Source organism: Chenopodium quinoa, unplaced genomic scaffold (genome assembly GCF_001683475.1).
Source record: "Chenopodium quinoa cultivar QQ74 unplaced genomic scaffold, ASM168347v1, whole genome shotgun sequence".
Taxonomy (NCBI): domain Eukaryota; kingdom Viridiplantae; phylum Streptophyta; class Magnoliopsida; order Caryophyllales; family Amaranthaceae; genus Chenopodium; species Chenopodium quinoa.
The window spans coordinates 1,883,030-1,955,118 of NW_018745546.1; the positions used below are offsets into that span (position 1 = coordinate 1,883,030).

At 39.0% G+C, this 72,089-nt stretch overlaps 3 protein-coding genes across 12 annotated transcripts; 2 read left to right on the top strand and 1 right to left on the bottom strand.

Annotated features, from left to right (window-relative positions):
• Positions 1-30,441: 30,441 nt before the first annotated feature.
• LOC110716172 lies at positions 30,442-32,191 on the top strand. Its single transcript, XM_021894799.1, has 3 exons — positions 30,442-30,586; positions 30,695-31,038; positions 32,165-32,191. The coding sequence occupies exons 1-3, from the start codon at positions 30,442-30,444 to the stop codon at positions 32,189-32,191; spliced, it is 516 nt and encodes a 171-aa protein (XP_021750491.1).
• Positions 32,180-34,267, bottom strand: LOC110716185. 2 transcript variants are annotated; one of them, XM_021894807.1, is made up of 3 exons: positions 33,883-34,267; positions 32,759-32,986; positions 32,180-32,677 (listed from the first exon to the last, which is right to left on the bottom strand). In XM_021894807.1, exons 2-3 carry the CDS (start codon positions 32,922-32,924, stop codon positions 32,370-32,372), a joined length of 474 nt encoding a protein of 157 aa, XP_021750499.1. In that variant the 5' UTR covers positions 32,925-32,986; positions 33,883-34,267; the 3' UTR covers positions 32,180-32,369. The 2 variants fall into 2 exon arrangements, with proteins under 2 accessions (XP_021750499.1, XP_021750500.1); XM_021894808.1 differs by having other exon boundaries at positions 32,777-32,986; positions 33,883-34,261.
• Positions 34,268-63,811: 29,544 nt separating this feature from the next.
• LOC110716200 lies at positions 63,812-69,897 on the top strand. Of its 9 annotated transcripts, none has more exons than XR_002510424.1 (5): positions 63,812-64,474; positions 65,750-67,586; positions 67,700-67,772; positions 67,994-68,068; positions 69,436-69,503. XR_002510424.1 is itself a non-coding variant. In XM_021894821.1 (5 exons), the coding sequence occupies exons 2-5, from the start codon at positions 67,219-67,221 to the stop codon at positions 69,543-69,545; spliced, it is 420 nt and encodes a 139-aa protein (XP_021750513.1). In that variant the 5' UTR covers positions 63,815-64,474; positions 65,750-67,218; the 3' UTR covers positions 69,546-69,897. The 9 variants fall into 9 exon arrangements, 3 of the variants coding, with proteins under 3 accessions (XP_021750513.1, XP_021750514.1, XP_021750512.1); XR_002510425.1 differs by having other exon boundaries at positions 67,997-68,068; XR_002510423.1 differs by having other exon boundaries at positions 63,813-64,474; positions 65,750-67,258; positions 67,349-67,586; positions 67,700-68,068.
• Positions 69,898-72,089: the final 2,192 nt, after the last annotated feature.

Genomic DNA, 72,089 nt, shown 5'->3' on the forward strand with positions numbered 1-72,089 from the left:
GGACATTTCTTGATTGGACTTGTGTTCTTGAATGTGTACCTTACTAAGTGGTAAATGTTTGCACGGTTTGAGAGTGTCATTGGTTGATTTTAGGATATGTCTATTCTAAGGTAGCCGGTTTAGAACTCGTAAGGCCCATCGAACCCAAATTCACTTGTTTGTGGTACGAAGGTGTTGCTCTCTGTAGACAATAAAATGTGTCTCCCCAAAACCAAACCCAGTGATAAAAATACCTTTCGCGTCTTTTGACTATCGAACGAGGTGAAATTGTGAAAAGTCTAGTGATGAGGATGTTTTTATTAAAATATTTCTCATTCTGTTTTCTAAAAATATTTCTTTTCTTACTCCTATTTTATGAAAAAAAGCCAGTCCAATTTGGTTTGGTCCATAATAAAGGTCCAATAATAGTGTAGTTGGATTGGGCTTGAAAAGTGGTTTCCAATGATATATTATAGGCCTAATTCCGATGACTTATGAGGAAGTTATGGATTAAATTAGATTAAGCCCAATGATTTTCAAAGGTGGCTCGATGATCTAGAGGAGGGCCTATTATTTTAAAATAATGTTTTATTTAGAATAATATTATTAAATCTGATTTTAAAAACTACCCAGACGCATAATTACTTGCAACCGGTGTTGAAGGTAATTACGCGTGAAAAAGCGCGTTGACTTGTGGAACAGCTCGAGAGGACGGAATCGTCGCCAGGCGCTGACCTTCGTCGCCTGGCGACGAGCTCGTCCTTTGGCGCTGGCTCTTATCGCTTGCGACGGGAGGAGTTTTATTCCGAATATAAATTTCTTTGATCCCGTGCTATTTTTTTATAAATAGGGGTCGTTTCTCCCTGCTTTCAAATCATCAACACCTAGAGCTCTCTAATTCTCTCTATCTAAAAGCTAGAAGCTTTCTCTCTCTCTTTTCTTTTTCTAAACCTTCCCTCTCATAAAATTCCTTATACATTAGCTTTAGAAACACCTAGCCATGTTCGAAGTTGCCTTCATCCTAGACGAGAAAGGTTTGATATTTTTGAGGGTTTGGTCCCAAATCCCTATTTCAATTGTTTAATTTAATTGTTTTGATTTATATTTTCCTTGAAGTTACTAACGTGTGTATTTTGTAATTAGAAAGAGGTACGAGGCATCGAAGTAAGTACTTTAATTGTTTCATTTATCTTTTGATATAAAAATCATGCTTAGATTATTTTATTGATTCCTAGTATCATGTTAGGATGTTTTTATTGCTTCCTAGTATCATGTTTATGGGTTAATATTTTCTAATATCAAGTATGATTAAAATAATGTTTCCTATTTCTTTTCTTATATCATGTTACTATCATGTTAGGGCTAAAGCTTTGATCTTTGATTGTTTAGTGACATGCTAGGTTTCGTTATTAATCATATTAGTATCGTGCATAGGATCTTGCTATTATTATTATGGTTTACATGATTATTATGCTTATGATGATTATTATTATGTTGCTTGATAATTATTTATTGTTATTGCTTGATCACGCCTTTTATGCATGTTTAAAGGGAATTTGTACTTGTAATCATTCTTAATAAGATAATTAATAATCTTATTAAAGCTAATATGATTATAATTCAAGTGATCGCCAATAATAGCTTTATTTATGCATTAATATTCAACCAACATAGATAAACAGGTTTAAGGTTAACCTATTGATTGCATGTTAGTCAGAAAGCGCACATGAATACGAGAAGAATGAAGTAGAGGCCTATTATTAGGGCAAGTTCAGTCTCTTCTAGGTTGGATTTGTACCTTCATCCCCGAACTTCTAGTCTTGGATCGGGACCTATTGGAGTTAACGATCTCCTAAATCGTTAAGGGGTGTAACCTTCACCCTTTGAACGGTTTACAAGTTCCTAAAACTTGTTGGCGACTCTTTTTCTCTAGCTTCCTTCCCTTTGGACGCCACCATGCTTAAGTGTATGACCACAGTGGGGCTCAAGTGTGGGATGGCTCGAAAAATTCCCTACAGTTTTTTGGCGAATCCACTGAGAAGGATTTCTATTTTAATTCTTAAAATTTATTTTGGCAATGATTTAGAATGAGTGGATGAGACTCAAAAAATCTAATTATTTCATATGTGTAATTTTGATTGACATTGTTGGCATAAGCATAAAAAAAGGTTCTCATTGGAAAGACCATCCGTAATGAGTCAGAAACATAGGATTTTTACACGTAGAAATCTAGGGAAATATCTTTCACAACTAGAATCAAAATAATTCTACGAAAAAACTGGATAATTCAAGAACAGAAAGCTGCTGACGCATGTAGGAATTAGCGCTAAGAAAATAGCATCAGCGCCTAACGTTGGCGTTGTCGCCAGGCGACAAGCTTGTCGTCTGACGACGGGGCCAGCATCTGGCGACGAAGCTATTTTCTCGTGCCAAATTCTTCCACTACCGAGCCAAAAATCTACCTTATTGCTTCGACTAGTTTTCTAGTACTGTTTGCTCGGTTCTACATCCTAATTGAGTTTTTCATTATTTTTTGAAACCCATATATGTTCTACATATGGACATAACCCTCTAGGAATTCATGCTCCATCTACCTAACTGAACGCTCCTAGCAACGAAGGGTACATCCGAGAATGTTGAATTCACCAAACCATGGAAGCGAGTATAACTGGCGGGGTCCCATCCACACACTCCAACCCTTCAAAAGGAAAGGCTTCCGTGCGGTGCATCTTGACTCATAACCATGGACCCTCTTTGATTAACCCATATCCTGAACTTTAGAGAAATAGATCCATGGTTAGGTTGCAAACTCATTGCATCATTTCGTCACTATATGACTACTTGTGCATTATTTGTTGTGCATACTCTATGTGTTTTTTTTCCTAACCGTTTGTTTGACTTGTGTATGAGTTAAATAAATAAAAATAATGACTAAAAGGACTTTGCTAATTTAATTAATTAATTAATAATGATTAGAGTCTAATAAATTAATCAAATTGGACTTAACACGACTTTTTAGGAAAATCCCTTTAGAGCAAAATACTCAAAACAGTCTCAGATCGATGTTCCATAACGGTGCAAAAATCTAGATTGTGGCGCCACACACTAGTGTCCGGCGCTAGGCGACGATCCTGTCGTCTGGCGTTGGCTGCCAGCGTCTAGCGACGGTACTGTCATCTGACGACAGCCTGTAATTTTGCTCGAGTCTTCACGATGTGACAGTTTAATCAATTTGCTAATACGTATAATCAATTTATTAATGGCAGTAATTATGTTTAGTTCTTAATTGATTCTTGGCACATAGTCCCATGGTCTCACAAAAGAGTCAAAGTATGTCACTCACAATCACTATTAAAGCACATACATAACATGTCACATATTGACCATGTCTAGACAGTCTCCTATGTACGTCTTTCTGTCATTTTTTTAGGGAAGTAAGTCTGATAATAATCCTCCATTAAAACCTTATTTGGTCTTCAAAAAATACATCCTAGTTTTTGCTTTTTTTGTGTTTAAAATCAATAAAGTCAATGCCAAATTCGAGTCAAATAATTAAAATAAATGAATGGTTTAATTTACAGCGCTTGGTCAAGAAAGGAAGGGCGGCTAATCAAGGATAACACTTTCATTCAGATACTCCTTTTTGACAAACCCAATACTCGGAAAAGGAAAGCGAAGAAGATCATGGCCACTGAAGAAGAAGTTAATGAACTCAAGAAGGATGTAGCCAACCTCACTGACTTGATGAAGAACATAGCTCTTTAATTTAATGATCCTGTAAGGCAACAGCAAATGGAGCTCATGCAAGAAATTTTGAGCAAGATATCCAATGATTACAAGTTCTAAGGCATTAGCTCACAAGGGGTCTTGGTGGACAAGGAACTTCTTCGTCAAAAGCTGAGTGCCACTGACATCCCTAAATTTAAAGCAATAGACAATCCCTACTTTCATTTAAGAGCATTTAAAACAACAATGAATATTAAAAGGATAGATAAGAAAATTTTCCATACACTGTTCATTCTCTTTATCGTTAAAAACTGTCTATCAACAATGGTTCTTTTCCCTTGACAACGAAAAAACCTCGACTTAGGATGCCATTGTGAATGCTTTTATTAATAGGTATAAATGCAATTCAAGTTGAAACTGATTATAGGGAACTTGAAATACTCAAACAAAAAGAGAATGAAGGATTTACTTCTTTCTTAAATAAGTGGAGGGAAACCTCTGCTAAGATGATTGAGGTCCCTACTGAAAAAGAGTCTGTGAGCATGTTCATTAAGAATCTCTAGGAAAAATACTCTAAGAATCTCAAATACTAAAGCAACTTGAACACCTTCAAGGCCGTCTATGTCATTGGAATAAATATTGAAGACGACCTTGCAAAGAAAAAAAGCTGCTAACACTAACTCCAACACTAGCTGGAAAGGAAAGAAGAACGATAATCCTTCTTCTTCAAAAACTACCCACTCAAATAATGTTAGCACCTTTAATTTGAATGAAGTCCTTACTATGAACAATCATGGACAAAAGAAACCATTTAGGAGGAACTTTACTCATATTGGTATGATTTATGACACCGCATTTGACCGTCTCCATGCAAAAGGTCTTATAACTCCCATTGGACCATTTGGGGATCCACCAGTCGAAATGAGATCACCTAACTGGAACCCCAACGCACACTGCAAATACCATCAAGGCAAGGGCCATCTTACTGAGAGTTGATGGAAGCTAAAGGAAGCTATCCAAGACTTGCAACAATTCAATCAATCAATGATCATCAACTAGCACAAATTATCAATCAAGCATGATTCCCCTTCTCCCTAGCAACTAATCTACTCACTAATCATGGTGTAATTCAAGAACAAATCACTAGAAATTGCATTGATCATCATCAAAATCAAGAGAAAACAATATCAACTACAATATCAAATTCAAATCCAAGTAAATCAAATAATCAAACATGAATCTGAAACAAACAAGTAAAGAGTTGATCTAAAAGAAGAGATTCTCACTAATATTAATGATTGAAGATGAAGAAATCCAAGCACAATTGAACTAATGTTGAAATACAAATCCAAATCCAAGAACTTCTCTCTAACATCTCTCTCTAAAACTAAGCTAATGAAAATTATCTAAAAGTTGGTTTTCAAAAAGGAATTACAAGTGTATTTATAGGCAAAGAAGGAAAACAGGATTCCCGCGCCCTCTCTAAGAAATCTCGCGCCCGCAGGGAAATGGGTACGAAACCCATAACAAACTCCACAGGCTGTCTGGGCAACACCCTCGCCCGCGGAAAAATCCACCGCACCCGCGGCAAGGGCGCAGCGAATCCCCTACTCCCAAAGAGTAATCAGAGGGTCGCGGTCTCTCTAATCTAGAGCGTTCTCTCCAATCTACCCGTGCCCGCGGGGAGCCCGCGGTCAGACCGCGGAAAGTTCCTGGTCGATTTTGGCTAATTTGGTGTAAACGTGCCCACGCTCGCGGCCTTAAGGACCCGCGCCCGCGGTAACCTAACAAGAGTTGATGCCCTCTCCGAGGCCTCTCCAAGCCCTCTCTGAGCAGATTGCTTCCTCCTTGCTTAGTCAATATAGCTCATCTTGATCCCTTTACAAAGACAACTCCTATGTACCTACAAGAGCAAACAAAGGAAAGGAGTAAAAGGGAAAGAGAGCCAAATAAAAGGAAAACACGAAGAAAACACGAAAAACACAAATAAAAAAGAAAGAAATGAAAAAGGACCAAAAATAAGATAAGAAAGCATGAAAAAGAGATGAAATCATCCTAAAAGACTACCCTATGAGTTCCATAAATGACACTCATCAAGAATTCATCGATGTATTTGCTTAGTCATATGAAGATATGCCAGGCATTAATAGAGATATAGCTCAACACATGATTCCATTAATTTCAAGAATGAAACCTGTAAAATGGAGGTTACGTCGAATGAAACCCAACGTGGTTCTTAAGATAAAAGAAGAAGTACAAAAACCAAATAACAACAGGTTTTATCAGGGTTTCCAAATACCCCGAATGGGTTGCAAATGTAGTCCCAGTTGCGAAGAAGGATGGAAGGGTACGAATGTGTGTCGACTATCGAGATCTAAATAGGGCAAGTCCAAAGGACGACTTCCCTTACCACACATCGATATTCTAGTAGATAATACAGCAAATCATGCGCTTCTCTCATTTATGGATGGTTACGCAGGGTACAATCAGATCCTCGTGGTAGAAGAAGACATGGAGAAGACAACTTTCATAACACCTTGGGGCACTTACTGCTACATGGTAATGCTATTCAGGTTGAAAAACGCGGGTGCTACTTACCAACGATCAGCGACTGCTTTACTCCATGACATGATGCACAAGGAAGTCGAAGTTTATGTATATGACTTGATTGTGAAGTCAAAGGATCGACTAGGGCATTTGGTAGCCCTAAGAAAATTCTTTGAAAGATTAAGGAAATATAACATGAGGTTAAATCCATCCAAGTGTGCTTTTGGAGTTACCTCATGAAAGCTCTTGGTATATGTCATTAGCTCTAGAGGAATAGAGATAGACACAACCAAGATTAAAGCAATCATGTCAATGCCACCGCCCAAAACCGAGAAGCAAATTCGGGGATTCATTGGCCGGTTGCAATACATAAGTAGGTTCATATCAAAGTTAACAACAATATGTGAACCAATATTTAAAAAGCTCAAAAAGAATGTGCCGGTAATATGGGACGATGAGTGTCAAAAAGCCTTTGAGAAGATCAATGCCTATCTAGCTAACCCTCCTGTATTAGCACCAGCACTCTAAGGAATTCCCCTTAGATTGTACTTAACCATCACCAAGGAGACAATGGGGGTTATGCTCGCACAAGAAGTAGAAGGAAAGGAAAATGCCATCTACTATTTAAGTAAGAAGATTCTCAAGTATGAAATACGCTATACACCACTTGAGAAATTGTGCCTCGCATTGGTGTGGTCCATAACCAAGTTAGGACATTACATGCTTGTTCATACAGTCTTTGTAGTATCTCAAATGGATCCTCTCAAGTATCTTTTCGAGAAATCTACATTTAATGGGCAGATATCAAGATGGATGGTTAACTTATCCCAATTTGATGTAAGGTTCTTTCCTTAAAAGGCCATTAAGGGATCCGTTGTTTCCGATTCCTTAGCGGATTTTCCGATAGAAGATTCCACGCCCATACAAGAGAATGATTTTCCAGACGAAGACTTGATGGTCACATAAGATGATACTTGGACTATCTACTTTGACGGAACCTCAAACCAAAAGGGATGTGGTGTAGGAGTTCTATTTGTATCACCAAAAGAGGATCATATTCCAATCTCCATAAAGTTAGATTTCGACGTTACCAATAATACTGCAGAATATGAAGCATGCGTGGTAGGCCTCGAAACAACATTGGCATTGGGAGTAAAGAAACTTTGAATTTTCGGGGATTCTTCACTAATCAACAATCAAATCTCCAAGAGCTGGAAAGTAAGGAGTGAAAGCTTAGCCCCTTACCAAATCTACTTGGAAACTCTCACAAACCAATTGGAAAAGGTAGAATATACATATCTTCTAAGAGAGGAAAATCAATTTGCTGATGCCCTGGCAAGACTAGCCTCAATGGTTAGGATTTCCACGGAAATTGAGCAAATGCCTTTAACAATAGAAAAGAGGTGTTTAGGGTATTTTTACCCTAGACACGTGGACCAATGAGACTTGGTGCCCTCAGATATGTTTCTGAATTGGCAGCTTTCAAAAGGCCCAAACTCCTAGGAGCGCCGTAAAACAGCGCAGCCCACTAAAATCTAGGTCAAGTGACCTAGATAGGGGCGCATTTTCCAACGACCCTATAAATAGGGAGATATTTCCCCACCTTGAGGGACACATTGAATCATTAATTACACCCTTATTCTCTCACGTCAGAGAAAGCCTGAGCTTGGAATCCGAGCAGATACCTACCTAAATTTCCGTTCTCTCTATTCCGTTTCAAGTTACTGACTTGTCCGTCGGAGGCGGAGCACCACCCAACCGGTGTCTCCGTTTGTTTTGCAGGTACAGCTCACTGCGGATCAGTCTTCGTGTTGTAACTCTCCCAAAGGACAAAAACACCCAAAACATTTGGCGCCGTCTGTGGGGAGAGTACCTCGAAGATGGTTCAAGAGTTTGTACCACCCCCTAACCGTCTGGGTGAAGACCCAGAAGTTGTTACAGACCATGAGGATGAAGATCCTCAGGTCAAAACTTTTACAGCCAGAGACGGCTCTCTCAGAACTAAACGCATCTGGCCCAGAGACACTCTAGAGCGGGGTGCTTCCCAGGCGGGTCCAAGCAGACCCCCTGGGCAGCCGGACGGGGTAACCCAAACGGCAGCTGGAACAGCCCCTGTCACCCGAGACGAACTCATGAGGTTCATGACGAGTTTCAAGGGTGAAATTACAGAGCTGATCACCAAAAGCAGGGCTGGCCCAAGTAAAGGTCAGTCGGCGAAGAAGACTCCTCTAGAGAAGGGGAAGTCAGTCAAAAACCGGCAGCCAACTCCCCATCCAAAGGAGAAGACAGCCGGGACCATTGATTGGTAAAAAATTCTCCTTCCTGGAGTGAACACCAATAACACTCGCCGGCCTTAGCAGCCGGTGAGAAGTAAAAAATCAACTCTTGATGCCCGGGAGATTATTAACCGGAAGAGAAACCAATCGCTGTCTGAGTCGGCGTCATTGTCGAACTTTCCAGACAGCTTCAGCAACATCTCTGCAGGGAGTGCACCCTCCTTGCATGAGAGCCAGACAGGCGGTAGTACCGTCCATTCTGGCCCTCATATGATTGGAGTCGTCCCGTATGTGCCTACTCAGGCTTACGGACAGTATCCTCCTCACTTCATGCAACCAGTCTTCTTTGGGGGTCAGGCGGCGTATCCAAATGTCCAGCCATTGGACTGGCAGCTTCGCTTGCTGCGCCTGGGTGAACAACCTTCTGCGTTCACTCGGGAGATAACCGAGGCGGCTCAGCCGGCCAAGGTTAAGAATGTGTTGGTTGGTACCTATGATGGTACCACCAATCCGGAAGACCACCTCATGGCTTACACCAACCTCATGTACTGCAGGGGTTGGATGATGACACTTGGTGTCGATGCTTCCCGGCTACATTGAAGGGCATTACCCAACAATGGTTTGGCAACCTGCCAGCCGGGTCCATAGACAGCTTCAGGAAGCTTGTCTTCCTGTTTGCTTCCAACTTCTCAATGAACATCCCTGCTAAGAAAACAAGCCTTGATTTAAGCATTGTTAAGCAAAGAGAGAGAGAAGGGTTGCGCTCATATGTCAGGCGGTTCAACCTGATCAGAATTCAGATTCAGGGAATGTCTGATGAGGTAGCTTTTACAGACTTTTTTAAAGGTCTGAGAGACGGGTCGACCATTAAGTTCGACCTAGTCAGAAAAGGGACTTTCACCCTACATGCGGCCCTGAGGGAGGCGGAAAGCTACATTCAAGCAACCGACCTCTGCTCGCCTGGTAGCCAGTCGGACTCTAAGAAGTCTGACAAGCAGAGAGATAACCGGCCTGCTCAGCCGGCAAAAAAGAAAGAAGAGAGCAAGAAGAGAAAAGAGGTCTGGGCGGTAAGTGACTCTGACCAGCCGTCCCAGAAGATGATGAAAGAATTTAAACCGTACATCCCAAAGTACGAGTTTAACAAGGACTGCAACTCCATCCTCATGGAGATAAAGGACTGGCTGTCCCTTGAGAAGCCGAATCCAATGAAAAGTTCCGTTCAATCAAGGAACAAAAATAAATTTTGCCAATATCATGAGGAAGTTGTCCATGACACCAACGACAGCTTCAGCCTACAGCAGACGTTGGACCGTCTGGCTGACAAGGGGATGTTGAAGTCCTATATTTCCAAGTCCCCAGCCGGGGCAAAAAGGAAAAACAAGGGTCAGTCCTCCAAGACTACCCCCAGCCTGCTAGTAGTTCGGATACCGACAAGGAGCCGGTCTACACTATAGCAGGCGGGTTTTCATGTGGTGGCCCTACCATCAGGGGCACCAAGAGCAGGCGGAAGCCAGCTCCTCCTTCCCAGATGTCTTAATCACTGAGAAGGACAAGGGCAGCGTCCGCCGCCCGCATGATGACCCGGTAGTCATTGAATGTAAGGTTGCCAACCAGCTGGTTGGACGAATCCTTATTGACACCGGCAGCTCATCAGACATCATCAGCCACCGGTGCTTGAAGAAGCTGAAATACAATATCAGCAGCATGCATCCGGCCACCCACCCCTTGGTTGGTTTTGGGGGTGGGATGGTCTATCCAGCCGGAAGAATTGATTTACCCATCCGGCTGGGGGAGAAAGGCCAGGGACGACATATTGTCGCCAGATTCTTGGTCGTTGAGGAGCTGACCGCCTACAACATTATTTTAGGCCGGCCAACCCTCAACGTAGCCAAGGCAGTAATCATCCCATCTCTCATGCAAATCAAGTATGAGAAGGATGATGACACTGTTGGTTCCCTGAATGGGGATCAGAAGACGGCTCGGGAGTGCTATCTCTCAGCCGTCAGGGACACTCTAACCCCAAGTGTCCAGGAACCAATAGACCTTGACAATGTCAAGGATGCCGATCCAGCACCCGCCCCACCAGCAGCCGGTAAGAAAAGAAAGGCACTTCTGCTGGTGGAGGTGAAGAAGGAGAAAAAATAGCAATCACTGACCGGTGAGCGGTCAGATGAGCTCCGTCCCCAACCGGCTGGAGAAAGCATTGATCTCGTTCTGGATAAAAGCCGTCCAGAACGTATTGTTAAGGTTGGGACGGTTGCTCATGCTACTTTGGGTGCAAACTTGCACTTTCTGCTGAAGGAATTCAAAGACATCTTTGCCTTTGAAGTGGAAGAGATGTTAGGCGTCAGCCCGGATCTCGCTGTCGACAAACTCGCCGTGGACCCCAAAAAGAAGCCCATCCGGCAAACGAAAAGAAACCACGACAAGGAAAGAAGTCAGGCGGCAGCTGCCGAAGTCAAAAAGCTGCTAGACGCCAGGTTCATTCGGCCCTGTAATTTTCCCGACTGGGTGGCCAATGTGGTCCTTGTTAAGAAACCGAATGGGACCTGGCGCATGTGTGTTGATTACACAGATCTCAACAAGGCGTGTCTAAAGGACAGTTATCCGCTTCCAAAGATCGACAGTCTAGTCGACTCTACAGCCGGTCACGCCTTGATGAGTTTCATGGATGCCTATTCCGGCTTCCATCAGATACCCCTGTGGAAGAAAGATCAAGAAAAGACGGCCTTCGTCACTGATCAGGGGCTATTCTGTTACACGGTGATGTCGTTTGGCTTGAAAAATGCGCCGGCTACATTCCAACGGATGATTAACACTGTCTTTGTTAATCAAATTAGAAGGAATGTAGAGGCATACATTGATGACATGATAGTCAAATCCAAACAACAGACGGATCACCTTGCTGATCTCCGAGAAACCTTCACCACACTCAGGCGGCATAAGGTCATGTTAAATCCTAAGAAATGCGTCTTTGGTGTTGAGTCTGGGAAGTTTCTCGGATTCCTGATTGACCAAAGGGGGATAGAGGCTAACCTTGAGAAGATACAGGCGGTGATTGACATGAAGTCACCCCGCACTATCAAGGAAGCATAGAGACTAACCGGTTGTCTGGCCGCTCTGGGAAGATTCCTCAGCCGGTCAGGTGACAAATGCCTTTACTTCTTCCAGGAAATCAGGAAGAAAACCTTTCAACGGCTGAAAGAACACCTCCACTCTTTCCAAGACTTGTTAGTCCATTGCCTAGGGAGGTGTTATACATGTACTTACCTGTCTCAGCTCATGCCCTCAGTGCCGTTCTCCTTGCTGAGAGAGACGGTGTTCAGCTTCCGGTCTATTTCATTAGCCATGTCTTAAAAAATGCTGAGCTCCGGTATCCCATGGTAGAAAAATTTGGCCTTGCCCTGTATATGGCTTTCAAGAAATTGAAGCCATACTTCCTGGCCCATCCGGTGGTAATCTACACCGGCCAGCCCCTCAAGCGGCCAATGTCTACCCTGGAGTCATCCGAAAGAATGTTGTAATGGGGTATTGAAATGCAAAGTCTTGAAATCACTTTCGAACCTAGGAAAGCAGTGAAAGGTTAGGCATTTGCCGACTTCATTGTTGAAATGACCCGACCAGTGCAATTAGAAAATCTTGACCGGGTTTAGAAAGTGTATGTAGACGGAAGATCAACAAAGAACGGTTGTGGTGCAGGAATTATATTTGAGTCCCCAGAGGGGAACAAATTTGAATATGCGCTACGGTTTAAGTTTCAAGCCTCAAATAATGAGGCAGAATATGAAGCCCTGCTAGCTGGAATCCGCATGTGTAAGGCGGCAGGGGCAATGAAGATTGACGCCTATTCTGATTCACAGTTGGTCGTTAGCCAGTATGAGGGAACATATGAGGCAACTCATCCGGCTATGATAAAATATCTTCAGGCAGTCAAGGAAGAGACTGGGGCACTTGAGGAATTCCGTCTGAATCAACTGCCCAAGTCAGATAACAACCAGGTGGATGCCTTGTCCAAATTAGCTTCATCCGCCTGCTGTGATACTCCTCGGTCGATTTTTTAGGAAGTTCTTGAAAAAAGAAGCATACATGAAGAGCCCATTGGAACCTCAGACGGCACACTCCCTGATTTACCACAGGAAGCAGTTGTCCTGAAAAAGCGAGCCGCAAGCTTCGAGTTGAAAATGGAGAACTCTTCAAAGCATGATTTCTTAAACCCCTGTTGAAGTGTGTCACCCAAGAAAAGGGGAAGGAAGTTCTCGAAGACTTACACTCGGGATTCTGCGCCTCTCATATAGGCGGCAGGTCCCTAGCCGTCAGAGCCAGACGACATTACTTTTGGCCCACTCTTGAGGCAGACGCCAAAGAGTTGGTGAAGAAATGTGACAAGTGCCAAAAATTTAGCAAACTTATTCACCGACCGGCTACTGATCTGACGGCCATCCACAGCCCAATCCCGTTTGCAAAATGGGGAATGGACATTCTAGGTCCTTACACGCCTGCTCCAGGCGAAAAGCGCTACATCTTGGTGGCTGTGGATTACTTCACCAAGTGGGTGGAGGCTGAGGCGGTCAAAAACATCAAGATCTCAGACGTAATTTCCTTTATTTGGAAGAACATTATCACTCGGTACGGGGTACCTATGTCTATGGTGTTTGATAATGGTCCTCAGTTTGAGACGCCTCAGCTAAAAACTTGGTTGGGAGATCAGGGAATCTCAAGCTATTTTGCATCTGTTTGCCGGCCCCAAGCAAACGGCCAAGTTGAAGCCTTCAACAAACTCATCTCAGACGGCATCAAAAAGAAAATAGAAAGAGCCGGTGGCTTATGGGTATAAGAATTAATCCATGTCCTGTGGGCCATCCAGACAATAACGAAGGGGGCAACCGGCGAAACCCCATTTCTCATGGTATATGGTGCTGAAGCCGTTTTGCCTATTGAGCATTATGAGCCGACTCTCAGAGTTTTGCTCTATGATGAAGAGGCAAATTGGGAGGCCATGCGACTGGCATTGGACTCCCTCCCGGAGCGTAGGGGCAATGTTGTCCTGCGCCATGAGATATACCGTCTGAGGATGACCAGAGCCTATAACAAGAGAGTGCACAAGTGTCCTTTGAAAGTTGACGACTTAGTGTTACGGAAAATGGAGGCAACCGGTAGGGCCAATGAGCTGGGAAAGCTAACCCCAAATTGGGAAAGCCCCTACCGGATCTATGAAGAAGTAAGGGACGGCACCTACCGCCTAGAAACTCCAGAAGGCAGGCGCCTGCCTAGAACTTGGAATGTAGACAATCTAAAAAAGTATTACTTCTGAGAATGTAAACTTTTTGTAAAAAGTGAGTCAATTAATGAAGATTAAGACTTTGTTTGCAAAATAGAGTAATCGTTTGATTATCCTTCCGGGTAATATCCAGGCGGATTCCCCATCTACCTAACTAAGTTAGACACTTAGTGAAGGTTACATTTTTTTATCCGCCTGGGTAATACTCGGATCTCTTGTTTATTTAAGTTTAATACTTTGTTTATTCATCTGCCTGACTATCCGCCTGGGTAATACTTAGATGGATTCTCTATTCATCTAACTAAGTTTGATACTTAGTATGATCAAATATTTGCTAGTTCGTCTGGGTAATACCCAGACAGACTCGTTTGCTTTAAAAACTAAGTTCAATACTTAGTGTAAATTCAATACTCTGACTAAAAACTAAGCGCAAAAACGTTTAGTGGCTATACAACTGGTCTCAAACAAGGCCAGAGGCCAAAATGGCCGGATGGTTGCTCATTTTATAAAATCGCCTGTCCTAACATGGACAAAGGCGTCCGGCGACACCCCTCCGGGTGCAATCGTCGCAGAGAACGGACTATTTGTCGGTTCTACCCATGCAGACGGCAAAAATTGAACGACCAAATTGGTCAACTCATAGCCGTCTTACCAAAATAACCTAGGAAGAACGAATAAGTTTCCAGATACCGGATGCCCATAGGCATCAGTCGGTCATTGATAGAGATTCTTAGGTTATTTATTCCAAAGTTGCACTCACTTCCCCTATTGGGGCAAAGGATTGTGTAATGGCCACGCGTTAACCCCAGACGGAATATAACCGTCTGGGTAAGAAGCTTGAAGCACCCGCTTTTATGGCCGGATGTGCACTTGGTTTGGGGCAATCACCATTGTGATTGATTGGCCTAAAAACACTTCATACTTCTCCAAGTATCAAGTGTTTTCAAGCCAATCAATCAGCCTGACATAAAACCAACCACACAGCCGCCCAGGGGCAAGAGCACCCGGATTGCAAATTGCCGCATGCTTTTGTAAGTTAGGCAAAATACTATAGAATTGCAAACAGAGGAATAAAAATTCAAATCGATTACTCAAGACATATATAAAATCCGACTGAGTCGGAATACTTCATTCATATAAAATGGCACAAAGGCCAGAATAATTGTTAACCGGACACATCCGGTGAAGAAAGAAAGTGGAAATGTTAATCCAACCCTATGGTTGGTAAAAAGATAAAACAAAACACGGCATGCAAGCCGGTAAACAAAATTGATTGGCATATTGCCGCAGAAAGGTGGGAGGCTCGCCTAAGGCTGAGGCGGAGTCTTCTCCGACTGAGTTTGGCTGGCTTGGCCCTCTTGATGATCATTCGCTGGCTCCTCATCATCCGAGACTTCATATCCCTGCTCAGCAGCCCAGTCTTGGAAGCGAGGCGGAGGAGCATCACCCAGTTGCTGGGCATCATATACCTCAGTGGAATAATCATACCTCAGCTTATAGACCTCAAAGTCTATTTCTAGGTAGAGGAGGCCCCAGGTGATCTTCAGCCAGGCCAAGTTGTCCCGCTCATTCTCCTCGGACAGCCGGGTTTGGTCCTTGGCCTGCTCATCCGCCTGCTTGTTGCGCAGGGTCATGAGCTCGAGCTTCAGGCGGTCATTGTCAGTCCGGAGTTGGGCATTCTCTTTGTCAACATCCTCTAATGCCTTGAGATCAGACTTGACATCCTTCAGCTGCTTGTCAAGGTCATTAGCCCGGCTGTTAGCTTCATCGTCAGCATCCTCTACTCTACTGCTTTAATCTTTAAATTACACATATAATCAGAATGTTCAGCAAAGTTGAGGTTTTCTAGGGCCCTCCGTTTGGCGTCATTTACCTCTTCCTGTTTCCGCCTGAAGGGGCCCCGGAGACTGTCCACTCTCACCATGGCCTGAATCAATAACAGCCGGTTTATGAGTTAGTCAGAATAAAGATTAAAGACATCAAGGTAGAGGAATCATGTACCTCAGCCAGAGAGCCCATTATCCGGTCAAAATCCACGACCTGCAGATCAGGTATGGAGGCCTTCTCAGACCGGGTGAGGGTCCTCACCATCCGCTTCGCGAAGCCGGCGAGATCCGGCGGGTTAGGAAGCAGATCTGCATCAAAAGTAGTTCTTTCAGAGATAGATGTAGCGTAGCTGGCATTCATCCGTTGCCGGCTGCAGGCTGACCCTTTTAAAGAATCAACCTTAGTCTTAATTCTCATAAAATTAAGTGGCCAAGGTATTTCAGTTCGTTCCTTACCATGAACTTCCGGATGGGTCTCTGGCTTGTCCTCCCCCCCAGCGGTTGCCGCACCGCCTGCAACCTTAGGTGGCTCTTCACCCTTCGAAGCCGTAGAGGCCTCCGGCGCTTTCTGCTGTTTTGAGCTTTCACTCAGTTTCTTCAGAACAGCAGGGGATTTGCCCCCAGTCGTTGGACGACCAGATTGGGCAGAACTTTGCTTCTGGGGGGGATCCTTCCTTGCGACTTTGGCAGCCGGAGCCTTCTCCAGATCATCTCCCTGCCTTTTGAGAAGCTTGGAGAATGATCGAGGTATTCTCTTGGCGGACTCCTGAGAAAGAAGCAAAATATAAGTATACCCAACCGGTATATAAAAAAAAATATGCAAACATAAAGTCAGGCGGTCTTACCCCGCCTTGCTTCGTAGCCTCGACGCCTGCCTTTTTGACAAGGGTCGCCTCCATGCACAGTAGCGCCGCAGATTTAGCAGGAGTCTTATTCTGGTCAACCATCCTCAGGGCTTCTTCTGCAAAAACAAGAAGGTCAAGTTAGAAAGAATTAAGGCAAGTTTGCAATAAAAAAAATAAAATGACAATCATTCCGGATGAGAAGTATTCTACCCCTGGAAAACATCGTACTCAGTACGCAGGCGGACAAGAAGCACTCATCTTTGAAGAAGTCCGGATGGGGGATCCAGTTCTTGGGAACTATGATGTGAGTCCCATCCCCCATGGGCTCAGTTGTTGTCTCAAAAAATCCCGGCTCCATGATTTGCTTCCGGGCTTTAGTAGATAGTTCCGGGAGAGGGCATTTACGTCCAAGAAAAGCCGGCTCAGTGTTGTACCGGCGTAGTGTCCGGTTGTGTCTTAGGGTTGGAGAGGAAATCAAATAGAACTTGTCCTTCAACCCAGAGCACTTGGACACTTTGTCCAAAGTCATTAGATATTGGGGCAGGGTAGTCAGCGTATACCATGCCCCATGGCCGCCTGGAGCCTTGCTCAAGTAGTGCATATGAGCGAAGGCAGAGAAGCTGGGGTTCATGTTTTGGAACTCGCAGGCGGCAATGTAACTTAATATGTTCACCCACGAATTAGGGGTGAGCTGCCAAACCCCCAGATCATACCCCTTAAGGATTTTCCTAATCCCGGGGTGGAGGGGGAACCGGAGGCCGGCTTCTATTACCGCCTCATAGCAGATGAAGTAGTCATCTGCATGGTCAATGTCATCCCCCCAGGCCATCACAGCATCAGCCGGAGGGACAATAACTTCCCAACCCTTTCCAAATGGATGTTTCTCTTTAAAAGCCCTGAACCCGCTATTAAGAAGGGCAATGTTACTCGGCATCATCCGGGTTCTTTTGGGGTTGGGATGGTCAGCAACTTTGGGCGGCTGCTGATAGTCAGCCGCAAAATCTCCTTGGTCAGAGCCGGAGGATCCCGCTCTTGATCCCTGGCCGGCTTCAGCATCGCCGGCTTCATTTGAGGAGGCGGCTCTTTCGCCGTCCACCTCTCTTACTCCCGAGCTCCCGGAGGTAGAGGGAGCCTCCTCGTCAGATCCGCTCTCCTCCAAATTCCTCGGATCCCCTTCCGGGAAAACCTCATCGGCAGGCACTCTCATGGTGCTCCGGCTCTTAGACCGCCTGGCCGTTTGTTTCGTTCTGGCCATTGTGTCCTGCGCAGACACAGAGAGGGAGGAATTCGGAGATGAGCATATTGGTTCCGACAATCCAGAAGAGGCACCTCCTGTTCTAGACTCAGCCATTCCTGGGGATCGGCTGAGTGTCTTAGGCAGTGCCGAGTGGGTGGATTGGGAACTCATTTATGTTCTATTAAGAAAGCCGGGTATACAGGCGAAAAACGGTATGCAAATTGAAAGGGAGAAAAGCTAAAATGGTACAGGCGATTACCTTGCTTTAACTCTGGAAAATCTGAAAACCGCTACAGCCGGTGAGCCGGGTGATGAACTTCTAGCGCTCGGAAGCTTGAAACTTGTTGTTATGCAGGCGGGAGCAGAGAAAATTCTCTCTCTAGAAATCTCTCTTTTTCTCTCTCTAAAAAGTCAATATGAACGTTAAGAGTGAAAAGGAGGGGGGTAACTTTCTATTTATAGAAAGTAAAAGTGGGGGGAAATTTTGATTTGAAATTCAAAATTTTACCCGTTACTGTTCACCTATGAAAGGTGGACACGTGTCACAGGCCCCACGTGACATGCACGTGCGACCTGTGAGGGGCAAATGTTTAGGGTATTTTTACCCTAGACACGTGGACCAATGAGAGGTCGCCACATGTCAAGGTTAGGATGGCCCATGTGGCTCAACATCCTCTTGACACTTGGTGCCCTCAGATATGTTTCTGAATTGGCAGCTTTCAAAAGGCCCAAACTCCTAGGAGCGCCGTAAAACGGCGCAGCCCACTAAAATCTAGGTCAAGTGACCTAGATAGGGGCGCATTTTCCAACGACCCTATAAATAGGGAGATATTTCCCCACCTTGAGGGACACATTGAATCATTAATTACACCCTTATTCTCTCACGTCAGAGAAAGACCTGAGCTTGGAATCCAGCAGATACCTACCTAAATTTTCGTTCTCTTTATTCTGTTTCAAGCTACTGACTTGTGCGTCGGAGGCGGAGCACCACCCAACCGGTGTCTCCGTTTGTTTTGCAGGTACAGCTCACTGTGGATCAGTCTTCGTGTTGTAACTCTCCCAAGGGACAAAAACACCCAAAACAAGAGGCACAAACCAGCTTACATCCAAGCAATAGAGGATGATGAAATAACCTAAGAGGAAGAAGAATAAGAGGAAGAACTTTGGTATACGGACATCCTCAACTATGTTACAAAGGGAGAATATCCACCCATGCTGAAAAAAGGGATAAACGAGCCTTAAGACTTTTGGTTTCCCAATATGTGCTCATTAACAACGAGTTACACAAAAGGGTACATAAAGGTCGAGATCTTCTTTGTGTAGGAAAAAAGGAAGCCCAAAGGGCTATGAGAATAGTCCACGAAGAGGTATGTGGAACACACGTAAATGGAAAAATGCTAGTCGAAAAGGTAATGCACAAAGGGTATTATTGGACCACACCATGAATATGGACTGTCATCAATATGTTAAAAGATGCCCTAAATGCCAAATATATGCCAACTTGAAGCATGTTCCTTCGTTTCTCCTCTACACCTACACATCACCATGGCCATTCTCAACATGGGGAATAGACATCATTTGAAAAATTTCTCCTCCATGAGCAGGAGGCCACGAATACATATTAGAAGCAATCGATTACTGCACTAAATGGGTTGAAGCAAAATCATATGCTAATGTCACTGCAAAACATGTTGCACTCTTTATCAAAAGAAACATCATTTGTCGATATGGAGTCCCACATGAAATGATAAGTTACAATGGAACTCACTTTCAAGCAGAATGTGAAGAATTGTTACAAAAGTATGGCATTAAACACCATCATTCTTCTCCCTATAGACTTCAGGCAAATGGAGTCGTTGAGGCAGCTAATAAAAATTTAAAGACAATCATCGAGAAGATGATAGAAAATTAAAAAGATTGGCGTAACAAACTCCACTTTGCCCTGTAGGGTTATCGCACGTCAATTCGGTCATCAACAGGAAATACGCCATTCTCCTTAGTCTATGGAATGGATGCCGCACAACCCCTAGAACAAGAAATACCTTCCCAACGCATCGCATTAGAAAGTAAACTCGATGAGGTAGAATGGACTAGAGCGAGGTATGAAGAGCCAATGCTACTTGATGAAAAGCGACTACAGGCTCTACATTATACTCACTGTTATCAAACCCGTATGGCTAGGCACTTCAACAAGAAAGTCAAGACGAGAAATATAAAAGTAGGAGACTTGGTCCGGAAAGCATTAAGGAAAAATGTTTTCGACCCAAGAAGCAAGTTTAGACCTAATTAGTCTTGACTGTACATTGTCAAAACTATCTTATTAGGAGGAGCTACAAAATTAACTGATATGGATGGCAATGAGTTCTCAAACATGACAAATCTCGACCAACTTAAGAAAAACTACTTATAATTACTTTAGTAGGACACTCAAGAGAGCTACGTTTGGCCTGATTCGTTTGGAAAGGATACATAGGCAACCCTTATAGGGTGCGGCCACTTTAATTTTTATAAACCTCACATTCCAGCAAGTCAGTTCAAAGAAATTAGCACAAATATGCACGAGCACACCCAGTACAAATCGTCGCTTGGTGACAAAGTCAGCGCCGTGCAACGAGCACCAGCGTCTGGCGACAAAGATAGCGCCACACGACAGAGACTAGTGTCCGGCGGTGGAATCAAAATTTGACGCCAATTTTTTCGCATTAAATTGGGCGAATTTCGGTGTACTTCGGAAATTTTTTCAACTTCTGTACTCGAATATTTTAAGAAAAATAATTAAGTGTTTGCATCACTTTAATAAAAAGTGTAATGTAAATGTTGATTTAATTTTTAAAAGCTGAAAATTGCATTAATAAAATAATGTAAAATTACATTATTTATGGAATTTAAATAAAAGGTTAAAAAATTAAATTAACTTAAAAATTAAATTTGTCTAATAAATTTAAAAGTAAGCAACGCTTCAATATTTCTTCTCTTTCTTTGCTCTCTTCCAGTGATGAGTGTCATTTATGGTGATCATAGGGTAGTCTTTTAGGTTGTTTTCACCCTATTTTCATAACTTTCTTTTATTAATTTGGTCTTTTCTCCTTTAGTTTCTCTATTTCTTTCTTTCTTCGTGTTTTACTTTCCTTTATGTGGTTTTCTTCGTGTTTCCTTTTATATGGCTCTTTTTCTCTTCTATTTTCTCTCTTTGTTTACTTTTGTAGGTGCTTAAAGAGTTGGCTTTGCAAAGGGATCAAGAAGAGCAAAAAGGTCTAAGCAAAGAAGAAGCAAGCTCCTTGGAGAGGGCTTTGAGAAGGCTCGGAGAGGGCATACAACATTTGCCAAATGTCGCGGGCGCAGGTCTTGAAGGTCGTGGGCGCGGATAAAGCGCAAGAAATTGAAGATTTTTGGTAGGAACTCTCCGCGACTTGGTCGTGGTCTAGCCGCGGGCGCGGAGGTTTTGGAGAGACCTCTCCTGCTGGAGAGATCGCGGGCCCCTAATTTTACTTGGGAGCAGAGCATTTTCCACGCCCTTAGTCGAGGGCGTGGGAATCATCGTCGTGGGCGCGGGCTACAGTACCTACAGGCGCGGGTGTTGCCCAGATTGCCCGCGGAGTTAGTTATGGGTTCCGTACCCATTTCTCCACACCCGCGGAATGTTCTTGGAGATGGCACGACCAATCTGATTTTCTTCTTTGTTTATAAATACTCTTGTAATTCCTTTTCAAGGCTGAATTTTAGATAATCTTTCATTTTCTTAGTTTTTAGAGAGAGAAACTAGAGAGAAAGTAAAGATAGAAATTCTTGGATTTTGATTTATATTACAATATTGCTTCAATCAAGTTTGGATTTCTTCTTCATATCAATGTAAGTTTGTGAGATTTCTTTCCTTTGAATTTACTTTTATTGCAATTTCCTTTAATGCTTGAATGTTTGATTTGGAATTTGATTTAGGTTTGAAAATTTGTTGATTGATTTATTGATTTTCATTTTAATTAAGCTTGAAATGAATATGTTTGCAGTTGAATTTGTTTTGCCTTTCAATTTCACCATGATTAGTGAGTAGATTAGTTTCTAGGGAGAAGGGAAGCATGCTTGATTGATGATTTTTGCTAGTTGATGATCATTTATTGATTGAATTGTTGCAATTAAATTGGTTGACATAGTTGTACATGTGATTAATTATACTAAGAGTGATCAACATATAAGATTAATCTAGATTGCATTGCAAATTACAATGACATGAACCCTTGATTTGAGAATTGCTTTAATTGATTGAATTTGATTGTGATTCTCCTTGTTAGCCATTCATAGTGAACCCTAGCTTGGCTTATAGGAGATAGCCTTTGGATTCCCTTGATTGCAACTATTATTTGTCCCTTGTAATGTTTGAATCAATTGAGTGATATATCAATTAGCATAATCATTGAGCTTGCATGTGGAACCTATATCCCTAGTGTTTAGCATATTGAATTCCTCGGTTCGTCTATCGTCTTGATACTTTAGTTAACAACCACAACCATTGATATTCTTCAAATTAGCTTGACGTAGACTATAGCATAGTACCTACTCATTCCTTTGGGTTTGACCCTTGACTTACCACATACTTGTATTAAGTTGGTCAAGTGTTTACAAATTAGGTTTGACTATAGGGAGAGGTAGATAACGACCTACTTTTTTCCTCTTGTCAAAATGGCGTCGTTGCCGGGGAATGATATTGGTGCTTAGTTATAGTTGTTGAGTCTATTTCATTCTAAAAAAAAGATTTTTCTCTTATAGGCTACACTTGTAGCCGTGCTACTAATCATTTCTTTTGAAGTTGTATGCATAGAGCACGTGGTCATTCACTAGTGCCATTTGATTCGGAGATTGAGAGGATTATTTCATGATTAAGGGTTGCTATGTTGGGGTTTGGTAAGTCCAACTTACAGCGGAAAAAACCCTGACCCAAAGAACCACTCGCAATTAATAAAACCATAAAGCATAACAAATAAACATAAATGGATAAAACCGAGTATTAAGCTCCAAAAATACGCGAGCCTCCAACGAAAGTCCACCCGCAAAAACTACTAGAGACTTTTAGGTCCGTTACCTCGAGGTTAGCGAGGTCCGACCAAAACCGAGTATTATGTGAGTTTAAGAGTTTTTGCTAATGCAATGCTCTATTGAACTCCTACTCAAGCACTCTTCCCAAAAACCCAAGATGGGTATTTATAGGCAAGAGGGAGAGAGGGAATTTCTATCCCATCAATGTGGGAGTCATGAAATTCCATAATTTATTTTAAAGCTAAATTAAATAAATAAGCAAACTAATAATAAATCTACAAGTGTCACTAGTATATGTAAAGGAAAGTGAGGACCACTTGGAGAGTAGGGGACCATACTTGCTCCCCACTCCATTCTCTCCTTGTGTCACATGTCCCTCACCTTTTTCCCCTCCCTTTATTTGCTTCCCCTATTACACTCGGCCCACCACCCGCACCAAGATGATGCGGGCTACTGGTACTCACAACTATCAAGCCGCGCACGCTCGTGCGGGCTACTGCTGCTTGCGGCCAGCGAGCCACGCACACCTTGTGTTGGCTGCTGCTTGCGCTTACGGCCGTGGCGACCTAGCGTTGGTGCGCTAGCATGCCCCAGCTACCCTTTGGCTTGGTGCACATGCTAGCCACCAATGCTTATGACATAATGCCCCTAGCACTCGGATGCTCAGGGCATTCTGATGCTAGGGTATTTTGGGAAATATTGTCTATTTATTATTATTTGCGCGTCTCGTCATTTACTATTTTTCACTCGACTTCCAACCCCTTGGTTTCGACGCTCTAAACTTGAATTTTCGACGTCTAAATATTTAATACTCGGGGATGAATTAATTTCTTCTGAATTAATTCGTCGAGTCGATTCGTTTACTGCAAAAGGTGTGACCCGAACGGTTTAGTCAAGATTAAGTTGTAATATTAATTATGCATTAATATTACTAATCGGAAGCGGCCTTCACCTAGACATTCCGATCACTTGACATTACTGAATATATTAGCTTTCTAATAATTCTGAACCCATTAACAGAATAGTACACTTGTTCGAAGGACACCATTCCTTTCAATCTCCCACTTGTCCTTCCGGACAAATGCGCATTTAGTGTACAACCTTTTTTCTATGTCTCTTAATGTCTCTTCATGAAATATAAGGTAAGATTATTTTGTCGTCCTTATTGTGTCCAGAAGTGTTTCTCGATTCCGAGTCCGACTGTCAATAAACATATGATTTTTAATATCCATCCGAGCACGGCCATGCATTTTCATAGTCTCGCTCTACGAGAGGCCTTGTATACAACAAAGACATCTCCCCTATTTTAGTAGGGGGACATTCCCAGTCTTGTAATGTAGTTCCTCTTACTGAGAGGACGTAGCCGCCAGAGTGTTGCCGTTATAATCCCCTATTACGGCAGACGTTTGACAATATCAAAGCGGACTAGTATTCAAACAAGAGAACTCACAATACTCATGGTCGAGGAAATACGTTCCGATAGCCATAATGAGAAGTATACTTATGACGTTTTAATTTCTTAAAGTATTCTTATAGGTCGATCCAGTATGGTTCTAAACCAATACCTGTGCAAATGATTTATGACAATCATGTCCTCGTAGCACAAGAAACGGTGATGTAAATCAGACTACACACTAATCTGAATTGGTCATTAACCGTCCATCATTTAAATGACCTCGATTAGGGATAATTTTTTATTATAATATTCAACGTTCACTTAATAGGTGTTTCCTTATCAAGACTGGTCATAAACCCTATTTTGAATATTCCAAGAATCGAATGGACTCGTTATTTAATCCTAAACCACAATTAAATAGCAAACGAGGTGATAAAATATTGCATGAAATTTATATTACTCCAAAACATGAATGGTTTTTCTTAGTGTCTTACATTAAATGTTCAAAATTTAACTAAAACACTAAACAAGGAAATCAAAGCCAGTCTCCTACATGTCTGATTGCCATTGCCTCAACGTGCTTGTTATGCTTCACTTGAGGCAAAGGTTTAGTAAGTGGATCGGCTACATTGTCATCCGTTCCAACTTTGCAAATTCTGATTTCACCTTCTGATTTCCATTCTCGAATCATATGAAACCGCTGTTTGACATGTTTGACTTTCTGTTGTTCCTTTGGATCTCTGGCCTGAGCAATAGCTCCATTGTTGTCACAATAGAGGGCTATTGGACCCTCTATGGAGGGTACAACATCAAGTTCGCCAATGAGCTTACGAATCCAAACATCCTCCTTAGCCGCTTCAACAGCTGCTAAGTACTCGGCTTCAGTTGTAGAATCTGCAGTTGTACTCTGCTTGGCACTCTTTCAACTGAACGCTCCTCCATTTAGATAGAACACATATCCAGATTGCGATTTGAAATCGTCTCGATCTATCTGGAATCTTGCGTCGGTATAACCTTCAACAACTAATTCCTCTGAACCACCATACACCAGGAATTTATCCTTGTTCCTTTTCAGGTACTTTAGGATATTCTTGGCCGTAGTCCAATGGGCCTCTCTTGGATCTGATTGGTAACAGCTTGTAGCACTCAATGCATACGATACATCTAGCCTAGTACATATTATGGCATACATGATCGATCCAATAAGCGAAGCATATGGAATTAGATTCATTCTTACCCGCTCATCAGGTGTCTGTGGACACTGCTTCTTGCTTAGGGTTATGCCATGTGACATTGGCAGGTGACCTCTCTTGGCCTCCTCCATGCCAAATCGAGCAAGTACCTTATCAATATAAGTACTTTGAATCAATCCAATTATCCTTTTTGATCTAACCCTATAGATCTTGATGCCTAGTATATACTAAGCCTCTCCTAAGCCTTTCATGGAGAAGCATTTTCCAAGCCAGGCCTTTACAGACTCTAACAACGGAATGTTATTTCCAATGAGCAATATGTCATCGACATATAAGACTAAGAAGGCGATGTCACTCCCACTGACCTTCTTCTAAACACAAGATTCATCTAGATTCTTGATAAAACAAAACTTCCCGATGGCTTCATCGAATCGCAGATTCCAACTTCTGCTAGCTTACTTTAGTCCATAAATGGACTTCTTAAGCTTACAAACCTTCCCAGCATTGTTTTGGTCGACAAAACCTTCAGGCTGTGTCATGTACACAGTTTCTTCCAAAATACCATTTAGGAAGGCGATTTTGACGTCCATCTGCCATATTTCATAGTTATAATATGCAGCAATCGCTAGGAGGATCCGAACGGATTTAAGAATTGCGACTGGTGAAAAGGTTTCATCGTAATCAATACCATGAACTTGTTTGTAACCTTTTTCCACCAATCTAGCTATAATACCCCGTATTTTTATATTTATTTTATTTAAAATATGTATTTAATAAAGTATTTAAATAATTTTAATATTTTAATTATGGCATTTTAACTAATATTTTTATAAATGGAAAGTTTATTTAATTTCTTTATTTATAAAAGTTGGGGTTTTATTTTAAGAAAGTTTAATTTTAACAAGTTTTATTAGGGAAGGGATTAGGAAAAACTAAAAGAGGAAAGTTTAGGGAAAAAGGGATTGGTTGAGAAGGGGTACAAATATCCTACTTATGAGACAAATCAACTATGCCCAGAGTGGAGAAAACCCAAGGTAAACTTCTCTCTCTCCTCCTTATTTTTCCTTCTTTTTCTTTTCCCCCTTCCCCTTTCTTTTTTTTGACTTTTATTTGCTTCCCCCACCGCTCCCAGCCACCGGCAGTAGGTGACCGCCGCTGCCAGCAGCCGGCAGCCGGTGGCTGCCTTCTTTTTCCCTTTTTTTCGAGTGTATAAAAAAAAACTTAGCTTTATTATTTTAGTGTAATCTATGCTTAAATATAAGTGTAAATTATAAGTTTTGGGATTTGATTTTTGATGTTTGATTATAATTATTATGTCAATTAATTTTCAGATTTGATTTTAATTAAAAAAGCCCCAATTTTTTAAACCCTAGGTTCTTGATTTATGAATTATTGAAGGGTTATGATGTATATTGGTTTAGATCTTTGTTTTAAGTGTTTTAAGGCTTAATTACAGCAAGTTTTAATTAAACTAAAGTGCTGGAATTTTATGTAGAACACTTAATATTATGTTTCTTGAAGGAATTTTAATTACCCATTAATTGAGACTTAATTATGGTGTTTTAAATATAATTTCAGCTTACTTTAATTAAATTATGAGGGGTTTTAAAATAGTATATATATTGCTGGAAATTTGTTTAGAGTGGATTTTAATACTCTATTATGATTTTAATGTGTAGGAGACTTCGAAGTAAGCAATTTCTACTAGTCGTGGTAATTTTATGATCGTACTCAAGGTATGTTCGCGTACTTAACATATTTTGATGATGTAGAATCATGATAGGCTTGATTTCAATCAATTACAAGTAGTACCATGCTAAGGTTTATGTATGGAATTGTGAATTAATGGTGTTGGTGATTGAATTGTGAAGCATGAATTATTTGTGATGGTTTATGGATTGGAAAATTATATTTTGCGCATGTTGTGTTTGAACCGCACTTTTATTTATGGCATGCTAGAATGCATGATTAATTAAAATACATGTTTAATTATGTTTGGAATATTGAAAATGAATTTTATTATGGTTCAAATAATTTTTATTGATGCTTTAAGCATGAGGAAGGAACTATATAAGTGTCTATGAACACAAGGGATAAATTGTATGTTGGTGCCTTTGTGCACTTAAGGTGTTTTTAACACCGAGGGATAGGATTTTTGGCGCTTTATGCGTTTAAGGTGTCTTTGACACTAAGGTAGAATTAAAAAGGGTTCAACATTAAATAATATGTGGTCACTAATTATTCAAAATTAAATTGGTATGTTTGGTTGATTGAATAATTATTGTTGATTGATTTATTATACTTTGAGAGTCATCACCAAGTCCAATAACATGTAAATAACGTAAAGTGAAAGAGATTACGCACCAAAACTCTTGGAACGTATATATCTTGAGTATGAACAATGGGGGAAGATATGGGGTTTTATATTTAACCATAACTTCTAATGGAGTACAGGACGTTGTACATTCCTTTTTATTTATTATTATGCGCAGGAATTCCGCCACCTTTGAGTGGTTTTGTCGCTGGCACGGTTACCTCCCATGTTAGTTAACCTCAATCTATTTGGGGGAGGTATAGTTAGAAACCCGTTCGATGCGTAGTCAACGCTAAATGAATTATTTAGTGTCTAGTTAAAGTATCTTGTTGATTTTTGTGTGTGCTTGTAAACAGGTGCATTGAGGTAAGTGTGTGTTGATAGGTGAAAGCATGGTAGTGTGTTTAATTACGCTTATGTACTCAGCTTTGCTGATTGTGTGTGTTTGTGTGTTTGGCCATGTCTTTATCTTGGCCCTATGATGACCCATTTTTAATGGAGAGTAGTGGGGACAAGTAGAGATAAGCTTTTCAGGTATTGAAGCATATTCATGACGGGGCATGAATGAAGAGTGAATCATGCTAGTTTCCATTAGTTTGCGATGTGTTTTATGCTTTAATTATTTATGACATATTCTGTGTGGACTAACACAAAGGTTTGATTTTGGAGCGGTTTTGAATAAGGGCATTTAATGGTTCCAAGTTGTAGTTTGATTTTATTTGACTTTGTTTGTTTTGGTTTTAAACTTTACTTTCGTTTGGTTGACTTTTGAGTTGACTTGTTTAAACGGTTTTTAATTTTAAGTCTTCCGTTGTGTGTCTTTGATAGTTGCCTTAGCCGTTATCACGATGGCGATAATGTCTTAGATATTCCTAAATCGTATTTTAAAGAGTAAAGTGGGTATTTAAAGGAATGGAATTTCTAGGGTGTTACAAAGTGGTATCTGGGAGCTTTGGTTGAGATTTTAAATTACCACTAACCCAAAAACGTTTTTCTTACTATGATTTAAACTTGGCCAAGTGTTAATTTAATTATGCAATGTTATTTGTTCCGATTTTATTTCTTTTATTTTTTTTAGGGGCCGAAATTTTTTTTTTATTTTATTTTGGTCCGATTTATTTTTATTTTTTTTAGGGGGACACTCGAATTTTTTTTAGAGTGTCCGAATTTTTTTTTAGTAGGGCCGAAATTTTTGACCCTCTTCCCAGTAATTTCGAAAAAAAAAAATTTTAGCAGGGTAAAAATATTTTTAGTTTGTTAATTTTGCAGGAAGCAAGGATTGAGGTAAGAATTATGTGTTAAAATCTTTTATTAACATGTTGGTGAGCTTGGGTAGGAAAAGAAAGGGCATATAGGCTAGAATTTAATTTCTTCCCTGTGTGCATAATTTTATTTTGGGTGTTCAAGCATGTTGTATGACTAGATGTTTGTTGATGAAAGCATGCAATATGTGTATTATTTTATGTGATCCTTCAAAATTGCATGATTGAACATCGAACTTAATTTCCTACAAGACTGTATTATTTATTTTATTTTCTTTGGGAAGGGAATTCTTTTCTATGCCTTTTTCTCTACAGGATGCCAATCTTTCCTAGCAAATATACACAAATGGGATCACTTGTAAAGAAACATAATGAACACCCCTACGACTTTGTAGAAAAGATCAGATACGTTTGTTCCTACATGAGCAATGTCTTACGAGACAGAGTTTATGACACCCCTGATCGTATTTCGGCTATGATTGTCCATTGTCTTCCAGAGGAGCCTCCTTACATTGATGTTAAACAGAGATTTTCTGATTTTTACCTTCTAGGAGACATCCCAAATTACCATAAATACAAAGACTATTATGGCTAGTGGTATCCCGATTATGCTTTCTTGACTAAATATCTCGTAAGAGTGGAAAAAGCTCATTGTCAGCACTTAAATCTTCCCTACCCTGACTACTACTACGATAATCCAGTAGGGAACAATCCTCCTCCTAATCAACAACCAGGAAATTCTTCTTCTTCGCCGTCAGGGGGTAGTTAGGCAGAAAATGGAGAACAACAAGAGGGAGATAGTTCACTTATGGAGATTTCTAATCCTAATCCACCTCCAACTCCAATAATAATAGATATTTCATCGGATGAGGAGGCAGAAGGGGAGTTTGTACAAGTAGAACCCGAACCTGAGTCACCTGAACCAATGGAGGAGTCAAATGATTCTGATTTCGATCTTTCAAGCTACAAACAATCTACTGACAAAAGGGACAACGTTCGAAAGGATTAGATTTTATAACTTTCCTCGTCATGAATTCACAGTCTTTATTTCAGTTATTATAATTATTTTAGTTTTAAATTAATAAGTGGCATGACCACATAAGTTTCTAGAAAAAGAAGTTATTTTAGTAATTTCAGTCTATTTTAATTAATAAGATCTCAATTACTTCTTTGTCAAAATTTTTATATTATTAATAAATAAATTTATTTATTTTCCAAATCTTCCATTCAACATCACTATTCTAATAGCCAAAATTCCAAGCAAATTAATTCCAATTAATATTTCTAAGCTATGGGAATTATTATTTTTTTATCTATGTGATGCTTTATTAAATGTATGGTTGGTTAGAAATCAATAATTGATTGACAAAGCTACAAATTTAGGGAATTCTTAGCTTTCGATATCCCAATTTGTTAGCTTCAAATTTTACTATGAATGTTTAAAGGGTGCTAGGTAATAGATGGGTGTATTTCTTGAGAACTAACCATAGCCATTTCTAATATAGACCCTTGTCCTTAATTCAGGAGAAGCAAAATGGCAGGGGGGAGAAATTCTAGTAATGGTGGAAACGATTTGAATGAAGTAGTGAGGCAATTGGAAGCATTTGCCCAACAATTGGCAAGAAACTCAACTGGTAATGGGGATGCTCAGGGGGAGCTCTTTAAAAAGGTGGCACAAAGTAAGCCACCAACATATCAAGGGGAGCCTGATCCTGCCATATTGGAAAACTGGTTGAGGGAATTTGAGAAACTATTTTGAGCTGTGGGATGTCCTGAAAACTCAAAAGTGAGTTGTGCTACTTACTATCTGAGGGGTGAAGCTGACCTTTGCTGGCAACAAAATGAGACTACCATTAGAGCGCTACCTGGGTTCAATTGGGCTGAGTTCCAAGAGAAAGTGAGAGACAAGTTTTATCCTAGCTTTTTGCAGAAGCAGAAAGCTGAGGAATTCTCAAACCTTAAGATGGAAAAGATGTCAGTTACGGAATACTACACCAAGTTTATTGAGTTGTCCCGTTTTGCTGAAGAGTTTGTTGCTACAGAGAAAGCAAAGGCTAGGAAGTTTGAGAGTGGTTTAACTACTGATTTGCAGTTAAAGCTGTGCGGGCAAGTATTTGAGACCCTGGATAAAGTATATGGAAGGGCCGCATACCTTTATGCGTTGGAGGAGAAGAAGAAGAAGAAGAAGAAGAAGAAGAAGAAGAAGAAGAAGAAGAAGAAGAAGAAGAAGAAGAAGAAGAAGAAGAAGAAGAAGAAGAAGAAGAAGAAGAAGAAAGAAGAAGAAGAAGAAGAAGAAGAAGAAGAAGAAGAAGAAGAAGGAGGAGGAGGAGGAGGAGGAGGAGGAGGAGGAGAAGAAGAAGAAGAAGAAGAAGAAGAAGGAGGAGGAGGAGGAGTTAGCTGAGATAGAAGGAAGAGAGAAGAGGAAGGAAATGGGGTAGTTTTCTGGTAACCAGCAGGGAAACCATAATGGTTTTAAAAAGCAGAAGTACCACCATAACAATAACTTTCACAACAATAATAACTTCCAGGCACTACAACAATTCACCACTTGTGCCACGAATTATGCCACGGGAATTCTAAATTCGTGGCATAATTTGATCTTGCCACGGGAAAAAATTAAATTCAATAATAAACTTGATATGACAACAAATATTATGTCATGGGAAAAATGATGTTCGTGGCTAACTGAAACTAGTGTCACGACTATTTTTTTCCCGTGGCAAATAAACACTTAAGCCACACGTATTTATATTCCCGTGGCAAATAGACAGTGATGCCACGACAATATTATTCTCGTGGCAAACAAACACTTGTGTCACGGGTATTTTATTCAATGTGACAATCATTATAACACTTATGCCACATCAAAAGTTATTTATGTGGCAAACATATGTTAATATAAACCGACCATATTTCTTTTAAAGAAAATAAACTTAGTCTAATGATAGAAATCTTACGACAAAATTTCTTTTATTATGGTTAAATTTACAATTAGTTTCAAACATGAAATACAAATTAATAAGTAAAAAAAAAATTGCAAATTCTTTCAAATAAAATTGCTGGTTATGCACTATTATAAATTTATAACCATATGAAATTTACCCAAATAATATTCAAATAAATTTGTATAAAAAATGTTGTATCTTATAATTATTGATTATTTAAAAAAAACAATGTAGTGTAAAATGGCCAAAAAATATTTTGTTTTGCATTTTATTATTATTAATTTTTGTTTTTTTTTAAATTGCATTTTTTAGAACATTAGCTTAGTCTTGTCAAATTGATGAATATATTTGACATGAAAAGTCATATGTTACAATAATTCTGAACAAGTAGAGCTAAACCAATGCAAAATACACTAGTACACTTGCTACGGTTTTATTCAAGCCTTTTGCTCTTGTTTTGAACCGCAAAACTAGGAGTAATACATAGCCATAATACCACCAAAACCATCCGTGATCACTACCCCAAACCACACCCAATGTCACCTACCAAGGCATCATCAACATTAACCTTTAAGAGTCCTGCATATGTTGTCCAATCGAAAGCAGCCTTCCCTGAACCAACAGCAGCAGCACAGCAGAAAACAGGCTTGGAATTTCCAGTCTTTATAGCATAGCTCAGCACTTCCCTATAGTCCCTACACTCCTCCTCCATGATCTGAGAGTTCCTAGCACCATAAATAGCCCAGCAAATGGCTATAAAGTTTGCTACATCACACTCATCCATCTTCAAAAAACAGGATTCCTTAATCCTTCTTCCCTTCCCACCTAATACAATCAATCAAAATAACAAAATCAGAATCAAAGAATTGAAAAAATCGAATCCAAAACACAAAAGGGGTAAATTACGAAGAAGATTCTGGATACAAGTAGCCCTAATGATGATCAACGTGCACATAGGAGTGACCCTAACTTCGCCACCAGAGTAGCTATCTTCAGTGAGTTCTCTCTTGAATACTTTATTTAGTTCAGCGTAAATGACACCATCAGCACCGAACTTCCGGTTCTTGCTCATCTGAGTAGCAATTGTAGCAGAAACCAACTTGTTTTCGTAAAAGACCCAACAATATAGCACTCCTGAAATGAACCAACCATGAATTTCATAACTGAATTTCAGAACTAATTTCAGATCACAATCTCTCAACTGATTTCAGAACACCGTCTCAGAACTGAATTAGAAATAATTATCAGGACTTATTTCAGAGCTGAATTTCAAAACTACTGATGTCAATATCAGCAAGACATTAGCAATACTGAATCCACAACTACTGATGGCTCTATATATGGACTGGTTTATAGCATAAATTTTAGGACTAAATAATCTGCTTCTACCTCTACCAATATAATCCATGATTATGGTGTAACAAGCACCAAACATAACAAAATTGGTAAAAAAGAAAATGAGAGAAACAAACACTCAAATAATCTACTGCAAGAAAATGCAAAAAATTAGAACCAACCATCCAAAACAATCTGATCGTTGAAACCATTAATTCAATATGATCATTTTCCAGATTTATCATACAATGAAAAAAATAGGAGAGAGGAAGAAGATTAATTTATTTTGCTGCTTTCAATAGATTGAAAAACAAATTGGAAAAGAAAGAGCCTATTGGTAAATTTGCTCTTAATTCGTGTATTGATTGAATATCAATAAAATCAATTTCAAAACATCCAATTACAAATAATCTCATTTGTGCTATTTGATTGAATTGACTCAATTTCATTCGTGGTTTTGCACTGAAAAATTATAAGTGAATTATGGGCAAAATTTGAAATTAACTCAGTTGAAACTTAGGAGAATATATAAGGATGAATAAATTAAAGAGACAAACCCTAGATTGTGAAATTGTTAGCATCAAATTAACAAGATAGAAACCCTTAATTTCATATTATTATCATCAAATTAACGAGATTAACCTTATATTGTGAAAATTGATGTAGGATGAATAGATAAAGAAGCAATATCTTACCTTAAAAGTTGTTTCAATGGAGGAAATCAAGAGAGGAAGCCACCCAAATGGAGACCGTGGAAAGCTGATGGAGAAAACGCTTGTAATCGGTAGACAATAGAGAATGGAAAATGGAGAATATGGTAGACAACCGAAGAACAGGAGGGAGTAGGATTTTATTTATTTATTTTTTTACGATATTTATTTATTTATTGTTGGAGGGAATTTTTCACTAGTTGATAAATTTTTGGAGGTAATTTTCCCACAAATTTTGTTGGAGATAATTTTCCCACAATTTTTTTTTTTTTATCAAATTTAGGAGGTAAGTTTCCCTCCTAATTTTCACTTGTAGCTTTGTAAAATTAAATTAAATTTTTGTATTTTAAGATTAGCAATTCTAGGCATTTACAAATTCCAATAACTCCATTTGTAAAATTATAATTCTATATTAGAATTATCAATGAATAAATATAAGAATTGAATTGCTAACAAATTTATTACATTAGTTTTGTGGTCTTGTAATATAAATGATATAATTGAATAGTATATGTGTGCGCGCGCGCGCATAGTTGCAAAACTGCACATCAAGTGAGCTATACTAGAGATTAAACTATTATATAGCTGATAGCTCGATTAGTTTTACTTTAATCGTATTAAATTTGAATTCACGTAGCTTATCTCGAATTGAATACCCTTATTATGAATTTGGCATGATAAAAAATAATTGGAATTGGCTTGTTAAAACATGCTTTTAAAAATAAGATAAAATTACTCTAATAATCTTATTTGTTAGTCAACTTTAATGGGATTGTTAAGACAACATTTGCCTATTTTGATTAAGGAATTAAAAACTCCACCTATTTCAAATTTGAATGATAATATATTTCTATATTTTTTTATTATAATTTACAAAATCTTAGATAAACCACAATATATATTTACTTGAGAAGACATTATGTTATTATTAGAATTGTTTATTAATGTAATAATAATTTCTTAATACTTATGACTAGTTTGTTGTCAAGATAACTAACATATCAAGTTGTTTTAAATATAATATTCTCTACACTTGTTAGGTTATATAAATATGCATTCAAATTTGTCTATTTATATGATTGTTAAATGTAGTAAAACACAATTACTGTACTAGTATACAAGGTTATAATACATATAGCCAGTGGCAGATCCAAGTTGACGCCTGGGGGGCACGTGCTACCCCTCCCAAAAAAAATAAAAAAAAAACTGTTTTTATGAAAAAAACGCACATTAAAATTATATAAAGATTACAATCTGTATGTATGATAACTATTTTCAGCATTGCTTCAGTGGTAGAGGGTTGTAAGGAGAGTCATATTTGTTTTCAAGGTCAAGGGTTCGAGACCTCTTAGCAGTTTTTTTTTTTTTTTTTTTTTTTTCCTTCTTTAACCCAAATGAATTTCCACTTTCCTCTACTTTCATCAACACAAGGATAATCTAGTACTATGTTTCCAAGATATTTTTTTTTTCCTTTTAATTTTTACACCTTTTATAAACAATCCTTATATTAATTTCATTATATAATATTTATTGCATTATATTTGGCCATTATTATATCTTGTTTATATTAGTATGAAAATTTGATGACATTCTTCTCAATTTCATTATATAATATTTATTGCATTTATTTGGCCATTATTATATCTTGTTTATATTAGTATGAAAATTTACCCTAAAATTAATATAAAAACATACTCCATCTATGTTTAAGTAAATGAAATGTTTTGACTTTTAACACAAATAATCTAATTCACTCTTACTAATGTTTGTGATTTATACATTAGAATATATATAGTCATGTGGATATTTGTTGGAATCGTCTCAACGAAAAATTTATTAATATTCAATTGTTATAATTTTTATTATTAAAGATATTTTCAGTTAAAATTTACATTAGCATAGGTGCACAAGGTAAATTTATAACAAAGTTTTCTGTAAATATTCATATGCAACTTTGACTTACAAAATAAAATAATAAATAGGTGACCAATTTATCATAGTATAATCGATATCTAGAATTTAAATTGTTTGGAAAAAAATAAAAAAAAAAAAAACTTGTCAAGATAAATGGTTGAATTTGATTGTTAATTATAATACGACTTACAACGCACGCATTTGTTTGGCTGATTATATTACGTTGCGTTACACCAATTTTATATTTTTTTAATTGTCCAGTGCTACCCTTAGTTAGAATTCCTGGATCCGCCACTGCATATAGCTTTTGTTCGTATCAACTCAAAGTTCAAATTATTAAAAAAGTTTTTTAAAATGTAACATAGACTTACTTAGTTACATGTGGAGCAGTCAAAAGTTGACTCGACTCGAATATATTAATCGAACCTAATTATGAGCCAACCTATTTGAACTCAAGAAAATGATGACCTGAACCTAATTTGAACTTAAGAATGACCTAAACTCGTTTTAACTCATTGAAACCCAAATTAATCTCGACTTATTACCTATTATTCTACCCAATTTTAAATTCACATTTTGTTGATGACCTAGATTGAACCTAACCCGAATCTAAGAATAATACTAACCGTTTATGACTTGAACTGATTATAATGACCCGATAATTTTTAACTGGCCAGAACCAACCCATTTGTTATTTGAACCCGTTATAACCCGAAATTGATAAACCTAATCCAAAACAGAACCGTTGACCATATTGACATCCATATATATAATGGAAAATTTAAGATTATAAATCTGAACTTTGCGCGGTCTGAAATAAAAAATCCGAACTTTTGATTATTCTATAAAAATCCGAACTTTGATACCCATTGACTTTTAAAGGTTCCAAATGATTGGTGACCTGAAGAACAGGTTAAATTTTTTTAATACTTTTTCATTTGCCACATGTCACATTTTAAGTGGTCCAAAAATAAAAAAAAATCAGAAAAAATAAAAGAAAATAAAAAAAATCAGAAAAAATCAAAGAAAAATAATAATAAAAAAAAAAAAAAACCGAAAACCCCCCAAACCCCAGCCACCACCCCTCTACCCCACGGTCGATTTGGGGGTTTTCGATTTAGGATTTTAGGGGGTTGTTTAAGGGGAGGAAGGGGGTGGGCATGGCAGGGGGTGGGCATGGCAGGGGGTGGGCCGAAAACTACTCGCCGGCGCCGGGGAAGGAGTTTCGGCGCCGGCCGTGGGGAAGAGGGAGTATTTCGAGGGAGGTTATGGGTTTTGAGGGTTTTTTTGTGGTGGTTATGGGGAAGGGGGAGGCTGCCGTGGAGGGGTGGGGCCAGGGGTCCCCATCGCCGGCACTGGACGGTGGCATGGGTGGGGGTACGGCCGGCGGGGGGTGGCGGTGGCTAGGGTTTGTGGGGTTTTTCATTTTTTTTTTCTGATTATTTCTGATTTTTAAATTTTTTTTATCGTTTTTTTATTTATTCTGGACTTTTTTTTATTTTTTTTTTAGACCACTTAACATGTGACACTTGGCATATTAACCTAGAGTAGCAGGTTTGGTGACCTGTTGGGTCCTCCAAAAGAAAATAGACATCAAAGTTTGGATTTTTACAGAATAATCAAAAGTTCGGATTTTTTATTTCAGAACACACAAAGTTCGGATTTATAATCTTAAATTTTCCTATATAAAATAGTTTAATAGATAGATAATTTTTCCTCATACCCCAAAAAAAACTATTAAGTATCAATTAGACGGCTTATTTTAAACAAAAACAAAAATGTCACACAAATCCCCAAAAAAAAAACATAATTATACTTATAAATGTTCTTATTATACTTATATATACTAGTGTTTAGGCCCGGGCGATGCCCCGGGTAATTTCATAGGATTAATTATTAATATACATTTTGAATTATGACTCAATTTTTTTGTAATTAAAGTTTTAATTCATATTATCATTCCCTATATTAATATTTTGTAATATAAAGATAACATCAAAATATTGTATAGCTTGGTGGTAAAACATAAGGTTGCGGGAATATAAGGTTGCGTGTTCGAATCTTGGTTTAAACATATTTTAATTATAAGTGTATGGTTGTGGCAAGTGGGTAATATGGTATAATGAGAATGTGATTAGCTGACATGGCGTTGATGTGGCATATTGAGAATTTGATTGGATAACGTGGCGTAATAAAGGGGACTACGTGGCACATAAACTTTCTTAGGAACGCTTTTTAATATATAAGTATAGATATAGATTACTATAAATGTTCCTTTACTATAAAGGAAAAATTAGAAATAATAATCCCAACTTTCATCAATTTTGTTAAAATAATCCCAACTTTGGATTATTCTGGAATAATCCGAACTTTGGGGGTTCCTTTTTTTCTTCAATCCCAATAACCAATGACCGGTTGAATGGGTTATTTTTTTTTGTTTTTTAAAGTGACACGTGTCACAACTGAATTGGCTAAAACAAAATTTATAAAAAAGTTGAAAAAAAAAACAACCAAACACCAATAAAATCCCAGCCACCAGCACCCCAAAACCACCGACCAACCCCAACAACAACTAGGCCAACCCCAAACGGCGGCGCTAATTCCCCTCCCCCTACGCCGGTTTCCCCTTCCCCTTCCCCTGCGACGGTTACCCACTCGCCGCTTTCCCCTTCCCCTTCCCCGGTTTTGCACTCCCCGGCCCATTCGTTGCTTAAAACCTCCTCTCCCAAGCCCGAAAATCCCCAAAAATTCCTCCCCACCGTCGAAAACCCAAGCCGTTTAGGGTTTCGGGGTGGTGGGAAGAACAATTAGGGGGGTTTTGGTAGAAAGGAGGGGTTTCGTTGGTGGATTTGGGGTTTCGGGGTGGTGCATTCGAGGTTTTGGTGGTGGTTTCGTGGGGAATGGGGGGTGTTTCGGGGAGGGAGGAAGACGGCGACGCGGTGGAGGTTGCTTCACGTGGATGGCCGGCGACTAACGAGTGGCAGGCTGGCAGTGAGGTGGTTGTTAGGGTGGGCCGGTGGAGGAAGATGAGGCTGACTGCCTGGTCGTTGGTGATTTTTGGGATTTTTGTTTTTTTTTTTTTAATTTTTGTAATTTTTAAATGTTTTGGACCAATCAGGGCTTGACACGTGTCAAGTGACCTGATATAATAGGTCATTGACTTTTGTTGACCGGTTTGGGATTGAAGAAAAAGAGGAGTCCCTAAAGTTCGGATTATTTCAGAATAATCAAAAGTTAGGATTATTGTAACAAAATTGATGAAAGTTGGGATTATTTTTTCTAATTTTTCCTACTATAATTTCAAATTATACAAATAAAAGTGTTTCTTTTTTTTGGTGTTCTACCTGGTTCACCCTTTGGGATGATCCGGATTCGGGGATCAGTTCTGGGTTGTTAGGTTCCAGTCTGATGGGCGTTAGGACGGTCGCACATTCCACACTCAATCAAATAAATTTATAAATCCTAAAACTAACCCCTAAACAAGTCTAGTGGTAAGTTCGGAGTCGAACCACAAGGAACGGTAATGTTGGATTGTTCTCGATCTAATGCTTAAGCTACGCCGAAGTCGGTTTATGGATAGTGGACACTACAACTACACTAACACACATATAAAGATCAAGATATTACAAAGTCTACTAGGGGCAAAGATCCACTTTGAACAATTAACAAGTTAATGGGAATCGATTTGATAATCAATCATGCAAAGAAAGAATTAAAATGGGAATTAATTACCATCAAGAGCAATCTCTCAAATTCCTAGCCTAGATCCCTCATTGACTAGGTGCATAGAAGAAATTTACCCAAAATGCAATCAAATATATAAATTCTAATTCACAATCCCTTGTCAAACTAGAACTAACATGCAATTAAGTTTGCTATCTTGGGAGATCAATCCAATCTAAAACAAACAACATGCCATCATCAATTCAATCAATTTAATCACACAATTATCATCAAATTTATCTCAAATAACTCAATTAACCATAACAAGGCTTCACTCAACACCTAGTAGAAGGAAATCTACTCAAACATGATTAACAAAGCAATTAATAAAGCATAAAGAGAGAAGAGAGTAAGAAATGCTCATTGATATAAAATGGAGATCTTCAAATCATCAAATTCCTCCTTTGATTATCCAAAATCCATGAAAACCATTGTGCTCCTCACTTTCTCTCTCCAAAATTTGAGAGTTTCTCTCTCTAAAAACCTAAAACTAACCTAAAAACTATTCTAAACTGAAAAATCTCTCTTTTTTTAATGAGCAAAAAAAATCTATTTATACCCCTTACAAAATTGCTTAGGAAGCTCCGCAAAAAGTTAGCTGAAACGGGAAAAGGTCCGACCGAACTCTGTGTAGGTTCGGTCGGACTCAGGGTAGGTTCGTCCGAACTCAGGGTAGGTTCGGTCGAACCTCCCTGATCCTTGTTTGGTCGAACTTTCCTGGTTCGACCCCTCCTGTAAACATGCTGAAAACTTGGTTGAAACTGCCTTGGAGGTTCGGTCGAACTTTTCAAAAGTTTGACCACACCTTGGTTCGACCGAACCTCTTAGAGGTTCGGCCACACCTCCTCTTGAACTTCCTCTTCTTGCTTCCTCTTCTTCCCTTTTGCTCCTCTTGTCTTTGTCCATGCTTCCATACTTGGCCAAGGGGCCTCCTACCGTGCTTAGGACCGTCATGGAACCTGCAAAAGATAGCAAAGATCACGAGAGCATGGGGATGATAAAATTATGCATAAAGATTATCAAAACAAGCGCAAATAAGCATACTTTTCATCCATAAAAGAAAAGGAAGCCATAAGAGGAGAAAAGAGGTAGAAAACCTAAGAAAAACAGGAGAAAAGAGACCAATACACTACCCCTAAGGGTAACATAAATGTCACTCATCAAACACCCCCAAGCTTAACTTTTGCTCATCCTCGAGCAAAACAAAACAAACACAACGGAAAACGATGTATATTTTTTTAAAAAAAAAAACAATAAAATAAAATAAAACTAGAAGAGAAAGAATATACACTAACTCACTTTCGTAGGAATCACGAATGCATTTAGCGCATGCATCAAGCACTTTAAACCCCATAGATCGCTCTAGAGGACGAGTAAGCTCTCGTAAGGGTGTCCTAAGAGTTTAACCCATAACTCTTGACAAAAATCAAGGCAAGGCAATAAATAAATAAAATAAAATAAATCAAAGTAAGAGAAAAGTTACAAGCGTTCTAGAGTGGACTTTTATGATGGAACAAACACTAATGAATGTCAATCTTTCTAAAATAATAAAGGTATGCACGTTCTAAGATGTCCAAGGTTGATTGAAACATAACATATGCTAAGCATAGAGAACTAAAGGAAACACATTCCACCTTTTGTTTCAACCAATCAAACCACGTTCTCTCTACTAGTTTCAAATCCACTTTCAAGTTAGCTTCTCATGATTCCACGAAGAAACCGGAAAATAAATAAGAAATTAAAAACATTGAGAAGGTTACCCGACATCTTGGCTATGCAAACTCGCTCTATAGGCTTGATTCCTATTTCCCGCCATCATTGAATGACTTAACCCTCTAGGATCAAAAGGACTTTCAAGGTATTAACATATAAGCTAGGAGAGTAAAGGTGTGGAGAACTCTTGAAATTGGTGGTAAACCTATGTGAAGCACGGGTGGAACTTCTTCCACAAGATCCAAACGATTCCAAAACAAAAGTGCCAAGTATGCTTATTAAATAACTTTCCCCCAAGCTTATTTAACACAAAATAACAAAAACAGGGAGAACAACAATAACAAAACCCCCTTTTTTTTTGTGCTTTACATTCTTCTTTACTTTTTTTTTCAATAATTCCTTTTCCCAAGCTTTTTTTTTTTTTTATATATATATATATGTCCTTGCCTCTTTTAACTTTGGACGGCTTTTTCTCAAAATGTATTTGGTTTTATGCAAAAAAATTATATACAACACATACTTGCTTTACAAATGAACTTATAATTCTAAACTTGCACCATAAACAATAAAACAAGCTCGAAAACTAAATTGCTTCACAAAACTAAAGGTAGAAAGTGAAACCAAGGCTTCAAGGCTTGTATTGTGGCTAGAGAAAAGAAGGTATATGGCTCAAAAGGGCTAGCAAGAGGGGAAAATATAAACTAAACTCAAAAATAGAAAATCTATCCTATAAAAAGAGAAATTCCTTTGTCATCCCCTAAAGTGGCACGGTCGCGATCTTGGGAGCTAAAAGTCAAGTTCTAGATACGAGAATGCAATAGCCAAGGATCCAAATATGCCGCTCAACAAAGTATGATGAAGGCTTGAACAATTTACCTCACTAGGGATAGCAATAACTAACTCTTGATTTCATATCCACCATAGAGAGCAACTCCATCTTACCACAAGCAAGTGAACTAGGGCTTCATGGTCTCAAAGTTCTTAACAACTACCTTAGCATATCATATCCTAGAGTCAACCTAACACATTCTCAAACCGTGCATACCTTTATAATTTAGGAATAAAGACATTCAAGAATACAAGTCCAAGCGTATTATGTCAAAAGTAAGAACAAAACAAAACACATTGCAAATTTTCCTTGATAGAAACAAAATCTTTTTGGAATTTTCAAAATAAAGAAAATGGAAATGCATATACAAATGTGCATGGCATATATGAATCAAAATTCCACCAAACATGATAGAATACCCTCCCCCAAGCTTGAATGAGGCAACATGCTCAAACTTTAAACCAAAGAATCCATGGGAGGAGAAAAGAAAGAAAGTCATCCAACCAACCAACATATGTCCAACAAGTCACAAATCATTAGAGGAAGAACAAGGAAGGATATTACCGGATATTAGGTGGGTATAGTACCCGCAAATGACCCAATTAAACCTTCTTGAAGCCGACTACCTCTAAAATTGAATCTTGTTTTCCATGTGCTAGCAAAAGTGGAGTCAAACTTCCTTGATTCTTGATCCAAATCAATGCACCAAAGTATATCAAGTTATGTACCTAGAAAAAGGCACACAAACATTTCCATGAGAGAAAATCTATTCTAAAAAGAAAAGAAAATGAAAGCAATAAAACACGGGTTACTTCCCGAGAAAGGCTTGCTTAAGGTCCAAGCTTGACCGCTCTAGTAAATAATATTGCAACGATCGCAAGAGCTTGTCAAATGCACTACTACACATCTCATAAGATAACAAGTAAGCAAATGATATAAGAAGGGCATGCACCAAGATTAGTGCACGCAAAAGAAGGTGAAGAGGGAGTTTCCAAGAAGAAGAAGAATCAAAAGAAAATTCAAGAAAATAAGAAGAAGAATAGAAAGGCAAACTCTCTTCACAAAAATCTTTTTGGGTGGAAAAATCACCCTTTTCCTCAATTGAAGACGAATGAGGGACATAAAAATCTTCATAGGCAAGGGGGTCCCCAATAGGCTCATTAACAAAGGAAGGAAGGGATATAGGAGTGTAGGGGATATGGTTGAAATTCCTTGAAAAAGGGACATGAGAGAAGGGGATAGGAGCAATGGTCTTACAAATGGTCTCTTCTTCACCACCATTCCTCAAATCACCAATTTGAGCATGAAAATCAATCATAGAATCCTCAAAAGAAGAACACTCATGATCATGATCTCCCTCAAACATCCAACTTCCAAGAGGAACTACATAATCCCCTTCACTACAATCATGAACAACAACTCCCTTAACTTCCTTAAAGCCTAAAATCTCAAAGCCATGCATGAATGGATGCAAATTCATTTCAAAATGGTCTCTCTCCCATGAAGCATTCTTAATGAACTCACTCAAAAGGCTATGGGTTTTCATTTGACACTCAATAAACACATTAGACATAACCTTAAATGAATCCAAATACTCATGGATAAAAGGATCACAATCATGCACTTGAGACTCATCAAGATGGGAAAAAGGGTTAGGATTTTCAAAATCAACACTCTCTTCATTCTCAACTCCTTCACCATCACTCATATGCTCACCAATGGGATCCTCACACTCTCTTGGTTGCTCAAAATCATCATCATCATCCTCAACACACACATTAAATTGGGATTTTTCACAAACAAGCATCAAGGGTGACAATTGGCTTTCTAACTCTTCTTTTCTTCTCCTTCCCTCCTCAAGACGCTCCTCATTCTTTTTCATTATCTCTAATTGACCTCTCATAGAATTAAGAATCATTTCCTTACTAGGCCCAAGCTCATTATCAAGCTCAATGCACCTAATTTGAGATTCAAAAGTAGCAATAAGGGATTCAAAAGGTGTTGAAGGTTGAGGCTCAACAAGAGAAGAAGAAGTACAACCAAGATTGGAAAAATCAACATTAAGATCATGAGCATATACATCACATTGGGGAGTGGGGGCACAATCAAACACATGAGATTCATCATTAAGGGAACGAAGCACATCACAAGAAGGCATGGTAAATAATGAAGAATATTGAAACACACCATTAGCATCAACTTGAGCATGTACCTCATCATCATGAACAAAAGAGGAAATAGAGTTGAAATCATGTGTTTTAGGTTCACTTAATGGATCATGTAACAAATCATGGGAATTCATGCTAATATTAGAAGTATCAACACATTGCATATCAATAATAGAATCATGATTACCCTTATTATAGACATCCCAAGCAAACCAAACATAAAAATCCCAAGCATCATCAATTGATAATGCTCTAAATTCACCATTATGCATGCATTCAACTTCATCCCTAGTTTGCTCATTCAAACCAAAATAACAAATCTCACAAGCCTCCCAAAGACTAAAACAATCAAAATCCAAATATCCCACAAATCTATTGAAATATTCACAAAAAGGCTCATTGTCATATTGAGGAAACGAGTTACTTGCCATTTTTTTTTACAAAAACAAGCAAAAATTAAAAAAAAATAAAATAAAAAGAAAAGTATACACAAAGACCTAGACTCAAGCAATCAAAAACAATCAAGCATTGACACCGTTCCCCGGCAACGGCGCCATTTTGATGGGCGTTAGAACGGTCGCACATTCCACACTCAATCAAATAAATTTATAAATCCTAAAACTAACCCCTAAACAAGTCTAGTGGTAAGTTCGGAGTCGAACCACAAGGAACGGTAATGTTGGATTGTTCTCGATCTAATGCTTAAGCTACGCCGAAGTCGGTTTATTGATAGTGGACACTACAACTACACTAACACACATATAAAGATCAAGATATTACAAAGTCTACTAGGGGCAAAGATCCACTTTGAACAATTAACAAGTTAATGGGAATCGATTTGATAATCAATCATGCAAAGAAAGAATTAAAATGGGAATTAATTACCATCAAGAGCAATCTCTCAAATTCCTAGCCTAGATCCCTCATTGACTAGGTGCATAGAAGAAATTTACCCAAAATGCAATCAAATATATAAATTCTAATTCACAATCCCTTGTCAAACTAGAACTAACATGCAATTAAGTTTGCTATCTTGGGAGATCAATCCAATCTAAAACAAACAACATGCCATCATCAATTCAATCAATTTAATCACACAATTATCATCAAATTTATCTCAAATAACTCAATTAACCATAACAAGGCTTCACTCAACACCTAGTAGAAGGAAATCTACTCAAACATGATTAACAAAGCAATTAATAAAGCATAAAGAGAGAAGAGAGTAAGAAATGCTCATTGATATAAAATGGAGATCTTCAAATCATCAAATTCCTCCTTTGATTATCCAAAATCCATGAAAACCATTGTGCTCCTCACTTTCTCTCTCCAAAATTTGAGAGTTTCTCTCTCTAAAAACCTAAAACTAACCTAAAAACTATTCTAAACTGAAAAATCTCTCTTTTTTTAATGAGCAAAAAAAAATCTATTTATACCCCTTACAAAATTGCTTAGGAAGCTCCGCAAAAAGTTAGCTGAAACGGGAAAAGGTCCGACCGAACTCTGTGTAGGTTCGGTCGGACTCAGGGTAGGTTCGTCCGAACTCAGGGTAGGTTCGGTCGAACCTCCCTGATCCTTGTTTGGTCGAACTTTCCTGGTTCGACCCCTCCTGTAAACATGCTGAAAACTTGGTTGAAACTGCCTTGGAGGTTCGGTCGAACTTTTCAAAAGTTTGACCACACCTTGGTTCGACCGAACCTCTTAGAGGTTCGGCCACACCTCCTCTTGAACTTCCTCTTCTTGCTTCCTCTTCTTCCCTTTTGCTCCTCTTGTCTTTGTCCATGCTTCCATACTTGGCCAAGGGGCCTCCTACCGTGCTTAGGACCGTCATGGAACCTGCAAAAGATAGCAAAGATCACGAGAGCATGGGGATGATAAAATTATGCATAAAGATTATCAAAACAAGCGCAAATAAGCATACTTTTCATCCATAAAAGAAAAGGAAGCCATAAGAGGAGAAAAGAGGTAGAAAACCTAAGAAAAACAGGAGAAAAGAGACCAATACACTACCCCTAAGGGTAACATAAATGTCACTCATCAAACACCCCCAAGCTTAACTTTTGCTCATCCTCGAGCAAAACAAAACAAACACAACGGAAAACGATGTATATTTTTTTTAAAAAAAAAAACAATAAAATAAAATAAAACTAGAAGAGAAAGAATATACACTAACTCACTTTCGTAGGAATCACGAATGCATTTAGCGCATGCATCAAGCACTTTAAACCCCATAGATCGCTCTAGAGGACGAGTAAGCTCTCGTAAGGGTGTCCTAAGAGTTTAACCCATAACTCTTGACAAAAATCAAGGCAAGGCAATAAATAAATAAAATAAAATAAATCAAAGTAAGAGAAAAGTTACAAGCGTTCTAGAGTGGACTTTTATGATGGAACAAACACTAATGAATGTCAATCTTTCTAAAATAATAAAGGTATGCACGTTCTAAGATGTCCAAGGTTGATTGAAACATAACATATGCTAAGCATAGAGAACTAAAGGAAACACATTCCACCTTTTGTTTCAACCAATCAAACCACGTTCTCTCTACTAGTTTCAAATCCACTTTCAAGTTAGCTTCTCATGATTCCACGAAGAAACCGGAAAATAAATAAGAAATTAAAAACATTGAGAAGGTTACCCGACATCTTGGCTATGCAAACTCGCTCTATAGGCTTGATTCCTATTTCCCGCCATCATTGAATGACTTAACCCTCTAGGATCAAAAGGACTTTCAAGGTATTAACATATAAGCTAGGAGAGTAAAGGTGTGGAGAACTCTTGAAATTGGTGGTAAACCTATGTGAAGCACGGGTGGAACTTCTTCCACAAGATCCAAACGATTCCAAAACAAAAGTGCCAAGTATGCTTATTAAATAACTTTCCCCCAAGCTTATTTAACACAAAATAACAAAAACAGGGAGAACAACAATAACAAAACCCCCTTTTTTTTTGTGCTTTACATTCTTCTTTACTTTTTTTTTCAATAATTCCTTTTCCCAAGCTTTTTTTTTTTTTTATATATATATATGTCCTTGCCTCTTTTAACTTTGGACGGCTTTTTCTCAAAATGTATTTGGTTTTATGCAAAAAAATTATATACAACACATACTTGCTTTACAAATGAACTTATAATTCTAAACTTGCACCATAAACAATAAAACAAGCTCGAAAACTAAATTGCTTCACAAAACTAAAGGTAGAAAGTGAAACCAAGGCTTCAAGGCTTGTATTGTGGCTAGAGAAAAGAAGGTATATGGCTCAAAAGGGCTAGCAAGAGGGGCAAATATAAACTAAACTCAAAAATAGAAAATCTATCCTATAAAAAGAGAAATTCCTTTGTCATCCCCTAAAGTGGCACGGTCGCGATCTTGGGAGCTAAAAGTCAAGTTCTAGATACGAGAATGCAATAGCCAAGGATCCAAATATGCCGCTCAACAAAGTATGATGAAGGCTTGAACAATTTACCTCACTAGGGATAGCAATAACTAACTCTTGATTTCATATCCACCATAGAGAGCAACTCCATCTTACCACAAGCAAGTGAACTAGGGCTTCATGGTCTCAAAGTTCTTAACAACTACCTTAGCATATCATATCCTAGAGTCAACCTAACACATTCTCAAACCGTGCATACCTTTATAATTTAGGAATAAAGACATTCAAGAATACAAGTCCAAGCGTATTATGTCAAAAGTAAGAACAAAACAAAACACATTGCAAATTTTCCTTGATAGAAACAAAATCTTTTTGGAATTTTCAAAATAAAGAAAATGGAAATGCATATACAAATGTGCATGGCATATATGAATCAAAATTCCACCAAACATGATAGAATACCCTCCCCCAAGCTTGAATGAGGCAACATGCTCAAACTTTAAACCAAAGAATCCATGGGAGGAGAAAAGAAAGAAAGTCATCCAACCAACCAACATATGTCCAACAAGTCACAAATCATTAGAGGAAGAACAAGGAAGGATATTACCGGATATTAGGTGGGTATAGTACCCGCAAATGACCCAATTAAACCTTCTTGAAGCCGACTACCTCTAAAATTGAATCTTGTTTTCCATGTGCTAGCAAAAGTGGAGTCAAACTTCCTTGATTCTTGATCCAAATCAATGCACCAAAGTATATCAAGTTATGTACCTAGAAAAAGGCACACAAACATTTCCATGAGAGAAAATCTATTCTAAAAAGAAAAGAAAATGAAAGCAATAAAACACGGGTTACTTCCCGAGAAAGGCTTGCTTAAGGTCCAAGCTTGACCGCTCTAGTAAATAATATTGCAACGATCGCAAGAGCTTGTCAAATGCACTACTACACATCTCATAAGATAACAAGTAAGCAAATGATATAAGAAGGGCATGCACCAAGATTAGTGCACGCAAAAGAAGGTGAAGAGGGAGTTTCCAAGAAGAAGAAGAATCAAAAGAAAATTCAAGAAAATAAGAAGAAGAATAGAAAGGCAAACTCTCTTCACAAAAATCTTTTTGGGTGGAAAAATCACCCTTTTCCTCAATTGAAGACGAATGAGGGACATAAAAATCTTCATAGGCAAGGGGGTCCCCAATAGGCTCATTAACAAAGGAAGGAAGGGATATAGGAGTGTAGGGGATATGGTTGAAATTCCTTGAAAAAGGGACATGAGAGAAGGGGATAGGAGCAATGGTCTTACAAATGGTCTCTTCTTCACCACCATTCCTCAAATCACCAATTTGAGCATGAAAATCAATCATAGAATCCTCAAAAGAAGAACACTCATGATCATGATCTCCCTCAAACATCCAACTTCCAAGAGGAACTACATAATCCCCTTCACTACAATCATGAACAACAACTCCCTTAACTTCCTTAAAGCCTAAAATCTCAAAGCCATGCATGAATGGATGCAAATTCATTTCAAAATGGTCTCTCTCCCATGAAGCATTCTTAATGAACTCACTCAAAAGGCTATGGGTTTTCATTTGACACTCAATAAACACATTAGACATAACCTTAAATGAATCCAAATACTCATGGATAAAAGGATCACAATCATGCACTTGAGACTCATCAAGATGGGAAAAAGGGTTAGGATTTTCAAAATCAACACTCTCTTCATTCTCAACTCCTTCACCATCACTCATATGCTCACCAATGGGATCCTCACACTCTCTTGGTTGCTCAAAATCATCATCATCATCCTCAACACACACATTAAATTGGGATTTTTCACAAACAAGCATCAAGGGTGACAATTGGCTTTCTAACTCTTCTTTTCTTCTCCTTCCCTCCTCAAGACGCTCCTCATTCTTTTTCATTATCTCTAATTGACCTCTCATAGAATTAAGAATCATTTCCTTACTAGGCCCAAGCTCATTATCAAGCTCAATGCACCTAATTTGAGATTCAAAAGTAGCAATAAGGGATTCAAAAGGTGTTGAAGGTTGAGGCTCAACAAGAGAAGAAGAAGTACAACCAAGATTGGAAAAATCAACATTAAGATCATGAGCATATACATCACATTGGGGAGTGGGGGCACAATCAAACACATGAGATTCATCATTAAGGGAACGAAGCACATCACAAGAAGGCATGGTAAATAATGAAGAATATTGAAACACACCATTAGCATCAACTTGAGCATGTACCTCATCATCATGAACAAAAGAGGAAATAGAGTTGAAATCATGTGTTTTAGGTTCACTTAATGGATCATGTAACAAATCATGGGAATTCATGCTAATATTAGAAGTATCAACACATTGCATATCAATAATAGAATCATGATTACCCTTATTATAGAAATCCCAAGCAAACCAAACATAAAAATCCCAAGCATCATCAATTGATAATGCTCTAAATTCACCATTATGCATGCATTCAACTTCATCCCTAGTTTGCTCATTCAAACCAAAATAACAAATCTCACAAGCCTCCCAAAGACTAAAACAATCAAAATCCAAATATCCCACAAATCTATTGAAATATTCACAAAAAGGCTCATTGTCATATTGAGGAAACGAGTTACTTGCCATTTTTTTTTACAAAAACAAGCAAAAATTAAAAAAAAATAAAATAAAAAGAAAAGTATACACAAAGACCTAGACTCAAGCAATCAAAAACAATCAAGCATTGACACCGTTCCCCGGCAACGGCGCCATTTTGATGGGCGTTAGAACGGTCGCACATTCCACACTCAATCAAATAAATTTATAAATCCTAAAACTAACCCCTAAACAAGTCTAGTGGTAAGTTCGGAGTCGAACCACAAGGAACGGTAATGTTGGATTGTTCTCGATCTAATGCTTAAGCTACGCCGAAGTCGGTTTATTGATAGTGGACACTACAACTACACTAACACACATATAAAGATCAAGATATTACAAAGTCTACTAGGGGCAAAGATCCACTTTGAACAATTAACAAGTTAATGGGAATCGATTTGATAATCAATCATGCAAAGAAAGAATTAAAATGGGAATTAATTACCATCAAGAGCAATCTCTCAAATTCCTAGCCTAGATCCCTCATTGACTAGGTGCATAGAAGAAATTTACCCAAAATGCAATCAAATATATAAATTCTAATTCACAATCCCTTGTCAAACTAGAACTAACATGCAATTAAGTTTGCTATCTTGGGAGATCAATCCAATCTAAAACAAACAACATGCCATCATCAATTCAATCAATTTAATCACACAATTATCATCAAATTTATCTCAAATAACTCAATTAACCATAACAAGGCTTCACTCAACACCTAGTAGAAGGAAATCTACTCAAACATGATTAACAAAGCAATTAATAAAGCATAAAGAGAGAAGAGAGTAAGAAATGCTCATTGATATAAAATGGAGATCTTCAAATCATCAAATTCCTCCTTTGATTATCCAAAATCCATGAAAACCATTGTGCTCCTCACTTTCTCTCTCCAAAATTTGAGAGTTTCTCTCTCTAAAAACCTAAAACTAACCTAAAAACTATTCTAAACTGAAAAATCTCTCTTTTTTTAATGAGCAAAAAAAAATCTATTTATACCCCTTACAAAATTGCTTAGGAAGCTCCGCAAAAAGTTAGCTGAAACGGGAAAAGGTCCGACCGAACTCTGTGTAGGTTCGGTCGGACTCAGGGTAGGTTCGTCTGAACTCAGGGTAGGTTCGGTCGAACCTCCCTGATCCTTGTTTGGTCGAACTTTCCTGGTTCGACCCCTCCTGTAAACATGCTGAAAACTTGGTTGAAACTGCCTTGGAGGTTCGGTCGAACTTTTCAAAAGTTTGACCACACCTTGGTTCGACCGAACCTCTTAGAGGTTCGGCCACACCTCCTCTTGAACTTCCTCTTCTTGCTTCCTCTTCTTCCCTTTTGCTCCTCTTGTCTTTGTCCATGCTTCCATACTTGGCCAAGGGGCCTCCTACCGTGCTTAGGACCGTCATGGAACCTGCAAAAGATAGCAAAGATCACGAGAGCATGGGGATGATAAAATTATGCATAAAGATTATCAAAACAAGCGCAAATAAGCATACTTTTCATCCATAAAAGAAAAGGAAGCCATAAGAGGAGAAAAGAGGTAGAAAACCTAAGAAAAACAGGAGAAAAGAGACCAATACACTACCCCTAAGGGTAACATAAATGTCACTCATCACAGTCCCCTCCCAATTGTTGTTGTGGGGATCGAACGCGGGTCCTCCTTATCAAGTGTAGTCCCGATCACCACTACACCAACAACCAATTGGTAATAAAAGTGTTTCTAATGTAACATAGATGTACATTATAACCAAACTCTATATATCATGACCCAACCTATTTGAACTCGAGAAAATGATGACCCGCAAACCTGAGAATGACCCAAACTCATTTTAACTTATTGAAACCCACATTTCAACTTCACACTTTGTTGATTACCTTAACCCAATCTAAGAATAACCATAACCCGTTTTAATTCGTTGAAACTCGAATTTTAACCGACATATTACTATCTCGACATGCATACACCCTAATCTGTTGTTAACCTGACCAGAGCAGATAGTATGCATGACTTGACGGGACCCCACAAGAACATGATCTGGAACTGAAGGTAACACACATTGACTTGACCATGATATGGAAGGGTAACACACATTACCCCATCTTCACTTGACACGAGCACCAAAACCGATTATGACCTAAACCGATAATGACCTGAGCAAGACTTGACCCGGTCTTGTTTTATAATTGAAATCAGACAAAAAATTGGATAAACCCGTTCATAGCCCAATAGATTATCATTCTAACTTATTAAGAACCGACCTGATTTAGATCGACTCAAATAAAATTTTTAATAAATAATACTACCAAAAGAATATTTAGTCTGTCGTTTTAATACTCAGAGGAGGACAAGTGACGATGTAGTGTGTTTGATGGAAAGGATTTGACCATGAGTGAGTGTTTTAAATATCTTGGGACTATCATCCAAAAGAATGGTGATATTGATTAAGACGTGGCCCATAGGATTAAGTCAGGGTGGCTTAAATGGAGAGCGGCCACGGGAGTGTTGTGTGACCGAAGCATTCCTGCTCAGTTAAAAGGGAAATTCTATAGGACTGCTATAAGACCAGTGTTACTCTATGGTACAGAATGCTGGGCTTCAAAGAAGGAGCACATTAGAAGGATGGAGGTTACAGAAATGCGTATGTTAAGATGGATGTGCGGAAAGACCTTAAGGGATAGAATCAGGAATGGAGTTATTCGCAAGAATTTGGGTGTTGCGAACATTGCTGACAAACTAATAGAAAATCGCCTACGTTGGTTCAGGCATGTAAGACGAAGACCAGAGGGTGCACCGGTACGAAGATAGAAGAGTGGGATCAAGGGGAGCTTAAACGAGGTAGGGGGAGACCGAAAATAACTTGGTTGGAATGTGTTAGGAAGGATATTGACAGACTAAAGTCGTACCACCTAATCAAAAATATTACCTAAATCCTCTAACTAATGCAGATAGGGAATTAGGGTCGAATCCACAGGGAAACAATATTCTTTTATTTCTAATAAATTATTATAATATAAATTATCAAGTAACCAAATTGTTTTAGAAGGGAATTAAACTAAGGAGAATAAAAGTAGGGAAGAATAAAAGTACAGAAAATCAATTAATAAAAGGCCTAGGGTATAGGTTCACCAATGAACAATATTCCAGGGTAAAACATAATAATCAATCATCAATTAATCAGATTATAAAGGGTTTTCGCTACGTATTACAATCACATAATTAATCTACCGGTATTAAATCTCATCTCTCGACTTAACCATTTATAAATTAACCCGCCTATTGAAACTAAGCCTAAACATCAATTCTCTCATCTCTCAAATCTCGAATTAATATTGCTTAACTCATACAAATTAAACCTGCGCAAATCTAATTACATAGCATTAAATCAATCAATAGGAAATTAATCTAGTATTGACAATCAACAATAATAAATTACTCCTTCATATTATTTATGAATCCCCACAACCCTAGAATTAAACTACTCGTGCATAATTAAAACTAAACTAATCAAAACAATTAAATAAAGCATGATTAATAACAAGAACAACAATTAAAGAAAATAATAATAATAATCATTAAACTAATGAAAAGCAAGAGTATTTAAAGCTTGAAAATATCAACTAGCAAGACGAAAAAGACAAAGCGAGAAAATAACAAAACTAAAAGATCTAGGCGTAATAATCTAAGAATTAAAAACTAAAAACAAAATTAATACTAAGCTAAAGATTAAAAACTAATACGAAGTAAGAAGTTACGGAACCAAAAACTACAGCTAGTACTAAAGAAAAGTATTAAAGCTGACCTCTCTTATGTCAGCCTACTAATAGGCTTTATATACTACCCAACCTACAAAACGAGTAGCCGACATTACAAACTAGCAAACCGAAATTATGAGCTACGATCGGGCCCGGTCAGTTATTCAAAATGATCTGATTTTCTTTCACAGCTTGGACCTTGATTATTTGGGCCTTGAATTTCTTCTTATTTATATCTTAGTATTGAACTTGCAACAATACTCTTGTACTCCGACGAACCAAACGAACCAAAAATTAATTAGTTCGACATTGGACTTTAAATATTACGGTCATAAAATACGATCTGATTCTAATATCTTTGTAGTGGCTCAATAAGTTCGGGAATCATAATAAATCTGCAGATTCCTACAAAATAATATCAACTCTACAAAAACACTAGAAAATATATAGTTTTAAAAATAGCTCCGCAGAGCTCAAATAAGCACAAATATGACCGTGGGACGGGGAATAAAAATATATATACATTAGACTCATCAGATATGAAGCAATTGAATCTACAAGAAAATGAGGTGTTAGGTCGTGGAAGATGGAGGAGGATGATTCATGTGGATGACCTTACGGATTAATCACTTTTGGTTCATGTAACCGACCCCTCTAATGGGATTAAGGCTTTGATTAATAGAATACTACCAAGCCATAATAACTTGATTTTTTTCAAAACCGACTCGAACCAACCCGTTTTAAAACCCAATATCATATTTCCTGCAACCAATAAACAAAAAAAAAACAAAAATAAAAATAAATCAACGCTAAAAGTGATTAGGCGGTTAATCATAAAAAAACAAAAATTTCACACAAATTCCAATGTTGATTAGCGCTTAAACCACCGCCAATATAATATATAATTTCAGGAAGGTGACCAGGAGGAAGAAGAGGCATCGCATCCAAAGGCTAGGTATGCGGATCATGGCAAGGACAAGGCCAAGTCCAAGTGGGAGTCAAAGGGGGACAACCGAGACGGAGGTAAGCCCTCAAAGCCGTTCAAATGTTTCCTGTGTGAGGGTTCTCACCTAGCGAGAAATTGCCCGATGCGGCAAAAATTAAGTGCCATGATCGCAACGGAGGAGTCCGCACCCACAACGAGGATGGGGGCAATGGTCATGAACGAGGATGCCCAACTCGCCAATATGAGGCTCCTCAACACTTCAAGGGTCGAAGATGATGACCTCAAGGGAAGGGCATCTTCGACAAGCGGCACTACGAACATCAAGCAAGGAGGAAGCTTGATGATCGTAAACGGGGAAGTGAACGAGGTACCGACGAGGCTACTTGTGGACACGGGAGCGTCGCACAATTTCTTGGCTAAGGAGGAAGCCAAGGCCTTAGGGGTGAAGTTCACTAAAGTGGATGGCGAGATGAAGGCCATCAATTCAGAGGCCACGCCGGTGTATGGAAGGGCGTGGGGAGTTCCAGTCCGCTTGGGGAAGTGGAAGGGAAAAGTCGACTTCTTAGTGGTCGACATTGATGATGAGGACGTGGTGCTAGGCATGGAGTTCTTGCACAAGGTCCTACCTTTTCGGGTAAGTGATGGCATGATAACAATCACATCAAAGGGGAGCGAGATAGGGATCAAGCTCGCTCAACTCAAGGAGCGGGACGTGAGGGTCTCGACCTTGAAAGCTTGGTGGGCGCCAAGGCAAAGGCGTCAAGGTGCGGTCCATGGGAGGATCAAGGCAACAAACATGCTAGGGACAAGGCATCATGGTGTTCCAAGGGATGGGACAACAAGGCTCAAGTGTGGAGTCAATAGGAGGGACGGGGCAGCGGCGCACAGAAGCACCCAAGGGACAAGTGGTGCACTAGACCGGGTCGCGGGCACGTACTCCAAGGGGCGATCTTGCCGAGGTCGGCAAGAATTTAGGTGGGGGAGAATACGGGTCATCTCCCACACCAAGGATGGGAGTCAAGAGGGTCACTAGGCAGCAAGGCAACAATCGGGGCTAGGGGGCTTGCCTTGGTGCTCAGGTAAGCACTTCCCCCTAAAGAGCTTTATATTGCACCTTGCTTAGAATCCTAGTGAACACGCACTTGACAGTAACACAATAATGGGTCGTTGGGAGACCCAAATGAAGTCCAAATGGGCCCAAATTTGGGGGTCCACCGTATTTTGGGCCAAGGAAGACGATGGTGGTGTCAGTTTTTTGAGACAAGGTCCCGAAATACAAGTTTGTGCAGCAGGTAGCCCGGGAAACGTGGGAAGCTTCTAGAAGGTTCCGGAGCTATCTACGGAGTTCTTTCGGAGAAGTATTCTAGAGAGGATGTCTCTAGAATATTCAAGGTTCATCCAGTGCATCTTAGAAGTCTCTAGGGCCTTCTATGTATGTACATTTTGAATATAAAGTTCTAGAATGTTCTAGGCTAGTCCTTAGCATTCTAGGTAGGAAGCTTGTAGAAACCTCCATGTATGTAGTTCCTAAGGAGGTGGGAACACTCTAGATTGTTGTAGTCTAGAACCCTCCATTTGAGGAGGTTAGGAACGTTCTAGAGAAAGAGAGTAAGTAGGGTGGAGCACTATAAATAGGCTCCAAGGCATCATTTGTACATTCAAGTTGAGAGCAATACAAAAAGCCTTTCTTAAGCACTTGTGTTCTCTTGCAACTCAATCCTTTCCTTCCAACACTTAGAGAGTGTGAGGAAAACTAAGGCACGAGGGTGCCAAGTGAGTGATCGGGCATACCAGCAAGGGTGATAGCTTGGGTGCTCAATTGTCTACGACACTTAGTCGTAAATTCGGACTAAGGCACTAAGGGTGAGTGCTTAGTTCAACTAAAGGGGACTTGTTAGCATAAAGGGATCGTACTAGCAAACTTATACTAACAGCACAAGGAGTTGTGCTATGTGGGCACAAGGAGTTAGTGCCAAGGAGAAAGCCTGACTCGGCTTACGACGGACTGTAAGCGGGTGGCGCACGGTGCGTGACTAGGGCAAAGCAGTCGGCACGTGACAAGGGGCTGCTTTGTTCATCAATATTATATAAAATAACCGCCTGTGTAATCAGTGATCAAAATCATTCTTCAAGCTCAGTTGCTTGACATCTCAAAGCCTACCAACCTTCGAGAACTTGTGTTCAAACATGTATAAGCTAGCACAGGCGGAAAATTAAGTTCAAAGCAAGCGGCATGAAATGACAAATGCCGCATGGTACTGCAATAAGGAGCTTGCGATATCTCCGGCTCCGATTCTTAAGCTTTCAAAGCAATTCAAAGCCGCACCAAGCGTTTGAATATTGGAGGTAACCATATGATACAATTTTATTCCCTCCAATAATATTAATGCATTAAGATAGTAATGGTAGTCTTCATTATTATTGTTATTATTTTAATTATTATTATTGATTCATTGATTGAATTTCAATATAATCTGACGGATTGTCCAAACTCCAATAATAAACTAAGTTTGAAACTTAGTAGCTAAATTATCGTCCAAGTGACGTGAGGCCAATGACCAGATAATAAACTAAGTTTGAAACTTAGTAACAAATTCAACGTCCAAGTGACATGCGGCCAATGGCCAGATAACTAAACTAGGCACAAAACCGCTTAGTGGCTATACAACCGGTCTCAACCTAGACCAGAGGCCAATGGCCGGATGGTTGCTTTTTTCATAAAATCGTCTGTCCCAACATGGATAATGGCGTCCGACGACACCCCTTCGGGTGCAATCGTCGCAGAGAGCAGCCTACTTGCTTGCTCTACGTACCTATGCAGACGACAAAGATTGAACGACCAAATTGGTCAACTCATAGCCGTCTGACCAGAACAGTCTAAAGAACGACTAAGTGTTTGGAAAACCGAATGTCCAAAAGACATCAGCCGGTGATCGACCAAAGTTCTAACCTAGATTACCTTCCGAAATTATACAAGTCCTCCCAATGGGGTAGAAAGAAATTGAAAGTATAATTGGATTACAAACACCCCAGGCGGCCATTTGCCTCCTGCCCTGTGAAGAGTCAGGCGGCCATTTGCCTCCTGCCCCCAGGCGGCTATTTGCCTCCTACCCCCCAGGCGTCCATCTGCCTCCTGCCTTGTAAATAGTCAGGCGACCATTTGCCTCCTGCCCCCAGGCGGCCATTTGCCTCTTGCCCTATGAAGAGTCAGGCGGCCATTTGCCTCCTGCCCCCAGGCGGCCATTTGCCTCCTGCCCCCAGGCGGCCATTTGCCTCCTGCCCTGGAATAGTCAGGCGGCCATTTGCCTCCTGCCCTGTGAATAGTCAGGAAGCCATTTGCCTCCTGCCCCCCAGGCGGCCATTTGCCTCCTGCCCTGTGAATAGCCAGGCGGCCATTTGCCTCCTGCACCCCAGGCGGCCATTTGCCTCCTGCCTTGTGAATAGTCAGGCGGCCATTTGCCTTCTGCCCCCAGGCGGCCATTTGCTTCCTGCCCTATGAAGAGTCAGGCGGCCATTTGCCTTCTTCCCCCAGGCGGCATTTGCCTCCTTCCCTATGAAGAGTCAGCTGACCATTTGCCTCCTGCCTTATGGGATGTCAAGCGTCTCAAAAATATTCTAAGTATCCCAAAGGTCATATGACCACCATAGTGGGGCTAAAAGAAATAAAAGTCGTCATCTGTCTAGTTCAGGCGGCAATCATTATTATGATTGATTAACTTGGAAATACCATACCATTTAAGGTATCAGATTTTCCAAGTTAATCAAATCTCTCTTTTATTGAACTAGATATATGCCGCCCATAGAGCTTTTGAACAAGCGGAAAATAAAGCCTTGATTTCGAAAGGAGTAATTCCTCTTGAAAGAGAAATTACCCCTTCCGAGGGGCTAATGTTTGTGGGTAAAAAAATACCCCCTATATGTGGACCAATGCCACCTCGACATGTGTCCGCAAGCTCAGCCCTCAATGAGCCCATTAGAGCATGACACGTGTCATTCAATGATAGAAGGGTGAAAATGGGCTTTAAGCCCACAACCCTAGAAACCGTAAAACGGTGGGAAGCCAATCTACTTAGGTTAAATAACCTAAGAGGCACATATCCCAATGCTCTATAAATACTTATTACATCAGTTTTAGGGGCTCCTTTTCTATCTAAAAGGGCAATGCCCCCCACATTTAATCTCCCTTCTCTCTACTTTCTCTCTCTATAATACATTATTTCGGTCACTGACTTGATCGTCGGAGGCGGACCTCCGGCCCCCCGGGGTCCGTTGTTTTGCAGGTGGTCGGGCCGTTCGAGTGTTGCATTGCAGATCTGTCTCCCGAGGGATGTACACACCCTCCATTCGGGTACGTACAAAAAACCCCAAAACAGGGGTGATTGAACCAGCCTCCATTCTGGTATTCTCATAATCAGGTCTGGATATTTAGTAAATTGTATCACTGGTATCAGAGCAGCACCTTCCTCGGCCTGTCTTTCACCATGCCTATCACTAGGTCGTCGTCGGACTTAGCTCAGTTAGGAAATACTGAGGTCAAGAAGCTGGAGCAAACTATAAAGCTCTTACTCTAGGAGCAGGGTAAGAAACTTGAATCTGCTTGTAGAAGTAACGACAATAACATTGATAAGAACTGTAAGTCTATATCCGAATTAAATGTCCTGCTGCTAGGACTTTCTGTTCAAATAACTAAGCTGGTTGCTGATAATACTAATAAACCAGGGCCTAAAAATAGATTTATACATGATCAAGAATCTGAACCCCCACCCAAACAATCTCACTATGCGCTAGGCTAACTAAGGTAGAATTCCCTAAGTTTAATGGAACAGACTTGAAATCCTGGATATTTAAGTGTAATCAGTTTTTTGAACTTGATGGTATCAAGGACCATGATAGGGTTAAAGTTGTTGCTATTCACCTGGAGGATAAGGCCCTTCTCTAGCATCAAACTTATTCCCAGAGAAAGCACCAGGTATTACCTAACTGGGAAGACTATGTTAGGGATATCACAGCTCAATTTGGAGATCTATTTGATGACCATATGGATGATCTAAAATCTCTCAAATAGACTGGAAGTGTTCAAGAGTATCATGATGCATTTGATGCCCTAGCTAGCAGGCTTAGTCTGTCTTAGCCTTACTTGTTAAGCTGTTATCTGGCTGGGCTGGAAGAAGACATTCAGCTCTCAGTGAGGATGTTTAATCCCACCAATTTACAGCAAGCCCTATGCTTAGCTAAATTTCAAGAAGCTGCTAATAGGGCAAAGAAACCAAAAACACCCATAAAGCAATCACCTCTTTTACGTACCCCAAAACCAACCACTCAGCTCATACCATACAAACCCACCTTTCCCACAAATAATCCTACCCAACCAACCAGAACCCCAAACACTTTTAACCCTAACCAACCTGCTAGAACACCAAACACAAAAAGAAGAACCTTAACCCCAGCTAAGTTCAATGAAAAGAGAGCTAAGAACCAGTGTTTCTGGTGTGATGAAAAGTGTGAGGTGCAACATAAATGCAAGGATAAAAGACCTCAGTTGTACCATATTGAGGTGGAAGACTCAGAAGGAGAAGAGGAGGATGTGACAGAAGAGGTAGAACAGGACAGCTCCTAATGTGCTCATATGTCGTTACAGGCTATAGATGGAATAACATCTTTCCAAACCATGAGAATTGAGGGACATCATGGCAAAAAGAAACTGCAATTGCTTCTTGATAGTGGCAGCACACACAATTTTATTGATGCAAATAAAGCTCTTAAGCTTGACTGCAAGGTTGAAAGCATAACACCTTTAGGGGTGAAGGTGGCTGATGGAAATGAGATCAATTGCCATCAAATCATTAAAGGGTTTACCTGGAAGATGCAAGGCACTGAATTCAAAGCTGATGTATTCTTATTACCACTTAGTGGGAGTGATTTGGTTCTGGGAATACAATGGTTTTCTCAGCTTGGTCCAGTTTTGTGGGATTTCTGTAACCTCACTATGGAATTCAAGTATGGTGGGAAGAAAATCAAATTGAGAGGAGTTAACCCAAAGAAATGGAGAGTAGTGCAACCAAAGAAACTTCAGAAAATTCTCACCAGTGAAGGCTCACTGTCCATGATGCAACTCATACCCAGTGAAGCTCATATTTCACCCCAGCCTATTTTTGATAATATATCAACCCCCACCCCAGTTTGACTGCTCTATTAGAGCAGTATGAGACTGTTTTCTCACCACCCCAGGAACTGCCACCAAAGAGAGAAGGGTTTGATCATGTTATACCACTCAAAGAAGGCACTAGTGCTATTAATTTGAGAGCTTACAGATACCCTGCTTTACAGAAGAATGTGATTGAAGAAATGGTGCAGGAATTACTTGAGCAAGGAGTGATCAGGACAAGCAATAGCCCCTTTGCAGCACCTGTTGTTTTGGTCAAAAAGAAAGATGGCAGCTGGAGAATGTGTATAGATTATAGGAATTTGAACAAGGCAACATTCAAGGACAGATTTCCTATACCTCTTATTGAAGAACTTTTAGATGAGCTACAGGGCACTCAGTTCTTTTCTAAAATAGACCTTAAATCTGACTATCATCAAATTAGAATGCACCCTTCAGACATTCAGAAGACAACTTTCAAAACTCACTTTGGGCACTTTGAATATCTAGTGATGCCATCTGGGCTCACTAATGCTCCCTTCACTTTTCAAGCCCTTATGAACTCTATTTTTAAACCCCTCCTCAGAAAGTGTGTATTTTTTTTTTTTTATGATATTCAGGTATACAGCCCCACTTGGGAAGCTCACTTGAGGGATCTCAATGCTACCCTAGATATTATGCAAGAGCACCAACTCCATGCCAACCTTAAAAAGTGTTCATTTGGCCTTAGAGAAATACACTACTTAGGGTATATCATTTCTCAGCTGGGAGTTGCAACTGATCCTGAGAAAGTGAGAGTTATGCTAGAGTGGCCAAGACCTAAGAATCTTAAACAACTGAGGGGATTCCTAGGTCATACTGGGTATTATAGAAGATTTATAAGAGACTATAGGAAGATATGCAAGCCTCTGACTTCATTGCTAGGCAAAGCTGGATATTCTTGGAATAATGATGCTGAGAATGCATTTAACCAGCTGAAACAGGTCATAAACACCCCACTTGTATTAGCTATGCCCAATTTTGCTGAACCTTTTATCATAGAAATAGATGCTTTTGGGAAGGGAATTGGAGTTGTGTTAATGCAAAGTGGACACCCCATTAGCTATTTTAGCAAAGCTCTCAGTGAAAGACAAAGTGTACTATCTGCATATGAGAGAGAACTATTGGCAGTAGTATTTGCTGTGAGAAAGTGGCAACACTATTTATGGCTAGACCTTTCACAATAAAGACTGACTAGCAGAGTCTTAAATATTTACTTGAATACAAACTAGCCACCCCTTTTCAGCAAAAATGGTTGTCCAAGCTCACTGGTTTTTTCTACCAGGTTGAATACAAGTCAGGTGTAGAAAATAAAGTGGCAGATGCTCTCTCAAGGATACCTGAAGCTCAGCTTAATGCCTTGTTTAGCTCCAGTCTCAACTCTGATCTATTTAATAAGGTTAAGCAGACCTGGGTTTCTGATGCAAATACTCAGAAATTAATTACAGAGTTGCAAGGCAACCCAGAATCTCACAGACATTACACCTGGGACCAGCAATTGCTCAAAAGAAAAGGGAAGTTAGTGGTGGGACAAGATGGAGCTATTCAGAAAAAGATTCTTGCTTGGTTACATAACTCATCCCAAGGTGGCCATTTTGGTGTTGAAGCCACTTATCAAAGAGTAAAAGCAATCTTCTATTGTAAGGGCATGAAGGAATGCATCAAACAGCACATTAAACAATGCACTGTATGCCAGCAATGCAAATGTGATGCTGCAGCTTACCCTGGGCTTCTACAACCACTACCCTTACCAGAACAAGTGTGGGATGAAGTAACCATGGATTTTATTGAAGGGCTACCTAATTCTCATGGGAAGCAAGTCATCATGGTAGTGGTAGACAGATTGAGCAAGTATGCTCACTTTATTGCTCTATCCCACCCATATTCTGCTTTAAAGGTTGCTCAGGCATATCTAGATCATGTGTTCAAGCTACACGGCTTTCCCAAATCTACTGTATCAGATAGAGATAAGGTGTTCATCAGCCAGTTCTGGTCAGAATTCATCAAGCTCCAAGGGGTACATCAGAAATTGTCCACCTCATAACATCCCAAGACAGATGAGCAGACTGAGGTCCTGAATAGGTGCTTGGAGTCTTACTTAAGGTGCATGTGTCTAGAGAAACCTCAAGACTGGTCTAAATGGTTATCTCTTGCTGAGTTTTGGTACAACACAAACTATCATACCTTAGGAAGAGTCACTCCCTTTGAGATTCTTTATAATCAAGCTCCTCCCATTTACAGACCTTATTTGGCTGGAACATGTGTGATAGATGCTGTTGATAGGAGCTTATAGCAGAGAAATGCAGCTATCTCAATGCTGAAAGACAATTTACTCAGAGCTCAGAACAAGATGAAGCAGCTGGCTAACAAACATAGATCTGAGAGACAATTTGCAGTTGGAGATTGGGTGTATTTAAAACTGCAGCCATACAGGCAGATTTATGTGCAAAATCAAAGTAATGAAAAGCTCTCACCTAGATACTATGGCCCTTACCAGATTGTGAAGAGAGTGGGTGAGGTAGCTTATACTTTACTACTCCCTCCCTCTGCCAAGATCCACCCCACATTCCATGTCTCTCTTCTAAAAAAACATCATGGACCCACACCTGCTCAACCCACCCCACCTAACTTACCCAATCTCTATCCTGATCAAACTGCATTTAAAGTCCCTATAGCAGTGCTTGACAAAAGAAGTGTGAAGAGACAAAACCATGTAGTGGTCCAATGGTTAGTTCAATGGGATCAATGGCCTATAGAGGAAGCAACATGCGTGGATGCTGAGAAGATAGAGAAGGAATTTCCTACATTTGATCCTTGGGGTCAAGGATCCTTTAATGGAGGGAGTATTGATGCAATTAATGTTCCATTGGATACTGTTCCATTGAGGAATGAAGTGCTGAATGAACTGACTATGAACAACAACAATGAATCAGCTGCTGAGTCAGATGCTGAGTCAAGAAAAGCAACAGAGGATCAGGGGAATGGAAAGAGTGATGATCAAGGAATGACAGCTCACAATGAGCAGAAGAATAATAAAGGGAATATGCCAGCTAGCCATTAGAGGAAACTATGATAGTCTGTCATTGTACTAACTATTTTGTCTTATTTCAATTTGTTATGAGTCATCCTGTAATCAAGGCTATAAAGCCAAACAATGATGTAATAGCTGGTATTATGTTTAATCAATGAAAATTCCCTTTGATCTTATCTCTTACTCTCTCTCTATAATCTCACTGCAATTTAATCATTCAATTGCTTCCTCAAACTGCCCTTCTTTCTAACTAGGCTAGTTATTAGGGGTGATTGAACCAGCCTCCACTATGGTATTCTCAGAATCAGGTCTGGATATTTAGTAAATTGTATCATAATTTTATTTTTGCAATTTTGATTTGATTTTAATTTTGCAATTTCTGCTTCAATTTAGTATGTTTAAATAAGTGATCCTTAGGATTCGTAAAATCAATTTCCAATTATTTCTGTTTCAATTTTAAGTATATATTGCAAGTTCTTTAATTGTATTTTTGTTAGGCATCTATAATTGTCTATTCAGTTCTCTTTAATTTCAATAATATCGTTTTTTTTTACTGTTTTCATTAATTAAGCCAATTTCAATATAGTTGGTCTCAATTGATTTTCTGAAACTTTGATTAAACATTATAGGCAAATGGAATATTTAATCAGTTAAATGCGTTTGATTGGCTATCTTATAGATAAGGGTTTTGGGTATGGTTTAATTGGGAGAACTTCTTTGGTTTGGGGATATCTCTGTTTCTAAATTTGGCATCTTTGATTCTTCAATTTCATGGATCCGTACCTCTATTTCTTATTGTAACATCTTATTGTGCCCTGTCCCCTAACATCAGTTCATTGCAGTTATGTTTCATTATGTGGTAGTGAAGTCTTAATAAGATAGTCCAACTCCAACATTCTTACATGCCTACTGAAATTTATTCACTTGCTATTTGGTGGATTATTATTCTAGTTCTCATTGGTTAAAGTGGGATTACCGGATTAGGACTCTTAGACAACATTTATAGAGTTTGATTTTGGTCTATTTGATTAGTATCAATGCAAGTTCTGTTTTCAATGTTAATGTATCTATTGCAATATTGATGTTTCCCATTGTTGTGGAAATGCTTGTTTAGGGTTCTAGACCTACCTCTGGTTAGTAGGGGAAAGATACTCATAAGTGCCATTTCTTGTAAGTGACTTAAAGGGATGTGGAAGGCTTGGAATGGGCTGTTCAGGGTATGACAGAGATCCAAAGCATCAAGCCTTCCATCAAATATAACTGTGCTCAATCAGTCATTGATTCTAAACAATTCACCTTGACATGTTTTATTAGCTTCAGTAATTTTTTTGTTCTGTTAACATCCTATAATTTAAGTAATTGAGGACTGAGGAGTGAGTGACTTAGCAGTTAAGAACTGAGGTTTAAGAATAGTTGAGAATAAGATACCCGTTGTAGGTTTGGATACTCTTGCATGAACTTACACTACCACACCTAACAATTGCTTGAATGTGCTCAGTATTGCCACTAGGTAATACTTTCATTAAAATCAAACTAAATACTTTTTTATGTGACATACTTTTTTATTTGTTTGAGTGTAACAGGAAGAAGTTGTCAAAAAGAACGAGTCATTTGACAGGCTACAAGAAGAAGCTCAGAAATACTTGGTACAAAGTGAAAAGTTGAGTGTTGAAAAAGATGAGTTTGAAACAGAAGTATATGCAAAGGTACTTTGTATTCTTATTTTATAAACAGAAGTATATGCAAAGGTACTTTGTATTCTTATTTTATAGCTCTCTACCCTAGATAATTTGTAGACAAAGTTAATGGTTGAAGAGTGAAATTTTAAAACATATTCTATTAGCCAGCATTTTGAATCAGACCTGGGTGTCTAACTGCCTGGGAAAGGAGTGATTCCCTCATATAAGTAGAAAATGAGAGGAAAGATTCATTTCAAGCATGTCTATGATCAGAAGACAATATTCAAAGAGCTCGAAACAAGTGTTCAATTCAAAATTTATGAGTTTGTTGATCGATTTTAGATTGTTAAGGAAACATTGGGAATTGTCGTGGTCTGTAAGAGGTTTGTAAGTTTAAATTAGTTTTCAATGCTTAAGTTTAATCTTAGATTTTAATGCATGTTTTCCACTATACGATTGCTGATTTCATTTTCATTTTCTTTCATATGATTGACTGGGCTTAATTTTTTCTTATAGGAAAATTGATTGTGTAGTGTTGTTTACAATTACTTTTTTGTTAGATTTAGAAAACTATAAATAGCTTATTTTTTCCGGCAAAATTGAAGTTTTTTGTTACTCCCTTTTCTACTGTAATCACTTTTTGATTTTACCACACCATGGATTTAATCAGCAGGATACTTTTTTAAAATAAATTAAGATGAATATATATTTAATTATATTCAATTTTTGATTATTTGGATCCCGACTTTTCACCAGCAAATCTCAATTTAATTGGTTAGATTATTCTCAATTAAAAGATGATGCATTCATGGGTTTACTAATTTGCTGCATATTACTATATAATAAGTCCAGCCCCCGGCTTCGCCCATGATTCGCCCTGTTCCTAATGGCCTGCTGATTTATTACTGGCTGGTTCTGGTCTGATGCTTATGTGATCAGCAGCTTCTGGCTGGTCTGGTCTGGTCTGTTGCTGCTGTGATCAGTATCTACTTGTCAAGCTGTCAGGCTGCTGCTAGATTGCTGCTGGAGTGTTGATGCTTCATGCTTCTGCTGCTGTTTTGCTTATCTTTTTTTTCTGGTTGTTGCTTGTAGGCTCTAGTGTTTTTTCTGTTTTGGCTTTGTTTTTGTTTTTGTCCTAGGCCCCTCAACATTTACATTAACCACTAATCTTATATGGCTACGAGGGTTAGGCTCTTCATCCATGGACATAGAAACAAATGATGAACCTAGAGGGACAAGGGAGAATAATAGCACCATAGAGGGAGAATAATAGCACCATAGAGGTAGGCTTTGATGAGGAAGGACAGATTGATCAATCACTTGAACATGAAGATGCATCTTTGGATGGTGAGCCATTGAACAACAAGGCACTCATGACTATAGCAGAGGAAGAGGACCTTAACATTTCATCAGGTTTGCTTTATCATTTCTCAATACATATATATAAATCCATTTGGTTCAAGTCACGTCGATTCTTTAACTAGTGAGCTTATGCTAAGCTAGATACAGGTGCTACTAAAAAAAAGAGGAATGATATATTGCAGAAAGCTTACCCTATTACCTCCTGGGAAATACTGAACTGGATTTTGACGAGGATGGTGTTGCTATTGGTGATAATGCCTCATTATTTTCATTCTTCTTGGGCCAACAAGTTCGAAATAAAGCTGTATGTCCGGTACAAGTCAAAAGTTGGGATGAGTATACATCTGAAATATTAGACCATTTGTGGGCTTGCATCATGGTAATATATGGTCAAAATAAACATGTTTATGAGGTTTTTTCTTTCACTTATACATTAGGAAACATTGTCAATTTCCCTTTGAGCATTAATTTTCTAATATTTATCTTTTGCAGGAGAAGTGGCCATTTGATGATCCTGAAAATAGGCCGGAGAGTATTATAAAACATGCACAAGCTATATTTACAGGTGCAAGGAACAAATTGAAATCAAAGTATTTTAATGATAAAAAGTTAAAGACAAAAGATGAACGTCTCAAAAATAAGCTTAGTCATTTGACTAAAAATGAATGGAAGTTCTTGGTTGACTATTGGAGTGATGAGACGGTTATGATAATATAAAACATTACAATATGTTTATTTTTATATACGTAATGTATCTAATTGATTAAATCGTTTTTACTACATAAGAAGAGCAAAAAAGCAAGTGAAAGTAGGGCTCACTACAACAGCACTAAAAGCTTCGGTCGCACTAGACAAGAAATTGTATGTAAATTTCTAAATTTAACTTTTGATTCTTGCATTTTATATTTTATTGGCTTTATTATGTGCACACTAGCCCCGCCCACTACTTGCACACATTCCTCTCCTTTGAGATGTGATCTGATGATGCACCTCTGACTATTACCATCAAGTGATGGTTGGGAGATCTCAAGACCCTCCTCTTTAACGATAGATACATAAAACTAAAGTTGTTGATCTGACGTCGTCAATCTTAGACAGTAAGCTTCATTATATAAGTATCATCAAGTAAATCATTTTTATTAGCAAGTTCACATATCTTTTCAGTGCAATAGAAGAGAATTAGTGACATAGATAGTTATAAACACAAAAGTAGCATAATAGTTGAGCAAAGGATACGAGTGATCCAATGCTACCCTCAAATGGAGTTGAGGATGAGACCGAAACAAAAAAGTTTGCTCTGCCAGTGGATGTAGAGAACAACGCCACAATCTTTCCACTCATATCAATGCCAAAGCCTCATAGGAAAACATTTCATTCATGCTGGATACACTAAGCAAAATATGACATATGCTAGGTGGATTAGAGGCTTTTGAGCATGCTACCAAATACAAGGGCTGCTAGCTGCTGCTGCTTCTGTACAATGATATTTTGCTTAGTTTCATGTTTTTGCTTAGTTTGGCAGCAGGCTCATAAGCCTCTGATCCACCTGGCATTGAAGAGAGACAAATCTTCAAGTTCTTTGAATCCTTTACCTCCAACAAGAGTTTCCTGATTCTTCCAAAACAAGGAAAAAAAGGAAATTGCAAGATTAAGGTCAAAGGTGGTTGAACCAAATATAGTTTCTAGGAGATTGTTAAGCATGTTAAGGTTGTTTGTGATCTTCTTCCTGGAGATGTTTCTTGTTACTGACCTGTGTTTTTAAGGTTGCTTGTGATGTTCTATTGCTTCCTGCCTGCACACCAGCCTCCCTGCACACTTCTGCCACTTCCTGTATACACCCGCCTCCCCTCCTGCACACACCTCCCCCCTCCCCCCCGGTTTGCTTGCACAAACTTGACCCCTTCCCTGGCACAAAATATGATTTTAAATACTCTCGAATGTTTTTAGAGGAAATATAATGGTGGGAAGTGTTCTCAAGTTGATGAATTTTTACGTAAACATCAATGTTATTAATCAACTTGAACTTTTTATTAATGTTAATTCGTTAAGCTTAATTCTTGGAACTATGTTATACAATAGTTACAATAAACTTTTATGTTCTACTTTTTAAGAGTTATAATTTACAGTCAAGCTTCTTTTATATTCTGTATCAATATTATTTGAATGTTTTCAATTGACATTTTCGTTTGAGAATCATATTGACTTGATTATTTACTTATGTATTGTAGGTAAAAAGGCGCGGAGGAGCAGTTTGGCATGCTATAGAAAGTTTTTTTTTGGAGGGGGGGGGGGGGGGGGAGGGTGGAAACGAGTATGTATTTATTGCTCTTTAGCATAAAGGTTATTTCTATTATGTTTATAATAGTTGCTGAATTCTAGTATGTTTGAATGTATGGGATGTTAGACATCAATATGATTATATCTATTTCAGCAATAAAAAATCTTATGTTTGCGAAAATTTCAATTTTTAATATTTAGCTATGTTTGTACTGTAAATGCTACCAAAATAGTTTACACCTATTGAATTTAGTAGCTACAGATAGTAACGTGGCAATGGACCGCAATAGTAATGTGGCAATAGATTTATTTGCCACAGTATTATTCGTGGCAAAGAAATTAATTAGCCACGGTAATATGTTGATGTGTCTATTTTATATATTATTTTACCCCCGTCCTTTGGTCATAATTAGTAGTGTTTTTGGCTTTTTAGAGCCACTTTTATTACTAATTGGTGTTTTCTAGTGTTTTCGTAGATTTAGTTGACTTTTGCAGGGATTTACACTATTGGAGTATTTTCCTGAGATATTTTGGAGCAATCACGAACATTGGAGAAGCATGACAAGATTTTATAGCCCAGGGCCGGTTAGAGCCATCGAACCGGTGATTAAGGGCTCGGTGTAGGTGATACCGGTGCATTTGGACCAAGTATTCAAGACCGGAAGAGGAAACCCATATTGTCCCGAAGAATTGGAGCCCAATCGTAGTCCAAATAGTGGCCCAAGAGAGTCGCCCGGCCAAAGAGGCTGGCGCCAGGAGGCGCGCCCGGCCGGGCGGGAGAAGCAAAGGTCGGCGCCCGGTGACGCGCCCGGCCGGGTGCGAGAGTCTACCTGAAGAGCAAAAAAAGGCGCGCCCGATCGGGCGGTGCCTCACCCGATCGGGCGCGTGTAAATATTAGAAGTTAATTTTGTCGTTTAAGTTTGTTTAGTTTAGGTTTTGTACGGAGTATAAATACTCCTCCATAATACGATTTTAGGATCTCTCTCTCTCTCTCTCTCTCTCTCTCTCTCTCTCTCTCTCTCTCTCTCTCTCTCACTCTTTACTCTTCTTGGCTCTCTTAATTGTTTTATTAGATTTTCTCTCTCTTAAACCTTTGTTCTTAATCTATTCTTAATTCCAGATTTATTTTGGTAACGATTTCTCTTCTCTTAATCTTAGTTGTTTATTTTATTCCTTTAATCATGTCTTGCTTTATTGGTTTGATTAGTTTAGTTTCTATTATGTGTGAGTAGTTTTCTTTCTAGGGTTTATGGGGATCCATAAATATTATGAAGGGGTAATTTATTGATATTAATTATCAATGCTAGATAAATTTCCTATTGATTGATTTAATGCTCTGTGTCTAGATTAGGCCTGATCTTTTATGCATGAGTTTGACAATATTGATTCGAGATTCGATAGATGAGAATTGATGTTTAGGTCTAGTTTCAATAGGCAGGTTAATTTATAAATGGTTAGGTCGAGATTCGAAAGATGAGAATTAATACCGGTAAATTAATTGTGTGATTATAATACGTAGCGAAAGCCCTTTATAATCTGATTAATATATGCATTGATGAATGATTATTATATTCTACCCTGGAATATTATTTATTGGTGAACTTATGTCCTAGATCCTTTTATATATTATTTTCTCCCTATTCTTGATCTCCATAGTTTAGTTTATTATTCAAATTCACATATTAGTTACCTAATAATCTAGATTATATTAATTGATTAGAAATAGAAAGACTCGTTTCTCTGTGGATTCGACCCTACTTCCCTATCTAAATTAGTTAGAGGATTTAGGTATTACTTTTGATTTGGGGATACGAATTTACCCTGTCAAAATTTGGCGCCGTTGCCGGGGAAACGGTTTCATTTCTATTTCTGATTATTTTTGTAGTTTGGATTATTACTTTTTGTCTCAGAGAACGTTAGTTCTTTGAGGCAAATCTCATATTTGCTTTTAGTTTTTTTTTGTTTATGCCCAGGTGTTCTAGATCAGGGTACATTCCATTCGATCCTGAGATCGAACGTTCCTTCCATAGACAGAAAAATCTCTACAAGCAAATCCTGGCGGATTCTGGTGATAATAATAATCACCGAGACCCTCCAACTGGTTCTAGCGATTCAGAGGTATCATCAGACGCAGAATCAGAGATGGAGGTTCTAAAGAAGCTTAGTGATTACTCACAACCAAAGCTTTCAGATTTTCCACATCTCACTCCCACTCCGGCTCTTGATGGGGTTCAATTTGAAATTAAACCCCAATTTATAATGATGATAGAGAGGAAGCAATTAAGTGGAGCCAAGGGTGAAGACCCAAATCTTCACATTGCCAACTATTGTCAATATTGTAATACCATTAGGCAAGCCAGGGTCACACAAGACCAAATCAGGGAGATTCTCTTTCCCTTCTCTTTAACTGGAAAAGCTAAATTGTGGTTTAATGGCTTAAATAAAACTGCACTTGGTATAACTGACTGGGAAACTCTTGTTTTGAATTTTTATAACAAGTATTATCCTGTAGAGAGAACAGCCGTACTACGGAGTGCGATTCAGATTTTTGCCCAAGAAGCCGATGATTCTTTATATGAGCCTTGGGAGAGGTTCAAGGACCTAC

Excerpts from the sequence above, each read along its gene's own strand:
- LOC110716172 (XM_021894799.1), top strand. The coding sequence starts at position 30,442 with ATGGCAGGGGGGAGAAATTCTAGTAATGGTGGAAACGATTTGAATGAA. Across the intron at positions 30,587-30,694 it reads CTTTAAAAAGGTGGCACAAA|TGAGTTGTGCTACTTACTAT; the intron begins GTAAGCCACCAA and ends AAAACTCAAAAG. Across the intron at positions 31,039-32,164 it reads TATTTGAGACCCTGGATAAA|AACATTAGCTTAGTCTTGTC; the intron begins GTATATGGAAGG and ends TGCATTTTTTAG.
- LOC110716185 (XM_021894807.1), bottom strand. The coding sequence starts at position 32,924 with ATGAGCAAGAACCGGAAGTTCGGTGCTGATGGTGTCATTTACGCTGAA. Across the intron at positions 32,678-32,758 it reads TTGTATCCAGAATCTTCTTC|GTGGGAAGGGAAGAAGGATT; the intron begins GTAATTTACCCC and ends TGATTGTATTAG.
- LOC110716200 (XM_021894820.1), top strand. The coding sequence starts at position 67,219 with ATGACTATAGCAGAGGAAGAGGACCTTAACATTTCATCAG. Across the intron at positions 67,259-67,389 it reads GGACCTTAACATTTCATCAG|AAAGCTTACCCTATTACCTC; the intron begins GTTTGCTTTATC and ends GATATATTGCAG. Across the intron at positions 67,587-67,699 it reads ATTTGTGGGCTTGCATCATG|GAGAAGTGGCCATTTGATGA; the intron begins GTAATATATGGT and ends TATCTTTTGCAG.